We start from the raw sequence: 58246 nt of genomic DNA on the forward strand, positions 1-58246 counted from the left end.
GGCTTCCGGTCAGTTACCTCTGGGCCTGGCACGGCCTAACGCGTTAAGGCGTGCGCTTCGTAATCTGAGGGTCGCGGGTTCGCGCCCGAGTCGCGCCAAACATGCTCGCCCTCCCAGCCGTGGGGGCGTTATAATGTGAGGGTCAATCCCACTTTTTCGTTGGTAAAAGAGTCGCCCAAGAGTTGGCGGTGGGTGGTGATGACTAGCTGTCTTCCCTCTAGTCTTACGCTGCTAAATTAGGAACAGCTAGCACAGATAGCCCTCGAATAGCTTTGTGAGAAATTCCAAAATAAACAAACAGTTACCTCTTTCTTTCTTTCTGACGATGACAGAAAAAGGTCAAGACGTTGTTCTCTCCTCTACATAAAAAGATTCTCAACGCAAACCAGCTGTTTCTACATATATATTATACCTACTATGTTTTAAACCAGCGTTTCCCAAAATGTGTGACGCAAATGATCACTTGAGAAGGGCACTAATGATTTGAATATATTTTTATTGATACGTACTTTATGTGTATTCGTGTATTATATCTTGTCAATTAACCCACTCCCTCACTCGTTTGATAAACAGAGAGTGGTGAGGGACACAAAAGACCATATTTATTAAAGGGATCGTCAATGACAAAAGTTTGGGAAAACGCTGTGTATAACGTTTAAATCTGTCATTTGTACAATACAAAGATAACTGTGTTAACTATAATCGACTTAGTTTAAAATCACCTTAGAAGACGTGCGACTCGTAATCTGAGGGTCGTGGGTTCGAATCCCCGGTCGCACCAAACATGCTCGCCTTTCAGCCGTGGGGGCTTTATAATGTGACAGTCAATCCACTATTCGTTGGTAAATTAGTAGCCCAAGAGTTGTCGGTGGGTGGTGATGACCAGCTGCCTTCCCTCTAGTCTTACACTGCTAAATTAGGGACGGCTAGCGCAGATAGCCCTCGAGTAGCTTTGCGCGAAATTCAAAACAAATTAATGTTGGACTGCAAGTCGTCATTATCCCCCAAGTGATGGATTTCTAAAGCAGTTTAATATCAAGGTTATGAGAAGTCTTTCTGTCTCAATCACAAATAGTAAATATATTAAACTGTACCAGTTTTTGTGTTTTTTGGTCCCAATCACAAACAGTAAATACGTTGTTTCCTTGTAATTAAGCACATAGCTACATAATGGACTATCTGTGTTCTGTCCATCACGGGTATCAAAACCCGGATTCTAACGTTGTAAGTCCGTAGACATACCTCTGTGTTACTGGGGATCCTGAAGGTGTTAAACCATCCCCTGTTTCTCTGCAACTGCGAGTGTCACATATGCAATTTGTGGTTAGAGGCAGCTTTTAAAGATTCCACTTGGAATATCTCTTAACAAATCATACACGGTACAGTGTTTCCTTAAGCTAATCTGTCCTTAGGTAGTCATAGGAATTGAGATTTGAAGACCTGTTTAACAGCGAAAAGGAAAACGAAGAAGCAACATTTTTATTTTGAGCAGGTTCCAACGAACTTAAAAAAAAAACTTTCTTGATTTTGGTTATTTATTACTAGAAAAGCTTTTAAAGAATTTTGTTTATTATTTTAGAGCATGACGCAATAAATATCCGGTTATTTAACGAATGTAAAAAGTGTTATTATGTTACTGCTATTTAAGCTGTTTTAGGGCGGTTACAGTGTCGCTCCATATAGAGGAAAAATTTCCAGTTTCTCAATCTGGAACCCTGGTAACTCGATGGTTACAATAATCAGTTTTTGTTTAAATCATTTTGTTTTATTTTACACTATTTTAAACTTCATCTATTGGCTGTTTGAAATAAAAACTTTTTTGATGTAGGACTTTTGGTTATTTTAACATTATAATTGTATTCTCACGTTATTTACATATTGAAATTCTTGTGATATACTACTCATCCTATGTGAATGGAAAATGATCGAAACGTCATGAATTACAGCTAAAACTTTAATTATAGTTTCCATCTTTGAATAATTTGAAATGGATTTGCCAATAATTAGATTTCTGTTTAATTATCCTCTTTGTTAGGGGTAGTTAATCGAAATTAAATAAGTTTATGTGCGGAGGAGGCAAATAGATTTTGAAGTGTACATTGGATGTGGTATGTTGTACTTTTTGTACAAAATGTTTTGTTATCAGTGTGCCTGTGTTAAAGAATATAACGTTTAACATGCTTACAAAAACGTGCTTCCATAAAAGATTTAAATATCTGGTTTAGAAAATGTTTCAGTATTTATACGATTAAAAATAAATAAGACCAAAACACGGTCGAAGAGCATTTTATCTCCATTTCGATGAAAATGAACTAGTTAGGAATTTAAAAACAGAAGATTTCTATTTGTAATTTCACTTGAGGTGGAACTAATAAAATAAATTTCAAATTTATTATCAACTTAGTATGACATATCTGTGCAGAAAAGAAAGAACAAAATTACGTAAAAAAAATCGACCGTTAAATATCATCTAGTTTTTCTGTTTTGAATTTTACGCAAAGTTACAGGAGGACTATCTGCGCTAACCGTCCATAATTTAGCAGTGTAAGACTAGAGGAAGGTAGCTAGTTATTACCACCGCCAACTCTTGGGCTACTCTTTTAACAGATATGGGATTGACCATCACATTATAACGCCCCACGGCTGAAAGAGCGAACATGTTTAGTGCGACGGGATTCGAACCCGCGACCCTCAGATTAGAGTCCAGTGCCTTAACCACCTGGCCCACCAACTCATAATATACTCTTTTATAAACTAAAAGTAGTATTAATCATAACATTATAACCAGGTGGTTAGGGCGCTCGACTCGTATTCTGAGGGTTGCAGGTTCTAATCTCCTTCACACCAAACATGCTTGCCCTTCAGCCGTGGGGCATTATAATGTGAAGGTCAATCCCACTATTCGTTGGTAAAAGAGTAGCCCAAGAGTTGGCAGTGGTAGTGATAACTAGCTGCTCTCTAGTCTTACACTGCTAAATTAGGGACAGCTAGCGCAGATAGCCCTCGTGTAGCTTTGCGCGAAATTGAAAAAACGAAACAAGACTATGCAGATTTGGTTTACAATTCAAAGACTAACCCTAAACAAAATGCGAATTAAGCCTCTTTACATCAGTTTGATACAAGAACTAACACATAGTTGGGTACATTTCTTCCTATATAATTTTCTTTCACATTTTTATTAATAAGTGTTTTAATACAAATTAATATTTTGTATTTTATCCTTTTCCAAAGGTTTTTTTCTAACACACATATATATATATTCGATATATTCGGGATATTAAAGCTACGTATTTATGCTGTTCTTGTTTGACGTCTTTTGCTTGTACAAATGATTTCGTTTTTATTATTATTTCACGTCTTTTCGACCCTTGAAATGGTCAGGGTACGTTCTTTCATGGTTATAGGATCAAAAAAGAAAAAAGGGTGATGTTCAATAATCACATTATTATTTTCAGAGTTCTGGTCTCTTAGCAACAACCACAGCATAATTAATATTCCAGATAACATTCCCATGTTTATCCCTTTTGACGTTCTTTAGGGCAACTTTCAACATTTCTTTGGTGAACACGTGTTGTTTCCCTTCCGGTATGACTTGAATCAGCTGTTTAAAAAGCGACTTAACACATTCTGTGGAAAAAAATAAAAACAAAAAACTTCAATAATCGTATTTTTAACTTCCGTAAATGAGTAATCGCAGTTTACTATAATTCTTTTATTTGACAGGTAAAAATATTATTATACATTATATTACCTCGTTTTACTTGTCATACTTAGATATCGAACCAAACGATTAGAAGAATATTTATTACTGTATTTTCTCCACTGCAGCAGAACCAAGTTAAAATAATGAATAATAAAAAAGGGTTTAATGTTTTGTAGAATATATTATGCGTTTTTACTTACTACGTTAGACAATTAAAAACCAAGCAATAAAAACATTTATTAATATAATTTCTTAATCGCAGTATTAAACAAATTAAAACAATAACTAACACTAAAACGGTTTAATAATATAATTTAGTTAATATATTCGTTGGGCCTGGCATGGCCTACCGTGTTAAGGCGTGCGCTTCGTAATCTGAGGGTCGCGGGTTCGCCGTGCCAAACATGCTCGCCCTTCCAGCCGTGGGGACGTTATAATGTAACGGTCAATCCCACTATTCGTTGGTACAAAGAGTAGCCCAAGAGTTGGCGGTTGGTGGTGATGACTAGCTGCCTTCCCTCTAGTCTTACACTACTAAATTAGGGACGGCTCGGTGCAGTGGGCAAACAACCTGCTCACTTAAATACTTGCTCATGAAACCGCAAGAGATTGCGGCCCTATGGAATCGAGTGGTAAATAAAAAAAATATAATCGTTAATTTTTCACTGCTTTATCAAAATATTTAGTAACTGCAATGAACATGGAGTAACAATGTTATATTATTTGAGTTTTTCTTTATGGGTACTGTATTAAATAAATCATGTGGTTACAAAAAAAATACCAAGCACACGTAATAGTATAAAACATAAATCCAGCTTTCCAAATGGTTTGAGATTAGATTTTATTTAATCAATATAAACCAGTGCCTGTTCTGTCAGATTAACACTTTAAGCCTGAAGGCTTATAACATAAAAGTTTAGGAGTCAGTACCTATGGCGGGCATAATTAAGATGGTCTATTACGCACCTTTTCGTAAAGAAGTTTCTAAAATACTAAATAATTTTGATTGGTTTGTTTTGAAGTTCGCGCAAAGCTACATGAGGGTTATCTGCGCTAGCAGTCACTAATTTAGCAAACCCTTGGGCTACTTTTTTACCAACAAATAGTGGGATTGACCGCCACATTATAACGCCCCCCGGCGTTACGAGGGGAGTGCCTTAACTGCCTGGCCATGCCAGGCCAAATAATTTTGAAAAAAAAATTATAGAAAAAATATTAAATATTATGAAAAATAGAAATATTTTGTCGTTGAGTGATTTCTATAAATGCGACGCAAAATGAAAATTAAATTTTATTAATTATAAACGAGTTTGTAAAACTTTAAGAAATAACATCTGCTAGAAATAAAATTATTTTGTACTTAAGTTAACTGTCTGATTTACATAGAATTGGCTTCCGAATCGTAGTTTGGGAGTCGCGAGATCGAATACCGTCTCTAAAACACGCTGTGGGGGCGTTATAATGTTATGATTAATACGACTTTTTATTTGTAAAAGAGTATCTTATGAATTGGCGGTGGGTGATGTTAACTAGATCTCTAGTCCAGTAAGGCCAGATGGTTAAGGCACTGGTCTCGTAATCTAAGGGTCGCGGGTTCGAATCCCCGTCACACCAAACACGCTCGTCCTTTCAGCCGTGGGAGCGTTATACTGTGACCATCAATCCCACTATTTGTTGGTAAAAGAGTAACACAAGAGTTGGCGGTGGGTGGTGATGATTAGCTGCTTTCCCTCTAGTCTTACACTGCTAAATTAGGGACGGCTAGTGCAGATAGCCCTCGTGTAACTTGGCGCGAAATTCAAAACAAACCAACTAGATCTCTTCCGTCTAGTCTATCAATTCTGATTTAGAGACGGTTAAGAGATGGCTCTGGAGTAGCTAAATTAACAACAGCAACAACAAAGGTTTACCTTTGTACTCGTCGTCGTCGGTAAAACTGTAGCAGAAGTCAACAAGTTTGGTTTTCAACACTTGGTAACCCGTTTGATCCAAGAGAGCAGAATAAACTCGGTCAGCATGTGGATGATGAAACCAGAGACGGTTACAATTATCGTCTATCAAATCCACAACCAGATCTGAAACCGTCTGTCTCAAAAAGAAAAAAAACACACACATTAGAAACAATTTCAAGGCAGATTGTGGATCTGCTAACATGCTAAGCATACTATTACTTCGAGGATGGATGCTTAACCGAAAACGGTAAATATTTTGCCTTGTTTTTCTGAGTCCGAAATAAGTGCATTCGCCCAACGAACTCAACTGATAACCAATGTTATCAATACGCTGTAACTAGGATCATTTGTATGTACAGCTAACACGAACCAAAATTGAATTGTTAAACAACTTGTTTGAGATATATCGTCGACAGGATTTCAGCTGTTCCTTACTCCAATATTAGAAACTAAATGTGTTATTTTCACGTTCTGCTACAGTAGACATATTTCTGTAGTTCTCGAACTCGGAATCCCTCGTGCACCAGGCAAGCCATCTGCCGACTGAGCTAAAGGGTTAATTTTTCATACTCCTCCCTTCTGAAATAAAAAGAAATTTCACTAAAGTGCACGGACTTTAATTATTTGTGCGCGCACGTGTGTGTGTGTGCATATATATGTACTCTGAAAAGGGATGCATGCGCGAGAAATCGCATTGACTCAGTAATTCAATGTTCACATTGAATGTTTCGTTTGTTTCTGAAATCAAACTCAGTACACAAACAAACACACACACACACACACACGCATATATATCACGTAGATGATGCCTGTGCTATTTCTGATAGTTGTCATTCTGAAATATAAACAAATGAGCCACTTCTTGTTCGAGCAAAAAATGATAACACATAATTGAGTCAACCTTTTTTATACATTAATTATAGCTTTTTAATTAACTTATAAACCTTGTTGAGTCACAGATATTACTAGTATTATATGTAAAACATTCTGTACAATTATGCTACATCGGAGCATATAAAAATATACTTTCAACAGCAAAAATCTACTGTATAATTATATTCAGCAACGAACAATACGCGCGATATTTTATTTCCCTTTTCTTGTCTGTTTATTATATTCAGCCCTAATAACAAAAAATTCTTACCACAAAATACTTGCTCCAAGAAGAAGATTTGAATACTTTAACTAGTGCTGCATGAAGATCTGGAGGTTTTCCTGCTGGAACAGCAATAAAACATTTGCCTCCAGGTTTCAGACACCACATTAAGTTCCTGAGAACTGTTGACTGTTCACGTGCCCATAGTAGAGCGTGAGTTGAAAACATCCAATCAAACTTGCTACCCCATTTCAAGTCAAATGTACTAATGTCGTCAATTTTCACGTTAGCGAAGTCTAGTTTTTCATCAGCGTGAACCGAAAAGGCATAATCGATGGCATCCAAGTCTGAATCTAACCCTAAAATGTCACGAATAATAGGTAACCGATCAACTAGTTGACGAGTCGTGTCCCCACAGCCACACCCAACCTCCAGAACACGAGCTTTGTCCCACTCAGCAATCGTTGTCAGGTTGAAACATTCAGAAAGCAGCTTGTCTTGGAGAGAGATCAGATATCCATCGTATTCTGGTACATTTATAGGACTCGATTCAGAAATGTTACTTCTGCTACGGCTTTTTACTCCGTCTTGTCCAAACTTCGAGCTGCGACATGGTTGTGTTTTAAAACAGCAGTGTTTGGTTAATTAAACTGAAACGCATACTCAACAATTTCATGTCAGTAAATATGCTCCTTGCGACAATTACAAAGAAATCAAGTTCCGTTATACATTTAATAATAATAAAGAACGTTCATCGGTCCTAATTTCAACTTTGTAGAAATATTTGGAAATTATACTATGATATATTACTGGCCAACTCTTCTATGGTGTTAACTTCCCTAGGACTGATATTCACCCTTCCTTAGTAATTCACGCTGTATCCTTCGTATTTCGATTTCCAAATTTAGCTTTATACGAAGAAAAAACAGCGCATCGAGTCAGTTACCGAAACCAGTTTATTTTGGTCCTAGAATTCTGAGCGATATTTATAGACTGATCTGTACACACCTCCTGGGCGTGGTTCAACGCTTCGTACCAACTACGTTTTATTCTCTTTTCTGAAATTAAAACTTTGCTTCAATTTCGCGTATAGAAATGTAAATGGTGCTTTATAAGTTTCGTTTATTTTCTTTAAAGGAGTGTAACATGGAAAATCGTTTGTACTTCTGAAAATCAAGTGGGTGTACAAAACACATTTCCATCCAAACCTGAACTTTTGTTTAAACACATATCGCCTCTCACAATATATTAGTATATACTAGATCCTGTAATTCATCTTATCTAGTTATTAAGCCTTTTTCACAAAATATTGCATGCGATTTACCGAGTAAAATGTTTTTTTCCACCAGACGGCAGAATCACGTATTATAAAAGTCGTAATGATCATAAGAATGGTTATATTTAGGAAGTAGCACAAAAGTATAATTTGAGATTAATTCTGTTACAGTGACTAAAATACGCACTTTTATGTGATTCTGAGCCACTGTAGGGACTGAGACTGTGTGAACCTAATTTGTATGGCAGCCGTTGGGTCAAATTGTAAGATTATAAAAGGATTAAATAGCCTAATATTTGGGCTACGAGTTTGTAACTTTATATACAATTAGTGACAGTAGCATGTTGTATATTCAGCGAAAACTCGCACTCTTTCAGGTTTAGGGACAATGTCCCTCAAGTATTATGCAACATTATGTGTAACAATTAAAACACTAAATTATGAAATTTGGAATATGTAAATTTTATTCTGTTCTTCTATTACACATTCTAACAAACTGTTAAATTTATTTTTTTGAAAATTTTAGTGATAGTGTTCGTAAGTGTATTAATTCATTTATTCCTTGCCCTCTTGTGGTGTTATAACTTTTTTTTTTCTAATCAGAGCTTTAGATATTGGATATTTTTTTTTACTGTGTTTGTGTATTTTGAATTTTGCTCAAAGTTGTTTCTACTGTTATAATTATGAAGAATATAGCACTATTTCACCAAGTTTGTTGTGCATAATAAATATTAATATTTGAATTATAGTTATTATTCACAATTTTCTAATTCACCTGGCATGTCATTCATTTTTTCACACATAGAGCCGACAAACACATCAAAACTTTGTACCTAATTATCAAACCTTGTGTGATATATGAGCACTTAGTAATAGGTTTAATTACTAGGTTAGACAAAACGTTATATCACAAGGTCCTGCACGTACAGTAGTTTCTGAACGTTCTTGGGTCACATTGTACTTATGTTCCTTGCTATATAAAGTATTGTCAACTTCACATTTGCCATTTTTGGTTTTCAAAGACTTGATTTTCACTAACAACATGAACCAGAGATGTAACACAGCAAGTTTACTCACTGTTCATCCATTGTTGTTTAGCCATGATTTGATCGTGCCTCTTTCACACTGTTATTTCGTGAAAGTGGGTTTTTCTATGATTAACAAGTTTTGTTTTTACCAAAAAATATATAGTATTAAACACAAATGTCTTTATTTAAAAGAATGTTTCTTTAACAGAATAAGTACTGAAACACTCATGTTGAAATTTTGGAAGTTTCTTATTTTATTGAAAATTCCATTTCTTGTCAGCTATATTGTGGTTTGATTTCTAATAAGAGTTTACAACCATTTTAGAACCATTGCATGTTTTCCTTAGGCCTGATATTTATATAAAATGTAGTGAGCTTAGAATTTAAAATGTTTGGTTTTGCCAAATAGTATACTTCTTACCTTGTAACATATTTTGATAGGGCCCCCTCATTGTGAAGTATTAACATATCTGTTACTTGTCAGTAATTTTTGTGTGTGTGGATGCCTTTAGTATTTATTACTTAGAGTACAACAAAAACGTTTCTCTAGGTGGCCAATATTTTGCTTGAATTAAATTTAAAATATAAATCTTATACCTCGAGTGTCTTTTAATGACTGCAAGTGTTTGAAGTGAAAAATATTCATTAAAAGTAAAATGTATTTTTAGAGATTTAGATAAAAAATAGTTTTAGAAACTATCAAAATACCTGTTATGAAAAATAAGAGTTATTATTTGTAAATATTAAACTGTTTTCTTTTTAGGAGCATTTGTTTGTTTGTTTTTACTTTTGTGCAAAGCTACATGAGGGCTATCTGTGCTAGCTGTTCCTAATTTAGCAGTGTAAGACTAGAGGGAAGGCAGCTAGTCATCACTATCCAATGCCAACTCTTAGGATATTCTTTTACCATCGAATAGTGGGATTGACTGTCACATTATAATGTCCCCATGGCTGAAAGGGCGAGCATGTTTGGTGCGACGGGGATTCGAACCTGTGACCCTCAGATTAGAAGTCAAACACCTTAACTCGCCTGGCCATGCCGGGACAGAAACATTTGTACCAGTTACTTCTGTAAAATATTAACTATAAAACATCTTTCGTTTTCCACATCAAAAACATCCATGTACATCAGTTAATTAAGAAATAAAAATGTGTTTTTTTTAAGGAAAAAATTTAAGCTAAAAATTTGGTAGTTATTTGAAGAGAAATCATTTTATTTAGGAATGTTTAGTTAATAGTTTGTTTTGTATATAGTATGCAAAGCACATGTATAAATATAAAAAATCAATATTTGTGTAAACATAAATAACTTGCTGTTGTTTATTATTATTTAGGGATTTATATAAATTGTACTTCAGTTTGACTACAAAATATAATTGTGGTAATCATAGAGACTTGAGATTAAACAAATACTTTTTTTTCCTTAAACCAGAAGCATTTTCCAAGTTTTTTTCTTTTTTTGTGTGACAAATTTGAACTTTTAAGAATATAACACAGTGTGTAATATTAAGTATTGTATTTTTAATTAATATAATTCATTTAAATATATCTTAGAATTGAACACTTTAACCTTATGAATCTAGTTACACAGATAAGATGTGTAATCATCTACAAATTAGTTTATAAAATCATTAGTAAGAGCATTATCTCAGGGTGATTTCATGCTAAATTCATATTTACACAGTATGTGGTTTGGATGTATGCATTTGAAATGTGAGTAATTCAACAAAGGTGTGCATTAACAAATGTGGCAACTTCATAATATTTGTACCAAACAATTCCATTCTGACACTAGTATTAGTTCAATAGCACTTATAATTGGTAAATATATCAACTTTACTTGAAACATGGATTTATGATGAGAAGTTACCATCATTAAAGAAACTCCCTCTTATTGGAAAACACGTGTGGGTTAAATGTTTCCACATTATGTGTGTGTACCATCTAACAAACAGATTTGTTCTTAAGTCTTTATATCTCTATTTATTTTACATCAGAAAGGACATAACAAAATCATTCCAGATTACATTTTGAAAAGATAACAAATCTCACATGTCACTCAACTTTTCAGTTAAGTGCATAGTGACTGTGCACGTTACCTTCAGTTTCATCAAAAGAGAAACACAGTTTGTTTTGGAGTAATAATTTTAAACCATAACTTCAATATAAAAGTAGACAGCGAATGGTTTGGAACACGTGTTGTATCTTTCACGTTGTTAACTATTTACAAACTATAATGAACACATACAAAATAAAAGAGCATGATTTAATTAGTTAGCTCAACTGTACAAATTAAAATGTGTTCTGCAGCTTACTGAAGTTCTTTTCTGGTGTGAGGTTTTCTTAATATGATCTAAGTCTTTTCTATGGATAAATTGTATTCCACCTCTGTATACTCCCACCTGAGGATCAAACCTAGGGACGGCATTTTTGTTCCTCTTTCTGCAACGAGATCAGATTGTGGTACTGAACTATTGGTGACAATGTTTAAAGAATATACACTTACCTTAAAATTTTCAAGTGCCTTAGTTGTTAATGAAAGGTGTTATGACCACTGAAGTTAGAGATTTGTTATAAAAGACAAGGATTGAGATACTAGATGTACAAATTCAAATGGCTAATTTTTTCCTCATCTTTATCTCTACAGAACTGTTCTTCTATAAAATATTTTCTATGAATGTAACTTTTAAAAAAAAGCCTATTATGTACGTGAAATAAATGGACAAAAGCTCTTAGGACTAGGGTCACATGGTACTAGATTCACAAATTCAACAAACAGGTACACACAAAGGTGCAAAAAAACACCTCAACGTCCACGTTCCTTAGTCGTGACAATAGCTATCTTATTAATCAATCAAAATAGTTTTCAATAAGAAAAAAATAAGTGTTACATAAGATATGGAATCCTAGTTAGGTAGAGAAAGAAACATTATAGAGTTCACGAAGTCTTTTATTCTGAACATGCCTGATTTCATAATTTAAATCTACGTAAGAAAACATATAAAATGTCTAACTTGTACATATATTAAATCTTTTAACTTTACAATAACCAACAAGCACTCAAACGATCGGACATTAAAACTGACTGATCTGTATGTTAACAGTATTTTAGCAATATTACATAGAGTTCAATATATGGAAATATATTTCTCGCAAAGTTTTCACAAAGACATTTTCTAGTACGTGACAAAAAAAGCAAACATTAGAACAAAATTAAAAATTTAATAAATTCACTACAGGGTTTTCGTGTAGTGAAATTTCCAAGATTTGTTTATTTAGTTACAGTGGATTTTGCTCTCACAAAACAAGATAAAACTATACACATAATAAATTTGTTTATTTAGTTACAGTGGATTTTGCTCTCACAAAATTTCATAAACATCAACTTCCACTAATTCTTTATCATTATCTAAAATAAAAAATGCTTACCTTTGCTTCTGTGATACGTTTCCTGGTCTTAAGCCTAATTTTCGGTTCTAAGAGAGAAAACATTTCAGATGTCTTGAAATTAAAATATCTAACAAAAAATTTACATTTGATTAACTGGAGTATTTTGGTAATAATAACAAAACCCTTCGTATTTTTCACAGAACTTAGTGTGTTTTTGCATTACTTATACTTTGAATACCAGTTACCTACATAAATATTTATTGTTCTCATAGGACAAAATATTGCATTTTAAAATTGTGCAAACATTCCGAAACCTTATTACCTAAATCAAATGATAAAAAAAATCTCTCTCCACACACAAACAATATCAAAGCTATAAATACATCAGTATTAGATACACTATGTGATCAGTCACTGTACTAAACAAAATCACAGTAATAAATTATCACATAATAATAACACGATACTCACTACTGTACTCTGCTCATTGGTTTCAGTTTTTTTCTGTTTTCTTTCTTCAATAAGCTGTTTGTAATTTACATACTGGTTCTTTGGTGGCTGGTAACGAGAATAAATATTTAAAATTATATATATACACATTTCTTTTAAAGTAAGAAAATTAGTAAACTATCCTTTCATAAGATTATTTATTTTTGAATTTTGCACAAAGCTACACGAGGGCTATCTGCACTAGCCGTCCCTAATTTAGCAGTGTAAGACTAGAGGGAAGACAGCTAGTCATCACCACCCACCATCAACTCTTGGCCTACTCTTTCACCAACAAATAGTAGGATTGACCGTCACTTTATAATGCCCCCACAGCTGAAAGGGCGAGCATGTTTGGCACGACGGGGATGCTAACTCGCGACCCTCGAATTACGAAGTCGACGCTTTAACACGCTTGGCCATGCCGGGCCCTATCTTTTCATAAGAAAGAAGTTATTTCTAAGAGTTCTTGGGTCAAAGCAAAGGAAAACATGTCAGCCACACTACACTTCCTATTTCTAATATAAATGATATATTTTACCCACACCAGGTTTCCTCAGGCTGACTGTAATACAACAGACACAAAAGTGGATTTGCTGTTTTTGATTTTACTTAACTATTCAGTATAATATTCTCCCTCTGTATTCAATCAATGTGGTTCGTTTCTATGTCACACTTTTCTGTTATCTCTCTGTATATATTATAATATATAGAAATTAATGATATATGCATACACATGCGTGTCATCAGTTTTCATAAGCAACAACTAAAGACTATTAGTGTGCAGTTCACATTAAACAAGTAAACTGGTTGGTTGGTTGATTTAGTGTTTTACGGCACAAAGCAGCTAGGTTATCTGTGCCAAACATCCGGTAACAAGTTAAAATTAAATTTAGTAAACCACATAAAAGGAAATTAAGGTAAAACAAAACAAAGTTAAAAAAAAACACAAATAGCATAAAACTAATGTTTACATCTAGTTTACAGCATTAAGAGAAAAACTACAGTAATACAAGTTGTAAAGGACTTTCTGTATCATAATTGTAATTGTCATAACTCATCAGGAAGACAAACAGGTAAGTACAAAAACCACCATAAGTCACCTGAAGTTGGCCTTTCTAGTCCTGGTTCAGAGTTATTTGACATTATGGCCATTTTCAAAAAGTAAAGTAATAAAGTTTTAAAAACTTGTTGCAAAATTTTTAGAATAACTTGCCAGGATGACTAACGGGTAGTTTAAACAGTAGCGTTAGTCACCTGAAGTTGACCTTTCCAGTCCTGGTGTCAAGTTATTTAATGTTATGGCCATTTTACAATTTCAAATCAAACTAGAGAGATTGAGACTCTTAAAAGGGAACCACAATTAAAAAGGTGTAATGAATAAATATCAAACACTTAAATGACATTAAAAAGATTGATGGGCTTTAAAAAACTAAAAAACATATCCAAGGTGGACAGTGTCACCATCACCAATAACACTGTCTAACGTAATGGACAAACCTTAGGACAGAACATGTTTAAAATGGTGCCATCGTTGAGAGTCATAACGACGGCAAGACAGTAAAATGTAGCTTATTGTGACCTGAGCGTTACACAGACTATACACTGGTGCAAATGTTCCACATAAAAGAAAACAACGAGTTAAAGAACTGTGACCAATGCGTAGTCTAGTTAGGACAACTTCCTCTTTCCGATCCTTACGGAAGCAAGACGGTCAAAGTCCAATATTGGGTTTTATTTGGGAAAGTTTGTTTTCGTGTTGCTCATACCAAGTCGATCGCCAACAGGCACGAAGCTGCCAGAGCAGATAGATTTAACTGAGGTGTTGGTGAGCTCATTTTTGTGAATACCAACGTGGCCCTATCTAGAAAAACTGGATAGAAGTAGATGTTAAAGAGAATTAGGCCAGTCAGTTTTGAATATTGGTGAGAACAGAGTGTGAACTAACATGAAGTGATTCCAGGGCCAGTAGAGAACTAAGCGAGTCAGTATAAATAGTGAAGTTGGAGTACTGTTTAGTTTCTGTGTGATCCAGGGCAAGAGAAATGGCATACTGTTCAGCAGTGAACACAGAAGCTGTAGAAGAGATTCTGTGCGCAACCACCAAATGACAACATACCATGGCAGAGCCCACAGAGTCACCTGATTTCAAACCATCTGTATAAATAGGAGTGAAAAGATGGTTTGAAAGATATTCAGCAAACAACAGACAGTATTTCCAATCAGGAGTGTCTACTTTTCTCAGATGACTTAAAGATAGGTCACAACTAGGGACTGTAAGAAGCCATGGTGGGATGCACTGACCAGTGGATACAACAATGTTATCCAAGGACAGACCCAGTTCATCCAATTGCACCTGCATACAAAGGCCAAAAGGAGCAATGGTAGATCGTCTGTTCTGAAAAACTATGGCCCACCGAGAAAGAAAACACATCCCAGGTGGGATGCTTCGGTAAGGAATGAAGTTTCGAAGCATATAGTAAAGACAGTTGCAAACAGCAGAGGTGCAAAGAAGGTTCATGAAACTCTATGTATAAGCTCTGAACTGGGGAAGTGCAGAAAACTCCAGTGCAAAACCTAAGTCCTTGATGATGAATGAGGTTCAGCATCTTATAGCTGAAGTTCTGGCAGAGTCGTAGTCAAGTTTCAATCATATAAGAGCACGATATATCTTTAGCATAGAACATCGATCTGCTCCCCAAGTGGTGGAAGAGAGCACATGGAAGATGTTCAGTACTCTTGTACATTTGACCCGTAGTTGCTTGATGTGTGGTATAAAGCTCAGCTTACAGTCAAAGATAAGCCCCAAGAACTTTGTCTCAGGGACCACAGGCAGCACAACTTTGCCGATACAGAGTTCAGGATTAGGGTGAATACCCCATTGATGGCAAAACTGCATGCAAACGGTTTTAGAGAGAGAAGTTAAAGCCGCTTGCCATGGTCCACTGCAGTAAACAATTGAGGGCAGTTTGTAGCTGCTGCTCAATATACCTCATGTTCTGACAACTGACATGAGATGTGAAAGTCATCGACGAGAGCCCGTTTGTAACAGTAAGAGGAAATTGTTCAGTGATGGCATTAATCTTTATACTGAAAAGTGTAACACTCGAAACACAGGCCTGAAGGACTCCAAGTTCCGGTAGAAAAGAATGGGAAAGTGTCGAACCCACAAAAACTTGGAATTTTCTGTCTATTAAAAAAATTTTTAATAAAAATGGGCAAGTGGCGACGTAACCAATATACATGGAGGCCTCGCAAAATGCTACAACTCCATGTTGTGTCATAAGCCTTCTCAATGTCAAGGAATATTGATACAAGATGTTGTTTGAGTAAGGCTTCTCTGATTGACATTTCAAGTTGAATCAGGTGGTCCACGGTGGAGAGCTGTTGTAGGAAGCCACACTGGGTGGGCGAGAGGAAGTTGTTTGATTTGAAGAACCAAACGAGACAAGCATTAACCATCCTCTCTAAGGTCTTACAGAGACAACTCGTCAAAGCAATTGGACGGTAGTTTGAAGAAAAATCTTGGGATCCTTCCTAGGCTTAGAAAAAGGTAGGACAATAGCCTGGCACCAGGCATCAGGAAGAACATTCTCCTGCCAGGGCCAGTTAAAAACAATCAGAAGAATAGCAAGAGAAGCAATAGATAGATGGCACAGCATGTCATAATGTACATCATCAGGTCCAACTGATGGACTGCCACACTGATGAAGGGCCAGTTTTAGTTCCACCAGTGTAAAGGGATGATTATAGTCAGAGACAATCAGCTTGAAAGGACAGAGGTGATTGCTCTGCCCGAGTCTTGATGGCCAAGAAGGTGAAGGAAGAAGTGATAGATACCCAGCAAAAGCTTTCACCTAGAATATTTGTGATGCTCTGTGTTTCAGCTACTTCCTGGCCATCAAGATCGAGAAGGGGACAGAATTATATTGTCCACTGTCCTTTCAAATCTTGTCCTATGTGACTTTAGAACTGGTGGTAGAAGATATACTGGTTGTGAACTTAATCCAAGATTCCTTCTAGCTTACCCAAAGAGCATGTGCACAGGCCTGCTGGAAAGTGATGCAGTACGAGAGTGTGCAACACCTACGAAAAGTATCCCAGACCTGTTTTTGAGTCTTCCGTGCCATGTGGCAGGCAAGATTCCACCACGAATGAGGATATTGTGGAAAACATATCGAGGTTTGAAGAATACATTGAGCAGCTGCTCGTATAATACAGTCAGTCACTACTGCCACACAGTTGTCTATTGATGGCTTACTGAAGATGGCAGGATCAAGTTCTGTGAGAGCAGTGAAAGAGGACCAGTTTGCTTGATCCAGCTTCCACCGGGGCATGCGGGTAGGGTGGCATCGACCATGGCCAGTCTCTCTCAAAATTATAGGAAAATGATCACTGCCTAGTGGATTATTGTCGACCCTCCATGAAAGTGGGAGAATAATGAAGGGGAGCAAACTGAGTGATCAATAGCAGTACAGGACTGACTAGGTGCATGAAAATAAGTGGAAGAACCAGTATTAAAAAGAGAGTAAGGTTGTAATCAGAGAGCATATGCTCTACGGAGAGACTCCTCCCATCAATATCAGCACTTCCCTAGAGGGGATGATGTCCATTAAAGTCTTCCAGGATGAAAAAGGTAGATGGCATCTGTTCAATGAAAGCATCAAGGTCTGATTGATCATAGGTCTCTCCAGGCGATACATAGAGAGAACAAACAATGATGGTACAACCCAAGGAAACACAGATGGCTACGGCCTCCAAGGATGTGTCGAGTGGCAAAGACAGGGTGGGCACATACTGATCAACTAACAGTGCCACCCCTCCATGCACTCGTCCGTCACACAGCCTGTCATTTCTGTACAAAGAAAACTGCCGAAAGGTGACTCAACAGGTTTAAGAAATGTTTTCTGTAAGGAAAGACATACAGGATGGTAAGAAGCAATCAGTGTTTTGATGTCATCCAGATTAGAACATAAACCTCGACAATTCCATTTTATCAAGGTGGCCATTTTTATTTACGTGTAGGTGAAATGGGTGGAGAACCCTTCTCTTTATTGACCTCCATGGATCCTGCCCTGGATCGATTGGTCAAGTCTTTGCTGTTGGAAGAGGATTCTAAAAACTGAGGACTTGAATGAATGATTGTTTTGCATCATGGGGTGGGAGAAGAAAATGTATCCAAGGAAATGCCTGCACATGAAACCAAAGGAAATGGACCTTGGGATTTGTTGGAATGTATGTAAGGGACAGAGATGAGTGTTGAAGTTGATTCATAAATTTTTTAACCACAGAAGATAAGACTTTTAATTTGTATTGAGAATGATTCTTTTGGGGGCACAGAGAGATCTGTCTGCACTCCCACGGTAGTTATGGAACAAGGTGCAGCAGCATACTTCTGAGATGAAGTGGTGGACAGTAACTTTCGAGCCTCAACATAAGTAATGTTATGAATCATTTTCAAATGCTGCACATCTTTTTCTTCCAAGTATTTAGGGCAAGAACAAAAGTAGGACGGATGAAAGCCACCGCAATTGATGCAATGATGGTCTGCTTCACATTCATAGGCATCATGGTTCTTGCCACCTCAAAGGGCACACATCAAGGAACCATGGCATGATGTCATTGAGTGACTGAAACATTGGAGAGGGTTTGGAGTGTAAAGCTATACCCTGCAATTAAGATAACCTGCCTTGATGGTGGCAGGTGGACATGGTGATGTAAATGTCAGAATGAGTACATTGGTCGGCATCATAATTCCATCTTTATGAAAGTGGAGATCGCCTCACTGCTGAAACTCCTCGAGTGGAGAAACCAGCGAGATTCTCCGACTCTGGGGTGTTCTTCAAATCCCTCTCAGCAATAACTCTCGTGACAAATTTAAAATAGCATGAGGAATGCAAGAGAAGTTCATTGTGTTGAGATGTGGATGTTTCCACCAATAGGTCACCATATCGTAGTTTCTTTACTGATTTTAGAGAGCCAGTAAGTCCCTTCTGAATGAAAAAGGGAGACATTTGCACTAAAGATTTGTCTGAAAGAGAGTGTAGTATAAAACAATGAGGTACAACAGGTGTTAAGAGATGTTGAAGATAGCTGCTCAGAATCTTCATGACATGGTCGTTTACCTGTGGACTGTTTTTTTCACTATTTTATTTAGGTTTTTATTTGGAGGATCCATAATGAAAAAAGGTTTCGTGAGCACTATACCCAAACACCAGCATCAGAAACAATGTCCACAACACCTGCTGAGAACATCCAACACTGGTACTTGGTTGACCCTTGTCCAAGTGGACCAGCTGACTGAACCAAAGTGGGCCACCCCAAAGCCACTCATCTACAGGAATTCAAGGGCAAAGTGGTGTGTTAGGGTTGGACCCCCCCTCAACCACCAGGATCCTTTTCTCCTCTTCACAGGTCACCATGCACGGCACACACATGGGTGGATGTTTAGATCCCAGAGGAGGTAAACTGAAAGAACAGAACCTTCACCGGAAGGTCCCCTCACCATGTACAGGAATCCACACCGAGGGCACAAATAAACTGGAATTATTATACATTTATGTTATTTACAAATCAGATTTTTAAGAAAAAACCAAACAACACAACATTTAATTTGAACACTAATTTAAATTAACTTTGTTACGATTCTTAAGAGCTGGCAAACCAATAAACCTAAAAGTAACATACTAGTTTGAAATGTTTTACAACTACTTACTGTTCTATGGGACTAATGGATCTTTCCAAACAAAGTGTTTATAATGCCACACCTTATTAACACCTAATGTGAATTTTTCTTACCTTTGCACCTAATTTTATTGCTAAAGCAATTTCAGCTTCTTCTTTTCTCTGTTTCTCAAAACCAGAAATTCCAAATTTTAAAACTTCGTAACGAGCTTTCTGTAAGTCTAGCTCTGGACGATCTTTAGATAAATCATTATCTTCATCAGGTTTTCTGTCTGAATGTAGTGACTTCTGTAAAATAAAATAAGCTTTATACAAACTGACAGTATTATGACAAAACACGCACATAAATGTTCCAAAATCTACTGAAAAACCTTCCCAGAAGAGCGGAGGCTGTTATTGCAGCAAACAGGGGATCAATTCCACATTAATGCCCATGGTTTTGGAATGAGATATTCAACAAGTACATACAAGTGTGATAATTAGGTGTCCACATACTTTTGGCAATGTAGTGTATCTCTCCAATTGATACTTGTTACTGCAAGATACTTTCAAACAAATTATGATACCTAATTTAACTCGTATTCTGTTTAACAATTACTGGCATTTTTTTCTGATGGAGATTCCACCAACAGAACCAAAAACTATTGAAAGTAAAAGTCCAATCAATTGGTTTTTTATTCTAATATTCTAGCAAATGCATACAAGAGTTACCAAATGTTAACAACCCTGATCATGTTTACAGTATGGAGTTTTTATCAATCAAATCTCTCTCTTAAAATCTCCAGAAACATTAAAACAATTACAAAGCAGCAGAGATTACTAGCATTATAACAAAGTAATTTTGAAACTCTGATGAAATTGTTACATGTGTATCACACAACAGTAACCTAGATTAAATAATGACACTTTCAAATAGTTCACGATTCTTCAGGAGAATAAAAGGGTTATGGTTACTGAATGTGCAAGAACATTTTGGCACAGATGTGAACATCACATAAACCAGATATTCAAAATGAGTTGGCCTAGAGAATTAGCCAATCATAACCCAGAGTTTTTGGTGTCAGGTTTGGCTTGTGCTAAATATGCATGTGCAACACATGAAAGACTTAAGTGTGATAATAACTACAACCTCTGTCAGCCAACTTTATATTAAGAAACCCCCAACAAAACAAGCTGAGAGTAATGTTAATTAATATTTAATGTATTTAAGTGTCTAAATTCGACTTATACACTAAAAACAAAGCACTATAATGGGTGAAACTTTGTAGAATGGGCAGCAACTGCTTGTTGTGGAGACACAAGTGTAGAGAACAATGTTTAGAAAGTCTTCTGCCTTTTTGTCTTCAAGTCAGTGTGTGTGTAGGTGTTGTTGGTCTTTTATAGTGTCCTGGTGGATTATGGAGAGGGTGTCATGATTGGTTGGATTATCACTGTTTTTGATTGGAAGAGAGATTTATAATCCAGAATCTTTGTTTAGTGAAGGTTTAATAGTGGATGATAGATGAGTACCCTGTGGCTGCCTTCAGTTGAATCTACAGGAAATCTCTCCTCCAATTAGAAACTATGATAATTCAACCAATCATAACTCGCTCTCCACAATCTACCAAGATACTGTAAAAGACCAACAACACCTACACACACACACTGACTTGAAGACTTTTGAAACATTGTCCTCCACACTTGTCTTCACAACAGGCAGTTGTCATTCATTCTAAAAAGGTTCATCATGAATACTCTGCCTAAACAATCTATCAAAGAATACTGTAATGTGTAGAGTTCTCTATGATATAAATAACAATAATATTGAAACTAATACTGTTCAAAACTACATCTCTGAGTCATGTGCCTACATACACACATTCTTATTTACAATAATTCGTGTCGCTTGAAAATAGACCATTAGTGTAATACAAGATTAAAACTTCACAAAAAAGTAAGACAGTTTAATAAGATTGTTTTTAAAACTTCTAACTTGAAAGTTGTGTTGATAAACTGTAACTTGAACATTCATTTATTAAATGCTCTTACAACAGCTCAATACAACACCATCATTTTCACCTTTTTAGGATGTTTTGGAAAAACTACAACCTCTGGGTTTGCTCTGCTGTTACTGTTATTTGTCAGTACTGTTTGTTCACTACTGCTGACCGTTGACAAACTGGTATAATCTCTTATCTTCTCCAAATCTAGTTCATCTTTTATCCTCTGTATCATGTTTTTACTTTTACCTTTACCAGTTAATAACAACCCATCATCTTTAACACTATCAGTTGTTGTTGTTGTTTCTCCCAATTTATTTTCAGAAGTTTTCTGAATCTTCTTTAGTTTCTTACGCTTCCTTTTGACAGAGTAGGCAGTTCTGAAGTGGTGTCGATCACTGTTCTAGTTGATTCATTTTCTTAATTTTTTTTCTTTTGTTTAGGAACTTCTGATATCCTTCTTCATCTAGAAAACTTTCAACTTTAAGGAAAAACAAACATCTAGTCTTTAAAACTGTGAGTTTTCATAATTACAATAAAACTTAAATTTTTAAAACCAAAAATTATACTTAGCTTCACATTACACATCTAAAGAATGTCTAAAACTACAAGAATGAATTCACAAGATGATTTCCCTGTAAAATGGTTAATAATAAACCGTGTTCATATTTGAAAGGTTTTCTGCGAATTTAGCCAAATGCAGTTTATGTCTGGACAAAGCAATTTTGGGTATGGCTGAAAATATGCAAATATTTAGTATTGTAATAATAATCAATACTTACTCTAATTATTCAAACATTCTTAAGAACAAGAAATGGAAATTATAGATCAGTCTATCTTACTTTTTTTTGTAGAACAATTCATGATAATACAATAAATAAAGCTTTACAAAATCACCTTTTGAAGTAAGATAGAGAAATAAATCAACACAGACTCACTTTAGAAATTTTTGCTTGAGTAATTTTTGAACATTTTTAAAGCATATTATTTGTTATCTGGATAATGGAAATAATATATATTTGGCATACTTAAATTTTCTGAAGCTTCTGATATAAAGTACCACACAAATGATTACTGAAGAAAATCTCATTGGCAGTGGTTAGAAAAAGACTAGTTAACTGTATTGTATGGCAGGTCAATGGTGGAAAGCAGTAAGTTATTAAGAGTCTAGTAAAACTGTATCCTTGTTCTTACAAAGGTCATTCAAGAGCTAATTTGTAGACCGGCTTGAGGAATGCATTGCCATCTACAGTAACCAGTTAAGACCAGCACCTTACAGGAGTTTGAAAGGGAAATCAATTATTGTTGGAAAAATAAAGGTTAGGTTTAAATTTTTACCGTTCCCAAGAACTGGTACACAAAGTCTTGAAGGGTCAAATGATCTCTTCTGTCCATGGTTTACTAACTTTTATTCTATAAGTCTAATAATGAAAATTATTAACAAGTGACACACACACATGTATATTTTTTAGAATTTAGTATTTATCCTCTCCTTTCCCTGTGATTACCACAAATAAACTTTCTGTAGTTTTTGAAAGTATTTTCAGGATGCTTAGTCTGGGACAGTGCAGCCTACGAGTACAACATTTAAACGTTAAGTAGGCTTAGGTACAATTACTAATAGGAGTACTACTAGTGATTGTAATTTGTATTTAGTAAGACTATTATAAAATGCAAGTTACAAACTACATTAATAAGAAAAAGAAACTGATGCCTTGGAAAGAGTGCAAAGAGCCACAAAACTGGTTCCTGAACTAAAGAATAAAAATTATAAAGAAAGACTGAGGAGATTAAAACTAACTATGCTGGATGAGAGAAGGCATAATAGAGACCTTTAACATTATCAAGGGATTTGAAAATATAAATACTGAAACACTATTCTGATGAATCCAAGGGACACAGCAAAAATATAAAAACGACAACAATGTAGTAAGGAAATAAAAAAATTCTAAGCACAAAGAGCAATAAACAAATGGAATGAAGTTGTGATATATTTATTCCTGAGACAATGTCGTTGAATGCTATTAACAACAAATATGATAAATATAAAAAGTCAACCTTAAGCAGCTAACTGTTAAAAAATAAATAATTGTAAATAGTAATAAACTTTAAATTTCTAATTGTGAAGAGGCAGCCAACAAGCACTAATAACTACAAATTTTGAGTTTTTATTAGAATGTGAATATAATTAGTAGTAGTGCTACGGCCAAGTAGAAGTAATTTAAAGTATTCTGGTATTGTGTTAATACCGAACATGATGTAATGGAGTAGAAATTTTACTGCGAGAAAGGCAGGATTAAAAATAATTACATTAAAATAAAACAGAGAATCATACCATAAGAGTTTAACTTCTCAATTGCTTCTGATGCATCCATCTAAACTCATGAGTACGCCAACCCAGTAGGGTGTACAACTGGCGACATCTTCTGATCACAAAACAGTAACAGTAAAACTTGAGAAAATATCAATGATTGTTATGCTTGAATTTTGTTAAACTTTGTTTTAATATAATAATATTACTAATACTTCTGGCGACCAAGTTTTAGTCGATTGTTTAAAAAAATTTAATAATTATTTCAAAAAACTAATTATCGAAACACTTAAACAGCAATAAAAAAGATTGTATCCTACCACCCTTAGACCGTTGAAAATACTGACTAGCCACAAGAGAACTAATAACCTTGGAACATTTGTTTTTAAATATTTTTTTTAGCTTCAGTCAAATTTGCATGAACTGTTCTATAATTGTTCATTAAACTACATGTATTTTACTGTATTAAAAGTTGCAGGTAAATGTACTTTATAATTTATGTTGTAATTTGACTTATGTTTATTCATAAAAAAAGGTGGAACTCAAGGGTTGCGACAGATTGACTTTTGGTCCACAAATAAACACCAATTCCACGAGACGTTATATTTACTTGCAGTTTATCAACGAAATCAGTAACCTTAACACAAATATAACGTATCCAACGGTCAACGATCTGTTTCTCAAAACATTTTAAGGGAGAAAGTACTATCTTTTGCCGCAGTACGAAAACGTTTTAAAATTATTGTATATTTCATTTTTCTCATTTCTATCATAGTAAGTTACTCAGCTTTCCATTTCGTCTGTGTGTTTATTATTGATAGTTAACGAAGTACTTCCGTAAGATAACTTGTAATGTTCTTCTTTTCAGCGAATCGGATAAAACCAGGTTTGGCCTGAATAATTTGATTTCTGAAGACTTTCAGACGGTAGAATTTTAGGAAAATAGAGGCCGCAAGTATATCTAACCCTCTCAGGGCCTTAAAATCTGATACAGTTAAATATTTATAAGTTTAGTAGATTTCTAATTGTATTATTATTTTAAATTTAAACTTAAGTATGTTAGACTTTTAATGAAACATAAATGGAATTTTAAATCGTGATACAATCTGACTTTTGAGGAAGTTATTGTTTTGCTTTTCTTATAGATTAAGAATTTTGGATCAATTGTTTTATTTAAACTTTACTTGCTGGAGTTAAATTCATTTTGGTTTTACTTTATTTTAGCCTAACTTAAAAGAGGAATCACTTTAAACTGGTGAGAGAAATACTCTTAATGTTGTTTCACAAATTCCTATACATCTGTTAAATACACTTGCAACATTTAACTTCTGAGCCGGAAAATACTACATATATTAAAACGATTTTGAAGCTACGCTTGTCACCATGTCTTTACAGTTTATGTTCCACATATAGTAACGTTCTACCTGATTACTCTGCATATTAACAATCAACTTGCAGTGTAGTTTCCACTGTGAGGTTGTCATATCCAAACCATATCACTCCTCCCCTAATTCATCGAGTATAAGAACTAGTAAGTGCTTATTTCAACAGTGAGATTGCACATAAATAAAATCACAGAGGTCACTTCCACCAACGTGTCTCGTATGGTCTGTCTTTGAATTTAATAGCATGAATAACCACTTCATTCTTTAATTTCTTGAAGCATATAACAGTTGAACGGGAGATATAATTGGAAGCTTCGTTTTGGTGAATCCATATCCTGTTGGTCATATTTCCAGGTAGATTCTTATTCATGTTCCATACTGTTTACTGAATCACACAAATGGATTTGTCTACTAACCTCTGTGTTTATGGATTCTTACTTCGAAAAGAATGTATTTTATGTAAACAATAGCATGTTCAAAAGGTACACAAGACCTGACAGCCTTGAAACATTTTTTTTAATACACTTTTATTACATGGAGTATCCCTTTTTGTAGGTCTCTTCTTTCTTTGGGTACTTCTGATATCCTTTTAAAATCATTCTGAACAAAGGATATCCATGTCTTGGAAATTTTAAATCCATCATCTGATTGTATGAATATTTTGCATCAGGAAGGGCTACTAGATATCCACCCCAAAGGCAAAATAAACTCTTAGTGGCATCACACTGTCTATGGAATACCAATATCAATCATAGTTCTTATACATTCTGTTCTACAGCAATTTTATTTTGGTGATGGTTGTCATTATGGCTAGGATAAATCCTTCATATTTTCATTGGCATCAAGTGTCAAAAAGTTGTAACATATTCCAAATAGCAAGTCTTCTCACAAAAGTATAAAATGCAATGTTCCAACTTTGTGTTTATCTTTTACTTTGATTGAAAAGCAACACAGGGACTAATTAGTACTGCTTGTGTCAGCCATGTTTTACAAATGTTTTCCACATGTAATTTATTGAAAAGTGGCAAATGAAATTAGCAAGTCCAGCTACCACAATGAACGTGTAATTACGTTGGTTACATACAATAGTGCTTCCAGTGTAAAGTTTAGTATTCAACAGTCCTACAATAATTTATTTATCTTCTCAAATATTCACTTCAACAATGTTACTTACTTTAGAATTGTCCTTCCTTTCCTTTAAATTTCTAGAAAATTCTACAGATCAGTTGAAGAATGTAAGACAGTTGTAGCATTTTATAATACTGTGTTGTGAACATGTTACACTCTGTCCTGCATTTTAACTGTAAAATGTTACACTTATCAGACCTAAATACGAAAGTTCATAAACCTAGTAAACAATCCATCTATCTGCTTTGTATTTGGAATGCAGAAAATCACACAACTGTTTAGCTATCAGTGAATATCATAGAATTCCTAAGAAATTATATGACAAACACTTTCTCAAGAAACAGCTTGTTAGGTTCACCACGGTTAATGTCAGGTCATACAATATTCTACCTAAAAACTTCATGCCACATTAACAAGATTTTATTTACTATTTGATTTAAAAATTTGTTCAACTAACACTGATTTATAGAGCATGTTTGAAACAACTATTAAAGTGAAAATACCAAATCTATGGTAATGTCTGCTCCCTCTAAGGGTAAAATTACATATTTTTTCAGGCTTACACTTATCTTAATTCTAATTAAAACCATTTTAACTTGTAATCTGGTTATCAAAACTTCAAAACATATACCCTTTGGAAGATGGTCGCACAGCAAAATATCTCGAAACTAGAACTTTGTAATGAGAAGTAAGATGCTGTATTTTTTATCTGTAAAAGAGTTTCTGATAACTTAGAATCAACTGTAATGAATACGATACTTACCAACAGATAAATCAGAAATATGCCAATTCTGATGTAATTAAAAGCAACATTGCTTTTCATAAAAAATGTTTTCAGTTTCCCAACTTTCCAGATTTGTTTCCACCCTGTTTATACAATGTTCATTGACAAGTGTTATTTATAAATCTTTGTAAGAAAAAGAAATAAATATAAAAATACATTCCACACGTAGTCCACACACAACATCAAAAAAACAACTAAAAGTCTACAGTCATTTTACACCTTAGAAACAAAGAGAATCAGTTCTGGACTTGTAACAATGAGAACTTTTGAATGAAAAAAAAAGACATTTCGAGTGGTATTAAAACCACTTTACAATCAAGTTCCAATCTTTGTATACAAATTCTAAACTTCAAGAAGCTACAAAATGTTATTACCAGTATCCCCTTTTAGTATTAAAATTTGACTAGGTTATTCTTTCAAAAAGTAACAGATAAAAATTATGAAAAACAACATAGGTAAGCCATCTTTAAAATTCCACAAAAAATGTTGCTTTGCTTTCTATTTATTTTAATACAAAATATGTAATTCTTTTATCAGAAGTCACAATAGTGTCAAACTCAAATCTTTGAGCTTTACACATGGTGCTGTAAGAATTCTAATTGTACTGTTTTTGTTAAATGTTGTCTGTTTCATTGTAGTCTGCTAAAGATGTAGTTAATAATTCCTTGTTGGTTTTAAGACGGCCAGATGAAGTAGTAATATTTTCACATGCTTTATAATCTGTTATTTGTATCAATTATTTAGGAAGATAATTGAATAATTTCTTTGACTTCCTTGCTCACCTTTAAAATAACAACGAGCGAAACATTCTTCGTCTAAAATTAAAAATATGACAAAATGGGAAACAGTTCCTGAGTTGTTTATGGACTTAGTTTATTGACAAGCTACACCTTTTAACAGAAAAAAAACCAAGAAATGTCATTCACGAACTTCAAAGGTTGACGAATAACGTACGAGCGATTAATCTTTACGAAGAGAGAACTTCTCTTCTTCGACACCATCTTTAGTTATTATGTTCATGACAATTCCATCACCAGTGTAAATATCTCTCTCGGCTGCAGAGATGAATACATCTTTGATGATTCCAACTGCTCTTTCTTTAACAATTGGAAGCGGTGTCACACCTTGCATGTTCTTGAATCCAATCTGTAATATCAAGTAAAGGTGTTGTGGTTTAGGTTAATATATAACTTAGCTCAATCATGAAGTCTTATCTTTTAGCTCTTGAACCATTAGCAACAACGTTCCAATTCACATAAACATTAATATACCACATTCACAAAAAACAAACTGTGCTTTAATTACTACTTATGTGATTAACAACTCTGTGATCAACGTTTAGATTGGTATACTGAAACGAAACAGAATTCACTTGTTAGCTATTTGAACTTAAACAACAACATCAATAAACATTTCCTCTCTAGCCACCTTCCTAAACGATAAATACAGTTTAATTTTCTGATAAAAAAAATGTCTTGCATTTATTGTTATATAAATAATACAGAAATAATTTTCACTGATGTGTTGATGTGTTCACATCAAATACAAGTAGTTCATTTCTGGTAAGTGTTGATGTGCTCATATCAAATACAAGTAGTTCATTTCTGGTATGTGTTGATGTGCTCATATCAAATACAAGTAGTTCATTTCTGGTAAGTGTTGATGTGCTCATATCAAATACAAGTAGTTCATTTCTGGTAGATGTTGATGTGCTCATATCAAATACAAGTAGTTCATTTCTGGTATGTGTTGATGTGCTCATATCAAATACAAGTAGTTCATTTCTGGTATCTGTTGATGTGCTCATATCAAATACAAGTAGTTCATTTCTGGTATCTGTTGATGTGGTCATATCAAATACAAGTAGTTCATTTCTGGTATGTGTTGATGTGCTCATATCAAATACAAGTAGTTCATTTCTGGTAAGTGTTGATGTGCTCATATCAAATACAAGTAGTTCATTTCTGGTATGTGTTGATGTGCTCATATCAAATACAAGTAGTTCATTTCTGGTAAGTGTTGATGTGCTCATATCAAATACAAGTAGTTCATTTCTGGTAGATGTTGATGTGCTCATATCAAATACAAGTAGTTCATTTCTGGTATGTGTTGATGTGCTCATATCAAATACAAGTAGTTCATTTCTGGTATCTGTTGATGTGCTCATATCAAATACAAGTAGTTCATTTCTGGTATCTGTTGATGTGGTCATATCAAATACAAGTAGTTCATTTCTGGTATGTGTTGATGTGCTCATATCAAATACAAGTAGTTCATTTCTGGTAAGTGTTGATGTGCTCATATCAAATACCAAGTAGTTCATTTCTGGTATGTGTTGATGTGCTCATATCAAATACAAGTAGTTCATTTCTGGTATGTGTTGATGTGCTCATATCAAATACAAGTAGTTCATTTCTGGTAAGTGTTGATGTGCTCATATCAAATACAAGTAGTTCATTTCTGGTATGTGTTGATGTGCTCATATCAAATACAAGTAGTTCATTTCTGGTAAGTGTTGATGTGCTCATATCAAATACAAGTAGTTCATTTCTGGTAGATGTTGATGTGCTCATATCAAATACAAGTAGTTCATTTCTGGTATGTGTTGATGTGCTCATATCAAATACAAGTAGTTCATTTCTGGTATCTGTTGATGTGCTCATATCAAATACAAGTAGTTCATTTCTGGTATCTGTTGATGTGGTCATATCAAATACAAGTAGTTCATTTCTGGTATGTGTTGATGTGCTCATATCAAATACAAGTAGTTCATTTCTGGTAAGTGTTGATGTGCTCATATCAAATACCAAGTAGTTCATTTCTGGTATGTGTTGATGTGCTCATATCAAATACAAGTAGTTCATTTCTGGTATGTGTTGATGTGCTCATATCAAATACAAGTAGTTCATTTCTGGTAAGTGTTGATGTGCTCATATCAAATACAAGTAGTTCATTTCTGGTATGTGTTGATGTGCTCATATCAAATACAAGTAGTTCATTTCTGGTAAGTGTTGATGTGCTCATATCAAATACAAGTAGTTCATTTCGGTTATGTGTTGGTGTGGTCATATCAAATACAAGTAGTTCATTTCTGTTATGTGTTGATGTGCTCATATCAAATACAAGTAGTTCATTTCTGGTATGTGTTGATGTGCTCATATCAAATACAAGTAGTTCATTTCTGGTATCTGTTGATGTGCTCATATCAAATACAAGTAGTTCATTTCTGGTATCTGTTGATGTGCTCATATCAAATACAAGTAGTTCATTTCTGGTAAGTGTTGATGTGCTCATATCAAATACAAGTAGTTCATTTCTGGTATGTGTTGATGTGCTCATATCAAATACAAGTAGTTCATTTCTGGTAAGTGTTGATGTGCTCATATCAAATACAAGTAGTTCATTTCTGGTAGATGTTGATGTGCTCATATCAAATACAAGTAGTTCATTTCTGGTATGTGTTGATGTGCTCATATCAAATACAAGTAGTTCATTTCTGGTAGATGTTGATGTGCTCATATCAAATACAAGTAGTTCATTTCTGGTATGTGTTGATGTGCTCATATCAAATACAAGTAGTTCATTTCTGGTAAGTGTTGATGTGCTCATATCAAATACAAGTAGTTCATTTCTGGTATGTGTTGATGTGCTCATATCAAATACAAGTAGTTCATTTCTGGTAGATGTTGATGTGCTCATATCAAATACAAGTAGTTCATTTCTGGTATGTGTTGATGTGCTCATATCAAATACAAGTAGTTCATTTCTGGTAAGTGTTGATGTGCTCATATCAAATACAAGTAGTTCATTTCTGGTATGTGTTGATGTGCTCATATCAAATACAAGTAGTTCATTTCTGGTATGTGTTGGTGTGCTCATATCAAATACAAGTAGTTCATTTCTGGTATATGTTGATGTGCTCATATCAAATACAAGTAGTTCATTTCTGTTGTGTGTTGGTGTGCTCATATCAAATACAAGTAGTTCATTTCTGGTATATGTTGATGTGCTCATATCAAATACAAGTAGTTCATTTCTGGTAAGTGTTGATGTGCTCATATCAAATACAAGTAGTTCATTTCTGGTATGTGTTGATGTGCTCATATCAAATACAAGTAGTTCATTTCTGGTAAGTGTTGATGTGCTCATATCAAATACAAGTAGTTCATTTCTGGTATGTGTTGAGATGCTCATATCAAATACAAGTAGTTCATTTCTGGTAAGTGTTGATGTGCTCATATCAAATACAAGTAGTTCATTTCGGTTATGTGTTGGTGTGGTCATATCAAATACAAGTAGTTCATTTCTGTTATGTGTTGATGTGCTCATATCAAATACAAGTAGTTCATTTCTGGTATCTGTTGATGTGCTCATATCAAATACAAGTAGTTCATTTCTGGTATCTGTTGATGTGCTCATATCAAATACAAGTAGTTCATTTCTGGTATCTGTTGATGTGCTCATATCAAATACAAGTAGTTCATTTCTGGTAAGTGTTGATGTGCTCATATCAAATACAAGTAGTTCATTTCTGGTATGTGTTGATGTGCTCATATCAAATACAAGTAGTTCATTTCTGGTATGTGTTGATGTGCTCATATCAAATACAAGTAGTTCATTTCTGGTAAGTGTTGATGTGCTCATATCAAATACAAGTAGTTCATTTCGGTTATGTGTTGGTGTGCTCGTATCAAATACAAGTAGTTCATTTCTGGTATGTGTTGATGTGCTCATATCAAATACAAGTAGTTCATTTCTGGTAGATGTTGATGTGCTCATATCAAATACAAGTAGTTCATTTCTGTTATGTGTTGATGTGCTCATATCAAATACAAGTAGTTCATTTCTGGTATGTGTTGATGTGCTCATATCAAATACAAGTAGTTCACTTCTGGCATATGTTGATGTGCTCATATCAAATACAAGTAGTTCATTTCTGGTATATGTTGATGTGCTCATATCAAATACAAGTAGTTCATTTCTGGTAAGTGTTGATGTGCTCATATCAAATACAAGTAGTTCATTTCTGGTAAGTGTTGATGTGCTCATATCAAATACAAGTAGTTCATTTCGGTTATGTGTTGGTGTGGTCATATCAAATACAAGTAGTTCATTTCTGGTATGTGTTGATGTGCTCATATCAAATACAAGTAGTTCATTTCTACGTTAAAATAAGAAACCACATACTGCGTTTGACAAAAACACAGTAAAATTCTTTTAAATTTATAGCTTGTCAAAAACAGTTAACATAAAACTAAATCTAGTTTCTGTTTACTGACCTGATTGTCAAGTAAAGGTTGTATGAGGGCACTTGATGAGCCACCAGTTCTATATTGTACTTTCTCACAATGACCAATAGGGTCATAAGAATACACACAGCCCCGACCTTAAAAAACAACAACTAGTTATAACTGCAATAACTCAATTTGTCATGGTAAATAAAATAATCATTTGATTAACTCACATAAATAATCTGTCAATTTAAAATAATACTTACAGATAAAAAAACAAAAAATGTCACCATATATACCTTGCAGTATCAGGTGGTATGTCACCATATATACCTAAAATCATCAAGTGGTATGCCACCATATACATCTGGCATCATCAGGTGATATGTCATCAGATTTTCCTAGCATCATGTAATATGTCACCAGCTAAACCTAGCATCACTGGGTTTGTTGCTAGATAAATCTAGCATTACTTGCTGGTATATAGCTAGATATAACTAGCATAACTGGGTAGTATGTAGGTAAATATAATAGGATAATTGGATGGTGTATAGCCAGACAAGGTAATTGCATGATACATTGCTTGATAAATCTAGCATAATTGGGTGGTATGTTGCTAGATGTAACTTGTATAATTGGGTGGTACGTTGCTAGATGTAACTAGCATAATTGGGTGGTACGTTGCTAGATGTAACTAGCATAATTGGGTGGTATATAGCTGGATGTGATTAACATAATTGAGTGGTATATAGCTGGATGTAACTAGCATAATTGAGTGGTATATAGCTGGATGTAACTAGCATAATTGGGTGGTATATAGCTGGATGTAATTAACATAATTGGGTGGTATATAGCTGGATGTGAATAACATAATTGACTGGTATGTTGCTAGGTGTAACTAGCTGGATGTGATTAACATAATTGACTGGTATGTTGCTAGGTGTAACTACCAAAATTGGATGGTATATAGCTGGATGTGATTAACATAATTGACTGGTATGTTGCTAGGTGTAACTACCAAAATTGGATGGTATATAGCTGGATGTGATTAACATAATTGACTGGTATGTTGCTAGGTGTAACTACCAAAATTGGATGGTATATAGCTGGATGTGATTAACATAATTGACTGGTATGTTGCTAGGTGTAACTACCAAAATTGGATGGTATATAGCTGGATGTGATTAACATAATTGACTGGTATGTTGCTAGGTGTAACTACCAAAATTGGATGGTATATAGCTGGATGTGATTAACATAATTGACTGGTATGTTGCTAGGTGTAACTACCAAAATTGGATGGTATATAGCTGGATGTGATTAACATAATTGACTGGTATGTTGCTAGGTGTAACTACCAAAATTGGATGGTATGCCTTCAGCAGAATCATACAGCACTTCAAAACTTCCAAGTTACATGTTCAGTAATACCACAATTGTAACAAAAACCACAAAAGATATAACTTTACACTTGTAACTTAATGTTGAAATTGTTTTCTCCTGTATAAAAGAAACTACCACAGTGTTTGAATTTATTTGACATATTAATTTGTTCTGCCATGACCAATACCTCTTCATAATAAAAACTGACCTAAGGTTTATAGTAATGAATGATTGACCAATACCTCTTCATAACAAAAACTGACCTAAGGTTTATAGTAATGAATGATTGACCAATACCTCTTCATAACAAAAACTGACCTAAGGTTTATAGTAATGAATGATTGACCAATACCTCTTCATAACAAAAACTGACCTAAGGTTTATAGTAATGAATGATTGACCAATACCTCTTCATAATAAAAACTGATCTAAGGTTTATAGTAATGAATGATTGACCAATACCTCTTCATAACAAAAACTGACCTAAGGTTTATAGTAATGAATGATATTTCGAATAAAAACCCAAACAACATCCTTCAGCAGCTTTAGTCACTTTCTGGATTGCATGTGTAGTGGTGTTGTGCATTAATATCTGAAAGATAAGAATCTTATATCTCCAAAACACAAGTTCCCAAAGTGTTATTCCAAGTAGTTCCTCAAACAGACAGGAAAGGAGAACTGATAAGACAAGTTAACAAACAGTATCAATATCAGCTATCAACGTACATCCTTTTTAACTTACTTGACTATTTTCTATATTTACAAAGTAACTGAAACTGGCTGCTGGAAGCAAGATAATTTAGGGTTAATGTAGGAATAAAAAACACAAGTTGGATCAGTATCCCAGTGCTACATAACAGAATTTTTAGGTCACCAATGTCAATGATTATCCTAAACAAACATGTACAATGAAGAGAGTTTTTGATTTTGTATAATTCACACCAATATATACACAACTCCCTGAAATAGTCATACATCACTCTATGGAGAAGACAGAGACACAGAGTCCAACTGTTACAAGCTTCTACAAGACATCCACTGTATTATGTAACCCTCACCTAAGCAAGAGGATTAATGTATATTTGTAATTTTTGTACATACAATTTGCCAAGAAGACACAAACCATGAACAGAACACCTGCATGGTAATTAATGAATAAAAACATGAATATATCTGAATTAAAACATATTCAAAACTAATTCTCCATTTTCAAGCGACAATAATGACAGAGAGATCAAGTAGTGAAATCTAGTTTCACGTACATCAGCTCACATATTTATAACCAAAAGAGAAAAAATGGGTATTTCCACTTCCTTCTATTACCTAGTTTTCTGAATTCTTTATGTTTTCATTTTTAAATATTTCATTATTTACAAGAATATACACAAACAGAAGCTCACTTATAAACACCAGCATCCCTTCTGTGATCCTGAACAAAAATATTAACACTCCTACAAAAAGTGGGGCCTAATAGGCCCCAGAGAAAGGTTATTAATATTAGGCTAATAAATTTGTATTTAAATAAAATTTCTATTTCATTTGATTTCATTTCATTTAAATACAAAATTATTAGCCTAATATTAATAACCTTTCAAGTTGCTCTGGGGCCTATTAGGCCTCACTTTTCGTAGGAGTGTTAATCACTAAATTTTTTTTTCATATGGTAAAAATTGGTCATGCTCCACTTGTATAATAAAATATTCTCCAAAGTGTCAAATAAAAACCTTATCGTTATCTCTAGACACTGAATTGGTTTGGTTTGTTTTGAATTTCGCACAAAGCTAAACGAGGGCTATCTGGGCTAGCCATCCCTAATTTGGTGTGACGGGGATTTGAACCCGTGACCCTCAGATTACGAGTCAAGTGCCGTAACCACCTGGCCATGCTGGGGCCAGGCACCAAATTATAGGTCAAGCATGATCATTTCAGAAAATTCAACCTTTAACTTCAAATTGTTGAACATAAAACACCATCAAGATGAGTGTGAAAAGAAACTTTTAACATTCATTTATCCTAAGGTAAAAAGTAGATCAGTTTCTGTAAAGAAAATAATTTAACTGCCAGTGTGTCAAGTTGTATTTAAAAACTAGGCTTGCCAGCTCTAAAATTCATAGCTCTACCACAGATACAGCCCATACTACCACATTTGAAGACTTTAGTTAAATGCAAAATTAATGCATGATTTATAACACATAAAAGTTTAAATTCTTTTTTAACCATACTGTATGTTGTCTAACAGGTAAAACACAGCTACTAATTTTAGGAAATACATTTATATCAACGTAACAGCAGAGAAATTCTAATTCTTAAAAAACACTGAAACGAGAGAGAAATTACTGATGAAAACATATCTATCTAGTTACAGAAACCTAGTCTGAAGAATAAAAATAACTTATAAGAAGTTACAATAATGTAAATAAACTGCAGGAACCTGTAAAAACGTTTTTATTTTCCAATGAACAGAAGTAAAGAGTGTTCAATGTGATCAAAATACACCTTTTTTTAAGAGTGTAATTATTTAAAACTGGTATACTATGAAAGTTTACCGATTAATGAATGAAATGTAATGAAGAAAGGCGAGAATGGGCCAATGTCAAATGTCAATCAAACCTCACCCACCTCAAACATAAAATCAGAATGAAACGTTTTGATATACAAACACTTACCATCTGCATCAATTCCTGCCAAGACATTGGATACATAGTAAGGAAAAAATCTTTTATAGTAGAGCATTGTGGTAATAAGCTGAGCTACAGCTGGAGTAGACATTTGTTTATGGTGTTCATTTTCATACATCTGTAATAAAGATATAATTATAGCATAACATTAGACCTTAAATGGCTTTACTGCATGAGATGGCTCGAAATTATTAATAAACAACAACTTACATCCAGGTTCTTACCGTTAGACAAGTATACAGTTTAGTTTTATTGTGATACTGAGATACAAATGTATATACACTCTTTAGGTATTTACTAACTTTATATATACTTTGCAGTTTTGTGAAAATCTAGTGATTTCTATTTAAATAAAATACACAAGGCATCAATTCATTATATAGTAACAGTTGTTAATAATAAAACAGTGCATAATGCTATCACGTGTTAAAAACAAACCACATATGAAATCACTTATAATAACGGTGTTTATAAGGTACTTTTTGTTAAGACGATTAAAAATAAAACTTTTAATACCAAATATCTTTAGTTGAGCAACATAAAACAGGATTAAAACAATCAGTGGTTTGTATGTTAGAGCACACAAAGACCAGTAATAATTAAAAATAAATTTTTCTTTACTGGATCTCCAATGGTTTCCAGTAAGAAAAACAGAATTGAATCTTGACAACATGCTGTTGCTAAGACATCTCAGTCAGTACCAGGGTCACGCTTTCAACTGGACACACAGGTTCTCAGTTAAAATGTGTTTTCACAGTTTTTTTTTTATAAGGTATTAATTATTATGGTGATTTATATATCAACTTTGTTCACATTAGCATTAAAAAATGTACTGAATGTTTATTTAAGAATACAGCTATGATAAACTAACTTTAGTGCTTTCTTCAGAAATGTATTTTAACCTCTGATTTCTGAAAAGTAAAATAAACAACAAAATGTAAGATTTTTAGATATAAAAATTAAAACCAATGCAAGCATTTTACATTTCATTACACTACAGATACCTATTTGACTAATATTCAGTTCAACCACAAAATGTGTTATTTAATAAATTGATTTTAAATATATAGTTCATGTACAGTAATATAAACTACAAAGACGAAAGACATTTTGTTCCATCAAGTAACATATGGTGTTAACCTCAGAAATTCACCTTCATTCTTGCTTCCAAAAATCTAGTAAAGGTTAGGATATCACACCAACAACCTGCACATCCAAGAACAGTTTTCTGAGATCTGTTGGAATGGAATTGATGAAATGTCAGTACCAGATTTCAGTTCGTTAAAAGACAATCTGTAAAAATATCTGTGGCACATACACTTCACACTAACACTTACCTAAATCCCTGAATTTAGCAAGTGACTTATGCATGTATTCAATTGTACGTATTACGGTAACACGCCATGTTAACATTACGACTTCTGGTTGTGTCCATTTCACTCAAATGCTGTATGTATTAAAATTAGTTTCTACAGATTTTATAACTTCACTTTTTCTTAAACTGAAAATGTATTTCTGATACCTACTCTTTCTCACAAAAAAAATTAACTTGTACTGCCCTCTATAGGCACAAATTTTTGTTTGCCAATAGCTTTGACTCCCACTTATCATTGCCTATTAACATGCAAATTATCACAAAGCAGCCCTTCACCAATACTCCTATTTCAACTGGCACACTCTCCAATCATGCATGTGTTAATCACTTTAAGATTGGTCATAGCTAACCAAAGCAAATCACACCAGAGGTACAGAGGACAGGTGGGAAATGCGAGGTTAGTTGGCATTGGAAATACAGTTTTAGTTTCGGGAAAATGTTAACTTCAATACATCTTACCACTTCTAACAAAAAACTAGAATTCCACACTAAACTGGTGAAGGGCCAGTGAGAAGATGACCCCCTTAAGAAAGCATCCAAAGGAAATCCATGAGATGTGATAAGGAGTTAAAAACAACATGCCAGGAAGGAAATTCTAGACCAAGTATAATATTTGCACTTAAGTAATGTGTCACCAAAAATACAGAAATAACGTAGTCTCCTCGTGTAGAGTGACTAACGAACAACAAATTGTAAATGGGAGTTTAACCTCAATTGGCACCTGGAGGCACCTGGAATTGTACATCAAGTCCACAGTAGGAAGAGGTTACTTTACCTTTCACCTCAAAAATAGGTACTGGAAAGGAAAAGGAGTTCCCAAACTGAGAACCAGCCTCCAACACCAGATCAACTGGGATCTGACTTCTGGTAGAATACAAGTGCATGTAATCCATACAAATTTCAAACATTCTTTTTTGTTGGGGGGCTCACAAGTTGATGGGACACTGGTGCATCTGATCCATCTGCCCCACCTTTAATATGACTTTTTTTAACCGTGCCAAATATTAACATTTGTTATCATGACCTTATGTCATCATGTGTATTAGTAATAAATGTTGACAGGTTATTTGTATTTCTTAGCACAAAATTCATGTAATCTAATCTCTTTAATTTTTTCCTAATTCTCAGAATTATCCTATTTCACGCCTATTAAACTTCTAGTCTAATTTAGCTTGGTGTCCTTATCCTAATTAAGTCATGTTTTTCTTATTTTTTTAAATAAAATATGTATGAAAGAAATAAATGCATTTATTTATTTATTTTTTAAGCCTGAAACTTATATGTCACATTTAGATTTGTTATGTTAGTTTCGTGAGCAGTATTCTAATATTTGCAGCTTGGTATCATACTGTACGATTCCAGGTATGTACGTTTACTTCAACATTAATGTTTGATTTTGATCCATATATTGTTATTCTGTGCATGTGCACTGGTGTTTATTAGGAAATGCATCTATGTGGGAAAGGCCAAATCATTTGATGGTAATAACATTTTTTTTCCATTAATTTTTAAAGTACAAGCAAAGTGTATTTGTATTTAAACCAAATGTGCAGTTTTCAGTTCGATACATCAGTAAACATTCAAGGCAACTAAGATCATTTTGTTGATGACAAGAAACTCGCTGAAAAAAAACCTGAACCTGAAGATGACCTAGGAAGGTCGAAACGTTGTCCTCTCCTTATCAGTAAAGGTGTGAATATCCATACCAGCTGTTCTGAGATATAAAATCATTTTGGTTCACTGTAAACTGTTAAACATTCAAAGCTAAACACATTATCGCACATACAGAAAATATTGTTATATTATACAGTTCAGCTCATTAATATTGGATAACTGACAACAAAGTAACTCTTGTCATATTTTGCTATTCTAATACTCACAGCTTGTAAAGCTTTGACTGTTCCCGGGTGTAGATAGAAAACCCAGCACTCAACCTGGTATCTGATGCTATCACAGCATAATCTTCTCCTGCTATTGCCACAATGCTCCTAGGAAAATTAATCTCTATTATTTTTAAATAAAATCACAGTTTAAAAATATCAATTGAAACAACAACATGAACGTACAGTTTTGAAAACAACTTATATGTATGAAATTGTATTTCTATTTTAGCCTATTAATTGTGTGTAACTTTAATGAATACAACAAGGTAATTTGCTTATTTCACATATGGGGCAGAGGTTCAAAGTACTTAGTAATCAAACTTGTGCTAAGCCTAAAACTTAGATGATGCATAAGATGAGACATTTTTGGAACAACGAAGCACTAACACGACAGTCCACTCAATCCAGCCTTGATAAAACCACTGAAGAGGATACCCAAAAGATATTTACTTCCTCATATACTTTTGTGATGTGTTTGTTACGTGAATATCTAAAAAACAAAATTCCGTGTTGATATATTTGTTTGACTACATCTGAATGAAACAAAAGATACTTTTTAACAGTTCATAAGAAGCTGACATTGCACGTGTTTCCAATGTTCAAAGAGGTACACCAGGTATATTTTCTTGCAGTCTTGGGACTCGTGATGGAACCCATGTTTAGCTGAACCAAAGAGGTTGCGAGCACCTTATTCAGACTTACAATGGTATATATCATTTATTTTTTACTTTTTCTGAAACACGTAACAATGAGCCAATGACAGATGAGTTTTCTAGACCATTAAGTTCAGAATAAAAGGTCTTTGTTGGTTTCTCAATGATATAAAACTATGAAAACAGTGAAAGAGATTCATTGTGAACTATTCACATTAAAGGATATAAAATAAACTGTTGATAACTATTTGAATTGGTGAAAGCAACTGAGACATGTTTTACTACCTTTAATCTATTGTTATGTATTAAACAGAAAGGAACTGACAAGAATTTAGACTAAAATTAGAATATATTGAAGAGAAAGGAACTGACAAGAATTTGGAGCAGCATTAGGATATATTGTACAGAAAGAAGTTAGCAAGAATTTGGAGCAGTATTACACTGTGCTGATGAAAAGGAAACTGATAAGTTTTGTCACGTGTAAAGGTATTTGACTCAAAAGTGTAGCAGACAAGCCTAATAAGCATGAAAATGTTAAGACTTTCTTTAGCTATTACTGTAATGACCACAAACATTTTTTACTTATTACAGTATACAAAAGACATTAAACATAATCAAGCATTTAAGCAAGATATCAAGACAACACATTTTTTGGTTCTAAAGAATAAAAACATAGCTTGTAAATGTTATTTTTTATTTTTGATGCTGAAACTTTCCATTTCTTCCAACAAAATAATAAATATAATTCCAAAAGCAGGATGACAAAATTTGTAGAAGATATTTTTTAACTTGTTTAACCTTATTTTTTAATGATAAGAAAGTCTAAACACAGTGAGAATTTAACCTCTATGAACATAGCCAAAGTGATAAAACACTGAACTGTAAACAACATGAATACCCACTCAACAGATGCCATTTGTAAAATCTGTAAATACTGAACAAACTCATCTCAAAACACATCCCAAGGAGAAACAAAAGTCATATGGGTATTGTTCCAAATTTGAAAATCATATGAAAATACAATTAAACTTAATTTCAAACTTAATATAAAGGTTGTAGCAGGAACACATTACAATTAAACACCAGCTAGTGTTAATTATTAATATTAGCTCAGATGTAGTATTGTTACATAATATCACTGGTATGTGCCATATTTGAATGACATATATTATTTTACTGTTCTTTTTTTAGATCAAAAAAATTCTAAAGCGAGTAAAACCGATAAAATCATCAGAAAGAAACAATTACTGTGATACAAATATAGAAGACTTCTTCGCTACTATTTGCATATTAGAATTGTGGTATTCTCAGTTTCGGTTTACAAAATATAGTGACTTAGATATGTGTTACGACGATCAACATTATCTTCGTGCAACAACAGAAAGACAAAATTTAAAAACAGTAACCACATCTACACTTTGTTGCTTACTTTTGTTAGGCCTACTGTTTTACACATATATACAAGTTACAATTAGTCAACTTAGCAAACTATCAAAAAACAAGCAATTTGAATTTCAATTACTTATAATAATAATAACATTACTAATTCAGTAAATAAATAACTTTACCCTCCGTTATCTGCATAAGGACTGAAATAAGTCTGTTTCGGTCCTCCATAATTACTAACAACAGTTTCTTCGCACTGCATAATGCCTAGTCCGCACGTATCCATACTTAGCGGTTTGGGTATATTACGCGAAGTGACTGAAAACTAGCTTGTCATTGCTATGATACCGAAGTCCGTAAGATGGCGCAGTATATTCAATAGAAATAGAACTTAAAAATATGTAATATACATATATCAAAATTCTAAAAATTATAATCTTACTAACAGAAAAATGGAAACTAATTTTTAGTTTTTTTTATAATCCAAGGCAAAATGCGCTATATTTTGTGAATAAGTGATAACGATACTCTACTGTAAATCCTTCGAAACTAAGAGCTAAATAATACAGGTCGTGTTATACCAGTTTCTATTCAAACGGTCAAAATGGTGGGTTGATTTTGTTAATATTGTACATCTTAGTAACATTGTAATGATATACGCTAAGTTTTGAAATATTGTCATATAACACGTATAGTAACTGTTATTTAGTTTAATATTTTATTACTTACATATTTTTCTTGTATGGAATGAATAACTAAAGAGAAAATTAAACACTAAGGCCAACAGTTACGATGTGCTGTTAGAAATATGCGTACCATGTTTCTCTTTTTTTTTCCCTAACCTGTACGGTAGGATATTTATTACGTAAATACCTAATGTATATGCATAAGTGAAATATACTAGATATAACTTTTGTACAGTATCAATAATGAGTAATAAAACATAAAGATAACATGCTATTTTGCTCTCCACAGCTGTATCCCTTTCGGCGTCACACCCATCCCCAAGAAAAAATATATACAGTTTAATAACTGAATCCACCTATCTTTGATTTCCTTCTTAAACTTTAAAGTTTAAATTCTTGTAATTTTGACTACCGCAGTGTGCAGCTCTTTACGTAAGCTAATAAACTTGTTAGAAAATAAAAGTATCTTTACTGAGTTGGAGATTTTTTCTGCCTTAAACTGACCATAAGAGAGAGTAAATAAATCATGGGACTTTACATGATATAAACCAAGAAGAAGATATTGTTAAGTTCAATAAGGTTACCTATTTAGCTTTTTATCTCAAGAAAAAATTTAACCTTTCTCCAAAATATGTCTTTTAATCTTTGAAATTAACCAAATTCTTAGTAGACCACCACTATCATTTTCCCAATTGAGCGACTTCCTGTGCATGATACATATCTGTTCCAAGTTTTAGTCCAGTTTCATAACTATTTTGTAACTTTTTCAAGTTATAATTAAAACTAGAAAAAAACAAATAATTTAATATTATTAGTGAACTTTACTATTTTACAACTATAGTTAAATCCCTATCAGTATCATTAACGTAACTCAGTAAAACCAATGGCTCAAGCTATAAACTCTGCTAGTAACAAATATCCAATTTTACTGGACAATATTAATTAAAATCTTTTGTCTTTTATAACCTAGTCTCATTATAATTCAATTAACCAGTCTTTTCTTAGTCCAACTGACATAATTTTTTAGCTAATCTTCTGAATGGCATTTTGTCAAAAATTACTTTAATCCTAAATACGTTAAGTTCACACCATTTGTATCATCCAAATTATGACATCATGAACTTGTTCATTCAGTGAACAGTTTGATGACTGTATATGAAAAATAGTGGCTTCTTGAATGACAGTGATGGTTTAAAATTTGTCAAAAACAGTTGCTTATCTGTTTAGTTATTGTATAGGTTTTTTATTTTGTTCACTAGTTTTTGACTTGTATTAGAATCGTTCATTTAGTATGGTTTTATGGGCAATGCCCATAAGTTTATATTAATCATGAGGTGATTGAAGTCTGGACTTGCTATTCTTTTAACTCATCTCACTGTGAATTAGGATTTCTTAGATGTCTGACAGCATTTACAAGTATAATCAAATTGCAAATGTTATTAGTGCTTTTGGTCAATGGTATTTTTTGGTTTGTTTGCTAGAAGTTGTTGACCATGGTTGATAAATTTTATGGAAGTAAATGAACATGAAAATGAAAATTGTAATGAAAAGCAGAAAGAAAATGTTAGCACTGAGATCAATTACATTTTTTTAATTATGTTAAAAATTTGTAAAGTGTTAAAATGGAGGTTGAATCCTCTAAAGATGTTGACAGGATTCTAGCACTATTCCTTGCCCTAAACATTCTATGAGAAACACTGGAATTTCCTGAATTACAATTTTTTTTACAAGTGGAAGGACGAAGCCCAGATACTGTTTTCGAGGGTTTTAAAGGGCATTAAATGTTAGATATGTTAACTTCCTTCTTTCTCCGTTGGCAGGTCAGTAGACAGGTGGGTAGCAGCACGAGGGTTGGAGAGTTTCTAATGTTTTTAAAATTGTTTTATAGGGGGGTTGTAAGAGCTGACCTGTACAAAAATATATAGATTATTCCAACTACTTTATTACAAAAATTTCTAGTCTGATAGAGAAAGCTTTGCAAAATAACCTATTGAAATATTTCACTAACATATGTGAACCAAGGGATCTCTGTATTCAGTTCCTCTGTTGGAAATTATCTACTTTCACATATATTCCATGAAGATATTATAGGATTTGGGATAAAGAGTTACCTGTAGCCATTTCGTGGTGGTTCTGATATGTTGATGACATATTTTCTGTTTGGTCAAACAAGCCCTCTTCTACAGGATTAATGTACTTCACAGTAGTACTTGTTAAGTATAAAGTAAAATAGAAAACCAATAGCTTGCTCCCATTTTAAGACATTCTAATAACTAGAACACACACACACACATTTATCCATGGAAAACAAACAGACCTTTCAAATTATGTTAATTTGTTCTCTTATAACCATAAAATGGTTAAAACATCAATTATAACCAGTATTTTTAAAAGCTTGCAGAATATGTCATGATGCAACTCTTGATGAAGAAATAATAGTTTTTGAACAGTTGCAGGATCTTATAGCTTTTATCAAACATGCCCATCAGGAAGCTTGGAAAGTATTTCTAATTTTATGGCTTTTGGTAAATATCTGAAAGAAAAAGAATTGAAACTGTTTATAAATAATCCAACACCATTAAAACCTTTCTACCCTTGAACAGTTTTGCACCTCAGGATAAAAGTCATAATATCTAAATAATGAGTAACCTACCAAACCAGTAAAAGGTCTTATAATGAGTACCCTACCAAACCAGTAAAAGGTCTTATAATGAGTACCCTACCAAACCAGTAAAAGGTCTTATGTTCATAAGATTGGTCAAAATTTATCATATTAATTTTTTCTTCCAAATAATGCGATTTCTCTATGTTTGATGAACCTTAATTAACTGTAACTTGGCCAGAATAATACATAAAACTAGAAATTATGTACCAGATTCAATTGGACAGGAATTTAAGAGGGAGATTAATTTATTTAATTATTTTCTGTAAAGTGATGGATGGGTTTAATCGTTTTATTTCCCTGGAGGAGTGGGTGTTTAAGGACAGCTCCTAAAGACCAAATGGTTATTTGTATGTTATGCTAAATTATTGGTATTTTTGGCAGCATAGAAGTTACTTTTTAACTTGAAACAAAGATTTATGAAGTGGCTTTTCTTGTGACGATGTATGTCTTAGCTGGTGATGAATGTGTAGAATGCAAGTGTTTTATTCTCGTAGTTCTATACCAAACTAAAAGTTTGTCTTTTAATTTTTGATTCTTTTCTTTCCAACAGTTGTTTTATTCGTTTTTCAAATCCCTTGTTGGGAAGGATGTTGTTGTAGAATTGAAGAATGACCTCAGGTGAGTTTCATATTTGGTTTTTGATATTTATGTAAAATACATCAAAGTTTATATGAAACATTCTCTTTCTGTCGTGGACATTTACATCACAAAATCTTTCAAGACATGTTGCATTTTGTAGAGGTATTAACGGATTAATAAACTTGGTATTCCAAATTCCTGCATTTATGTACTGTTGTTCTTGATGGCCGTCAGCTGCTGGTCTTTTTTCTTTTTTTTTTGCTGCGTGCTATTCTGAGTCTCGAGCGACCGGAAATCTCGGCTAATAAAGAAATACCTAAGTACGTATCACAGAAAACATTAGGTTCTGTTGACAGCAGTTTGTGTGGTTTGTTATTGCACAAAGATAAGCAATTTTCTTGAGACATCAAATGAAGTTTTAGTAATTTTATGCACAGATTGGGAAATAAACAGAACTGCACCACTTGTGAACTGGGGATCCAATGTTGACATATCGTCATCAGTGAACGTTGTTGTTTATTGTAAAAACTTCACCGACCTAAATTACAGATAATGACACTGTTTCTACTAGAAATCATAACTTTTTTTTTCTAAAAACATTTGGGAATAACTTTTAAAAACAATAATCTTAACATTTTTTACCTGGTGAATTCCTGTTGTCACCATTTTATTTTATTTGAAATTTACAATAATCTCCCAGGCTTTCCATGTTGACTCGTATAAAAATATTTTGGGAGAAATGAGTACAGTTTGGGTTTTAAAACACCTCTCAAAGTGATGACGTACACAGTCAGTAGATGGTCAACTGTTATTCCCTATATTCAGTTTCAAAAATGATTTCTAGGAAATTTGAGTAACATGTTTTGTGTAAGTGATTTATAAAAAGCTCAGATAAAAATGACATGTATATATCTGTAAAAACAAATTAAATATATTCCACCCCAACGGCTCACTTCCCACATTATATATGTCTGTGTGTGTGTGTGTGTATATATATACATTTAGTTATTCCTTATAATAACATGATTGTATTTTTTGTACTACAGCATATGTGGAACCCTACATTCAGTAGACCAGTATTTGAACATAAAACTAACAGACATCAGTTTGACAGATCCAGAGAAATATCCACACATGGTAGGTTAATCGCACACGTATCTGTCAAGGATATGTTTGTTGTTGAAATAGATTTGTTATAATTAACAGGAATACCTGAAGCAAACTGGTTGGGTAGGCAGTTCCTACGTGTACAACTTTTGGTGTCACCAAAGTGAGAAATGAGACTGTTTATTACCACTTTTTGACACGTACACATTGGAATAAATACTAAACGGGATCCTTTTCTCTGTATTAAGTTAATTCTGTTTATATAATGATAAATGATCAGCATGTTTTTGAGGTTTAATTGATAAAAATGAATTTATTGGACGTTTTACATTTCATAAGATGAATGTTTCACTATGCATGACTGCTGTCAATCAACTATTTTCAGTTCAAGTGGCAGAAGGAAATACTATGGCATGATACAGAATTTGCTGTCCAATAAAAATGCACTAACATAAAAATATATATTGTACATGTATTTCAGTTTAGATGGATTTTTTAGATTTGTATATTTTTTGACATACAATGGGCATGTACATCACACAAATGAGTAAAGAAAGACCTATTGCCATACCCCTGTTTGGATTAACACTAATAATGGTGACTATTAAACTAGTGGGATATGACATTGTTAACAAGAAGACTTGGGATAAGCTTCAGAAGCTAACTGATTGGTGGATGGATGTTCTACTAGTTGTGCCATTCATGATCATAGTTGAGAAGTAATTAAAAGATGGGCAGTGTGTTAAGAAATGCATTCTTTATAACAACATCTAACCAGACCTTGTTTGAAAAAATATTTGCAATCTTAATAAAAAATATAAGAATTAATAAATTATTATCAATTTCCTTCAGTTACTAAAAGCAGATGTGAAATTGACATCCAGTATGACCAAGATTGACCTTTGTGTATCAGTTTCTGTTAGGTTAGAACTCACAAAGTTCACATTTTTTGAATCTGGAATAGATTCAATAAATGAGTGAAATAAACAATAATGTGGTGAAGGTAAGATCACAGTTTGGATTCATTGTTGGTGTTTGTTACTTGTGTGTGAGCCTGATTTGAAATGAGAGAAGATAGTTAAAACACAGCTTTACTTTTACAAATAAACTGGTGTTAGTGTTTAGAAACTGTTTATTGGGTTTTTAAACTTTTTATATTTTGTAAAAATATTATGGATATTCTCTGAAATGAATTAATCAAATGTGTTGTGTGTAGAAAAATACAGTAATTGAGACCAAAGAAATACTTAGATTAATCTAGAGAGGCAGCTGTTTTCCCTTACTTTCCAGAATCCTCTGTGTGGTTCTAGAACATCTTACGTACTATTAAATACACATGTAAATCCTTAAAAATGGTTCTATGTATGTTGAAGATAAACTGCTATGAATAACATGTTCTGCGTGTGATATTTTCTACGGGAAATTTCAGTAAGGTGTAACCAGCTTCAATAGAGTAGTTATTTTAAGATTTGTGATGATTTTTGTTAAAAACTGTATTTTACAGCTTTCTGTAAAGAATTGCTTCATCAGAGGCTCTGCAGTGAGGTACGTTCAGCTTCCAGCTGATGAAGTCGACACTCAGCTACTCCAGGACGCTGCCAGAAAGGAATCACAACAACAAAAGCAGTAATCTTCTATGATCATTCACCTGTACAGTCATTATGAGTGTTTTGTTTTTCATGTAGCTCATTGTTTTTGTTTGGAAGTTTCCTGACTATGTATGTATAAAAACTTGTGTTTTGTAATAAAACTTTTGAAACATTATTTTGTGATTTATGTATTTCCTGTAGAATTAATTGATTTCCACTGCAGCATTGTGGTGACACGATATAATAAGAGTCTCAGCAAGTCTGTTATTATCATTCAGAGCAAGTGAAACCTACAATTAAACGTCTAATGAATGTTTGTAATCATTTAATTGTTTGGCTTGTTTTTAAGTTATATTCAGTTTATTCTCACGAGACTTGGATAGTTGAAATAATAAGAAATAGTTAATTTTACTGGTAGTGATGCTAATTAATTAAACTGAATAATTGTGAAATAATAAAAAATAATGTATTTCAATTATTTGTACAGTTGAAACAGTAAAAAAATATTAATAACTGGATACATCTTTGTCGCACTAATCAATTTACGGTAACCCTGAGTTAGCATTCTGTGAAAATTTCCACAGCTACTCTTCTTAAGGTACAAGCAGACTTCATCATAAAAAAATTAATCTGAACAACTATAAACTGTTATTTTGGAAACAAAAAAGCCACTAAAATTCAAAACATTTTCCTTTATTAATAAATAAATATTACAATTTTTTTTCTTTTCTTTTCCCACCTAAATTAAGTGTAAAAATTTAACACAAAATAGCCAAATCCTGAAGCAACTGGGAACAACAAACACACGTGCTTCCCTCTGTTGGCACCAATGTTTACAAAATATATGGAGTCTGTGAAGACCTCAGAAGGCTAGCACAGGGTTAATCTCAATTTTGTTATTTATTTTACATAGCATTATTGATGTGATTAATGCTCATAGATAATTCAATATATCAATTTAATTATATAACTTGGGGAAATCTGCTGCTGGGAATAACATGATTTATGACCACATACAAGATCAAGTGTGACAAAATGTAATATTAAATGATATACAAGAGAAAATCAATTTGCTGTCACATGAAATTACAAAATTTATTATATTAAGCTTGAAAGTTCATGTCCAGCCTAATGGTTAGCATTCCACAATGTGGATTTGAGGGTCTATCATTCATATTCTGATACTAAGACTTCAAAATAATAAAGTGAATGAATAGTCTATATAAATTACAGACAACTGTGTAGCTTTACACACAAAACAATATGTTAGAAGGTTAAAGAGTTACAAAACTAAACATTCCATTTAATTTTGAAATGAGAATACTTGTCAATCAAGTGTTAATGTGTGTGTGTCACATGAAATAACTAGTTTTAAATTGGTAACTGTGTACTTTGCACAAGTTTTCTGAAAATACATGTGATTGTGATTACCTTGTGCCACCTTTTGTGGTAGGTACATTGTTTCAGACACTTGGTATTTTGTCAAGTTTCTGGATGGACACTAAATCCTCAGTTCATTTTGAAATTATAGAAGAATTCGTTTTTTCTTAAATCTTTTATTGTTTTAAATTTATGTCTTTAAAGAAACCATAAAATTATTTTTTCTACCTGTTGTTAACCAACAATTGGTACATTATGATCACAAAGTTTCTGAACTGAATTACATCTTTTATTAAAATTGGTAAAAACTTATAAGAATAGATCAAATTAATTATTAGTTTTCTTTTTCTAAAAATCACAGGTGTATTACTTCATCAAAAAGAGATCTACATACATTGCTTTGACAGTGTACATCTGTCATCCCTGTATTAGGAAGTTTTAAAGAGCTTAAAAATATCTGGTTGCTTTGTTCTGTTTCATGTAGAACCAAATTTGCTCCAAATTTTGTGAAAGTGCAAACATCTGTCAATTGTAAGCTACACGATGAATTTTGATCACCGTGTTTGAAATTCAGTTTCCCGTTGACATGTAATTTTATGTTGATTGTGAATTGTTTTTCAGATTTATTCAAAGAACTTAAATATATTTCATTCTATAAAACTCTCAGACAATAATTCAGTTCAAGGTTTACTAGCCATTTTAATTTAGAATACAGATAAACATGAACCAGGAAACAAAGTTTATTACACATTCATAATTTCTTTAATCTGGCTTCAATAATTCTATCGTATCTTTATCAACAAGCATTCTCTGGACATTCTCTCCTTTTTCTTTGAGGATTTCTTCAACATTCCTGTGAAAATATTGAAAGTACGAAAGTAAACCGTGTCTACAGTTTATTTCACAAGTGAAAAAGATCATTTTAAAAAATAAATATAAAACATCAAAAGAGACACATTTAAAACAATATTCACTTTTACTGTTCTTTTCATCAGTTATTACATCTTCAAAATTTCTTGAAATAATAAATGCATTTTTGTAAGATACAAGTTATTTTAATTAACAAAGACTTAAACTACATTGTTCAAGAGAGTCTATATTTATTAACCTTTGTTTGAACAAAGTTCTCACAAACTTCTATAATATATGTGAACAATTTTAAAAACAGGGTGCAGAAGTAAAAGGTTTGTACATATTTTGGCAACTTTTCATTAGGTATATAATGGTACATAATAACCAAAGAATTACTTCAGTAATTCTCAAACATTTTTTTCCATGAGGGATCCTCACAAATCAGACTTTTACAGCTCTAAAGTTTATCTGTAAAAGATAATTCTATCGTGTAAAAAAGAAGCTGTCATATAGAAGATAATTTGATTTTCAACTAAAACATTTTCATTTCATGTAACTCATAAGGAGATCAACAAGAGACCTGTTGGTCCATTGAGGCTGTCCCACCCTCTAAAAAAAATATACATTTTTAATACACTTCTTATAAATGTCTCATAATATCTTAAGGCAATCCATTTCAAAGGCTAACTACCATGTTAGGAAAATAAAACTGTCTTAGATGAAGATAAGTCCTAAGCTACCAAAGTCTATATGAACACATTAGTCTTAACATTCTCACCATTTCATATAGAACAATATGATTCATTACACAATAAATTTCCTTAACAATCTTAAACAATTCAATCAAATACCCTCTAACTCTTCTTTATTCAAGAGAATACAGTTTCATAGACTTTAATCCATCTGCATATGACAACTTTTCTATACCATGTATCATCCTAGTAGACCACCTTTCCAACAATTCAATGCCATTCCTAAACTTAGCACAATACTTCAATTGTGGGCTAACCTTTACCTATTTATTACAATTAAAAGCCATCTATAATTTAATCATCCAACACACAAAATAAAGTAAATCCGATTGACAACCACCAACATTTTCCTCACAGCCAGTAACATCCAAAACCTATCATCAGCAACTTTAACATCCAAAACCTATCATCAGCATCTTTAACATCCAAAACCTATCATCAGCATCATTAACATCCAAAACCTATCATCAGTAACTTCATGCATTTGATTTAACATTTCTTTATCTGTGTCACTGACGTAAACCAAAAGAGAACAAAGTTCCTAGCAATGAGCCAAGAGGCATCCATACATATGAATTCAGTTTCTATCAGGCTTCTTTCATTCAACTACTTTTTGATCCAACGAACCAACTTATCACCCACAGAGTTCAATTTTTTAATAAGCCTTTTATGTGGCAACTTCCCAAATGCATTCTGAAAATTTAAATATACCAAATTTACTCTTTTCAGTTCATCTACATAAGCAGTAACTTCTTCAAAGAATGTCCAAAGATTAGTAAGACAAGATTCAGTGGAATCATGTTGACTATTCAATAATTTGTAAAACATCTTTTATCAAACTTTCTAAAGCTTTCCCTACTACTAATAGGCCTACAGTTGTCTAGACAATTTTGTACTTTACTTTAATATCTTTATTTCAGAATCTTATCAGGTTCTTTACCTTGAATCCACACGGAGCTTATATCTCAGAAGAACACATTCATAATTATTTTAGAGGTAAGCGACAGAATGAAATATAATACATTTTAACAAAACCAGTGGTGGTATATTATGTATCATGAACTGTAACCATCACTCCTTTATCAGTGTGAACTATATAAATAGGAGTAGTCATATAGAGCTTTTAAAAATTTTCAAGTTGTGATAGTAAAACATTGCATAACTTAAAGGTAAATAACAACTTTTTTTCACGTTTTTATTATTTTTGCACTCATTTAATGTAATTACAGTGTGTAATTTGTGTGTAAGATAATTTTTTGTTTACTATTTAAGTATTTAAGAAGAGTGAACAAAAATTGTAATATCAAAGACAGTACTTTATATAACAGAAGCAACTATTGGATATATACACCCACATACCCTATGGCTACAACAATTCCAACCTACAAAATTATCATTTACCTTTTTCCTTCAAGATCTGGAAACCAATCTAAATTGTCTGCAATTAAATGATTATTTTCACACCCATGACAACGAACAATAACAACACCCTTTTCATATGCTAATTTTGATATCAGCTTCGTGACTCTGGTATTACAAACTTTACAAGTGAACGACAACATCATTTTTGTTGACTGGATTTTCCCCAAGGGTAGTTGAAATGATACCATATTCTCACTTTTCTCTTTGTTAGTTATTTCCTGTTCTGAATCTGATGTCACACCTTCATCAACTAAACCGCTTGAAGGTTTTCCATTCTTGATGTTAGAATCTCCCGAATTTTTAGCATATGTACTTGAAAACGATCTGCAAAGACTGATACTAGGTAAACCCTTAAAGGTATTAAGACTTATAGTTTTATAAGTTAACAAACCCATTATTGAGGGTAAATTATTATTGCACAACGGTACTGATATATTGGGTACAGGTTGCAATGGTCTTAAATTAATTACATTAATATTATTTGAGCTCAAAGCATGCATCTGGTTTTCACTTTTGAATAGATCACACTGGGTATTTTTGTTACTGTGACTGAAAAAAGGTTTCATGTCACATTTGTTTGAGTAGAAGTTGCTAGGATAAAAACTTAATTGTTTTTTCGCAAGTCCATACAACTTTTTCATAGTTTGTTGTACTTCCGGAATGTTGTCTAATTCAGTCTGGAACTGGCGTAGAAATTGTGGAAGAAATTTCATTAACCACATTACTATGGTTCTAATGCTAAAACTAGTAACATCAGTTTAATAGTGTCGTTCTAAGAGTTTATGTTCTGATAATTTATTTACATAACACAAGTACAACTGCTAATTATAAATATAAATAAAGTATAGGGTATTCCACTTATGTAATAATATATATATATATATATATATATAAAGATTTTTTCAAAGTGATCATACGTGCAAGATAAATTCCTCGTTCAACAGATACACACACTCAGGCATACGAAGGCTTTAGCGCCATCTACTGAAATCATAAACTGTTTGCAACTCTTACTTTACACTTTGCTTTAATATATTTCACTATGCTATCTCCAACTTGCGCTTCCTCAACAATAAAATAGGAAAGAAATCACTAAAATAAAACTATTAGTTTGCTTCTTTCTATAAACCAATTAATTTCTAAAATATAAAAAAAATTACAAAAAGTAATTTTTCTAACATGATGCGTTCTGTTTGTATATCATAATAAAAAAATACAAGTTTCTAGATTATTCTATTCTTTCAAAATTGTCTAGAGATCTATAACGTATCTTTTGTTTGTAAGTTTTCTGCTGTTAGTGTTAATTTAAGTCCATGTTTCTGCTGTTAGTGTTAAGTCCATTGTAATCACTACGTCATTGCTTGTACGCTACTATTTCTTAAAAAAAGCCGCCCGCTTGTACAGCGGTAAGTCTGCGGATTTACAACGCTAAAATCATGGGTTCGATTCACCTCGGTGGGCTCAGCAGACAGCCCGATGTGGCTTTGCTATAAGAAAACACAAAAACACACATTTCTTAAAAATTATCATAATCAAACAGGGTAATTTAGACCACTAATCATGACATCTGATCTGACGGTTACCATTTTTAATTGGTGGACGTGTGAACATGTAGTACCTCAAAAGTTTAGTTCCCATTTTACTTATGAGACATATTAATGCAAAAAAAACAACTTATTTTTATATTTTTTATGCGATTTATTTCATTTACTTTAGTTTTCAATTTTTCAAATTAATTAACTATTATTGTTATTACTAAAACATCTCTCATAATAATAAAATATGGAAATAGTTGCAATAGATAAGTGAATCTCAAACGATATGATATCTAGAGTTTGTCCTAATGGATAAATGTTATTTTTTGTAACATGTTTACGATGGTTACCTAACAAAAGGCGATCGATAGAGAAATTTTCTATTGTACTTAAAGAAACAACAATAAAATTTATCAATGTTAACACTTTCGACTATGACAGGCGCTTATCAGTAATAGTAACAACGAATTAGGAACAATAAGCATTTCTTAGAAAAGTTTAATTTGAAGTAAAAATACATTAAAGTTCAATTATTTATGCCATTTAAAGAGCAATGTTTGATGTTAATATTGTGTAAGAAAAGGCTGGTATATTCCATCTGTTTTTAAGCTGTGTTTCTTTTAACAAATAACAATTATGCAATCACAACTGAAAGTTTCAGTTTCGTTCGTACTAATAAATAATGAAAAAAAAATGTCGTTAGCGCAGCCTACTTGTTTATATCTCTTCAGCTTAGCAACAAGAACACGGTTGGTTATTGCAGCCACGAGGTCGTGTCATTGAGTCGTGTATCAGAGACAACACATACAAATATATAATTGAGGCTTCCTTTAATGAAATGAGAAAACATCGCTAATCGAAGGACACATTTAAAGTATTTAGTCATAAAAAAGCTTTAAAGTCAAAATAATAAAATCATTATGAAGGTTAATTTGAAAATGTTACCCAATTCATCGGGGCAGAATCGAGTTTCTTTTTTAAACACATGTAAGCTAGAACACGTATGCACATATAACCGCATCTTGACGTCAGAATCAAAAGGCGATAAAAATATGATGTAATCAACGTACATGCTTGATATAAACAAGTACATAGTACAGAGGGAGACGTGTTATACCAACATCACATTTCTACATCACAGTAATTCAAAATTTTGTGGGTGGCCTCGAGCAAAACAGTTTGTTTGTTTTGGGTTTTGCGCAAAGCTATTCGAGGGCTAATTTAGCAGTGTAAGACTAGAGGGAAGGCAGCTAGTCATCACCACCCACCGCCAACTCTTGGGCTACTCTTTTGCCAACGAATACTTGGATTGACAGTCACATTATAACGCCCCCACGGCTGAAAGGGCGAGCATGTTTGGTTCGACCGGGATTCGAATCCGCGACCCTCGGATTAATAGTCGAACGCCTCAACACGCTTGGCCATGCCGGGCCCAACAAAAGCAGTGATGATTCTTCCGGAACATCCAGTTCACTTTTTCTCAACAAAGTCCACAAAACTAAAATACAGGCCCCTGGTTGCACATAGCGTTAAGCGTTCGATGTTTGATGCTCGCGACGACACAACACTTTCCACTAAAATCGAAATAAACAATATTACAGTTACATTATATTTTGATGTAGGACAATTTCTACTTGGGTAGTGTAGTGTAGATAACAATTATCAGTAAAACAAAAACAGTGAAAAACCAAAAACAAACTTATTAACGTACTGGACTCATTCATTATTTTAAAGAAGGATAACAAACTTACTTACATTTAATTTAAACTAAAGATATCTCTCATTGTTAACAACTGTTTCTAATGTGATTTTGGAAAATTCACAATTAGATTTTCTAATTTATAAAAATCGTATTTGGGGACTAATTTAAATAGGAAATATATCTCAAAATTTTAAACTTTTTTTCTATTTATAAAATGAAAACTATATTTTATTTTTTTTATCGTAAGTGGATGTAGTGAACCAGATGCTGGGACTATACAAGATGCATTTTTAGAAGGTCAAAGGTTGAGAAAGATGTTTCTAGAACTTCGCTGTCAGCTAGATGACGTTACATAGATTAAGTACCAAGTTTTATTTGTAAAAAAATGTGTATGGCCTGTATTGTTTATAGTAATGGGAAGCAAACTAAAGAACCCAAGGTTAAAGACACGATTGTTTGTTTTTAATTTCGCGCAAAGCTATACGAGGGCTATCAGCGCTGCCCGTCCCTAAGTTAGCAGTGTAAGACTAGAGAGAAGGCAGCTAGTCATCACCACCCACCGCCAACTCTTGGGCTAGTCTTTTACCAACGAACAGTGGGATTCACCGTAAGTTATAACGCCCCCACGGGCCGTACGTGTTAAGAAAAATGACTTATAGTTCCGTTTTTATGTTCAAATAATCGGTACCTATTCGATTATATAAACTTACGTTGCCATGAGATTCGTGTAACAAATACTACTATATTACGATTGTACTTCGCAATTTTTTTATTTTGTAAGCATGTATTTTTCTTTCAACATGGCCCGGCATGGAGACGTGTGTTAAGGCGTTCGACTCGTAATCCGAGGGTCGCGGGTTCGAATTCCGGTCGCACTAAACATGCTCGCCCTTTTAGCCGTGGGGGCGTTATAATTTACGGTCAATCCCACTATTCATTATAAAAGAGTAGCCCAAGAGTTGGCGATTGGTGGCGATGACTAACTGTCTTCCCTCTAGTCTTACATTGCTAAATCTGCTAGCGCAGATAGCCCTCGAGTAGCTTTGCGCGAAATTAAAAAAACAAACAAAACAATCTCTCAACATTTGGACACTACGCATTTAATTCAGCATTTAGACATCTACTTTCATCTTACATTTAAAATTTAAGAACTGGACTAGAATACACATTTAAATACTGAGGTTAACCAAACCTTCATAGAATAATGTTCTAGATCCTCGCTGTTTTCATGATCATTGACCAAGCTTAACCTCATGATCACTAACACTTGATGAACGGCGAAGCCAATCTTTCACCAAATATCTTGACAAACAAAGGGTGCTGTTTCCATTACACAGTACATGTTTTTATGTATAATTCAACTTTGTAAATAACATAAATGAAAAATATGTTTAAAAAGTAAAATTGAAATAAAACAAAAATATGAACTGATGGCTAATAAACTTTTTTTGTCACGATTCAAGACCATTTAATCACAAAATCCAAAGTCTTCAAAGGATCTTCCCCCTTGAACTCTCAACTAATTTCTCGTTGAGTGTTTGTTGTTGTTGTTGTTTTTCAGTACCAGCACTCCCCATTGTAGTCGTTACATGAGTCTTCCATTATAAGCACACGTCAGCTTCTACGATCACTTTTAAGTAGTTCAAAGGAACTGAAGTTTATTGGAACCACACTGCAGCACATAAAAGGTTTGTGACCAAATGGGATTGTTGTGTTCCAGCAGGGGCGTAGATCCTGGGGGAATGGGGGATATACATTCCCCTTTATTTTAGGTGAGGGGTATGGTGCATGCAATTATCCCCCCTACAGTTTGGTCTGTTGAATTGTTTTATTGCATCACAGGCCTACAAATTATGTGTTTGTTCTTGTGATTCTCGTGTTCTTATCAATCGAATTACATAATTAGGCCTAGATGTAGGCTTTTTCAGTAACCGAAATGTACATCTTTAATATAGGCGTGCTTCTGCTTTTTTTCGATCTAAGCGATAGTTCGTAAGTATCAGTCAGTAGGCCTAAGTATACATGTGCAAGCATCATTGGTAAACAAGATTACTCTGTGGACTGTATTGCTTCCAGCTTTCAGCTGCACGTAATCAGAGATTATCAATTTGCAAACTGAACAGTCCCCATAGGTGGTTGTAAAATCATCCCCCCCCCCATCGTGGTGTAAAAAAATCTACGCCACT

The 58246-nt window shown here is 33.4% G+C and overlaps 5 protein-coding genes across 7 annotated transcripts; 1 reads left to right on the forward strand and 4 right to left on the reverse strand.

The window, feature by feature from the left end:
* Window positions 1-3145: 3145 nt before the first annotated feature.
* Window positions 3146-7688, reverse strand: LOC143228801 (uncharacterized). The gene is made up of 3 exons (XM_076460164.1): window positions 6800-7688; window positions 5614-5788; window positions 3146-3627 (listed from the first exon to the last, which is right to left on the reverse strand). Exons 1-3 carry the CDS (start codon window positions 6977-6979, stop codon window positions 3452-3454), a joined length of 531 nt encoding a protein of 176 aa, XP_076316279.1. The 5' UTR covers window positions 6980-7688; the 3' UTR covers window positions 3146-3451.
* A 3323-nt stretch (window positions 7689-11011) lies between these two features.
* Window positions 11012-24059, reverse strand: LOC143228800 (40S small subunit processome assembly factor 1-like). Its single transcript, XM_076460162.1, has 6 exons — window positions 23930-24059; window positions 21674-22075; window positions 19730-19903; window positions 12917-13003; window positions 12485-12531; window positions 11012-11497 (listed from the first exon to the last, which is right to left on the reverse strand). Exons 2-6 carry the CDS (start codon window positions 21827-21829, stop codon window positions 11335-11337), a joined length of 627 nt encoding a protein of 208 aa, XP_076316277.1. The 5' UTR covers window positions 21830-22075; window positions 23930-24059; the 3' UTR covers window positions 11012-11334.
* A 3995-nt stretch (window positions 24060-28054) lies between these two features.
* Window positions 28055-42141, reverse strand: LOC143228799 (proteasome subunit beta type-1-like). Its single transcript, XM_076460161.1, has 6 exons — window positions 41974-42141; window positions 39750-39857; window positions 37648-37729; window positions 36483-36612; window positions 32482-32588; window positions 28055-28348 (listed from the first exon to the last, which is right to left on the reverse strand). Exons 1-6 carry the CDS (start codon window positions 42075-42077, stop codon window positions 28163-28165), a joined length of 717 nt encoding a protein of 238 aa, XP_076316276.1. The 5' UTR covers window positions 42078-42141; the 3' UTR covers window positions 28055-28162.
* A 116-nt stretch (window positions 42142-42257) lies between these two features.
* On the forward strand, window positions 42258-48592 carry LOC143228803 (U6 snRNA-associated Sm-like protein LSm2). 2 transcript variants are annotated; one of them, XM_076460167.1, is made up of 5 exons: window positions 42258-42398; window positions 45693-45760; window positions 46768-46858; window positions 47681-47831; window positions 48333-48437. In XM_076460167.1, exons 1-4 carry the CDS (start codon window positions 42396-42398, stop codon window positions 47807-47809), a joined length of 291 nt encoding a protein of 96 aa, XP_076316282.1. In that variant the 5' UTR covers window positions 42258-42395; the 3' UTR covers window positions 47810-47831; window positions 48333-48437. The 2 variants fall into 2 exon arrangements, with proteins under 2 accessions (XP_076316282.1, XP_076316283.1); XM_076460168.1 differs by lacking the exon at window positions 47681-47831 and having other exon boundaries at window positions 48333-48592.
* A 1888-nt stretch (window positions 48593-50480) lies between these two features.
* LOC143228797 (DNL-type zinc finger protein-like) lies at window positions 50481-53813 on the reverse strand. Of its 2 annotated transcripts, XM_076460160.1 has the most exons (3): window positions 53741-53813; window positions 52803-53147; window positions 50481-50650 (listed from the first exon to the last, which is right to left on the reverse strand). In XM_076460160.1, the coding sequence occupies exons 2-3, from the start codon at window positions 53009-53011 to the stop codon at window positions 50560-50562; spliced, it is 300 nt and encodes a 99-aa protein (XP_076316275.1). In that variant the 5' UTR covers window positions 53012-53147; window positions 53741-53813; the 3' UTR covers window positions 50481-50559. The 2 variants fall into 2 exon arrangements, with proteins under 2 accessions (XP_076316275.1, XP_076316274.1); XM_076460159.1 differs by lacking the exon at window positions 53741-53813 and having other exon boundaries at window positions 52803-53731.
* Window positions 53814-58246: the final 4433 nt, after the last annotated feature.

Source organism: Tachypleus tridentatus, chromosome 10 (genome assembly GCF_004210375.1).
Source record: "Tachypleus tridentatus isolate NWPU-2018 chromosome 10, ASM421037v1, whole genome shotgun sequence".
NCBI lineage: Eukaryota > Metazoa > Arthropoda > Merostomata > Xiphosura > Limulidae > Tachypleus > Tachypleus tridentatus.

Excerpts from the sequence above, each read along its gene's own strand:
- LOC143228801 (XM_076460164.1), bottom strand. The coding sequence starts at position 6,979 with ATGTTTTCAACTCACGCTCTACTATGGGCACGTGAACAGTCAACAGTT. Across the intron at positions 5,789-6,799 it reads CTTGGAGCAAGTATTTTGTG|ACGGTTTCAGATCTGGTTGT; the intron begins GTAAGAATTTTT and ends TTTTTGAGACAG. Across the intron at positions 3,628-5,613 it reads CGACGACGACGAGTACAAAG|AATGTGTTAAGTCGCTTTTT; the intron begins GTAAACCTTTGT and ends TTTTTTCCACAG.
- LOC143228800 (XM_076460162.1), bottom strand. The coding sequence starts at position 21,829 with ATGATACAGAGGATAAAAGATGAACTAGATTTGGAGAAGATAAGAGAT. Across the intron at positions 19,904-21,673 it reads TTCCAAAACATCCTAAAAAG|AAGTCACTACATTCAGACAG; the intron begins GTGAAAATGATG and ends TTTATTTTACAG. Across the intron at positions 12,532-12,916 it reads CCAATGAGCAGAGTACAGTA|AACCGAAAATTAGGCTTAAG; the intron begins GTGAGTATCGTG and ends TTTCTCTCTTAG.
- LOC143228799 (XM_076460161.1), bottom strand. The coding sequence starts at position 42,077 with ATGGATACGTGCGGACTAGGCATTATGCAGTGCGAAGAAACTGTTGTT. Across the intron at positions 39,858-41,973 it reads CCTTATGCAGATAACGGAGG|GAGCATTGTGGCAATAGCAG; the intron begins GTAAAGTTATTT and ends TAATTTTCCTAG. Across the intron at positions 37,730-39,749 it reads CAGTCAAAGCTTTACAAGCT|ATCTCAGAAAACTGTTCTTG; the intron begins GTGAGTATTAGA and ends CCATTCCAACAG.
- LOC143228803 (XM_076460167.1), top strand. Across the intron at positions 45,761-46,767 it reads GAATTGAAGAATGACCTCAG|CATATGTGGAACCCTACATT; the intron begins GTGAGTTTCATA and ends TTTGTACTACAG. Across the intron at positions 46,859-47,680 it reads CAGAGAAATATCCACACATG|TTACTAAAAGCAGATGTGAA; the intron begins GTAGGTTAATCG and ends AATTTCCTTCAG.
- LOC143228797 (XM_076460159.1), bottom strand. The coding sequence starts at position 53,545 with ATGTGGTTAATGAAATTTCTTCCACAATTTCTACGCCAGTTCCAGACT. Across the intron at positions 50,651-52,802 it reads CCAGATCTTGAAGGAAAAAG|GAATGTTGAAGAAATCCTCA; the intron begins GTAAATGATAAT and ends ATATTTTCACAG.